The 72,089-nt window shown below is 37.3% G+C and overlaps 1 long non-coding RNA gene across 1 annotated transcript; it reads right to left on the bottom strand.

Annotated features, from left to right (window-relative positions):
• Nucleotides 1-12,302: 12,302 nt before the first annotated feature.
• On the bottom strand, nucleotides 12,303-45,626 carry LOC112994798 (uncharacterized). The gene is made up of 3 exons (XR_003262028.2): nucleotides 45,560-45,626; nucleotides 16,422-16,556; nucleotides 12,303-14,718 (listed from the first exon to the last, which is right to left on the bottom strand). It is a non-coding gene; the product is annotated as an uncharacterized LOC112994798 (long non-coding RNA).
• Nucleotides 45,627-72,089: the final 26,463 nt, after the last annotated feature.

Genomic DNA, 72,089 nt, shown 5'->3' with positions numbered 1-72,089 from the left:
ATCACACTTTCCCTGTTAGGGCTTCTCAGAGGGAACTTTCTATTTGGCTGTTGAATATGATGGAGCCCCTTCTCTTCCAGACCCACCTTTATCACCTTCTCTAGGACTTTTTTCAGAATCCAAGAATTAAAAATGCAGTTCTCCAAACAGAAGACACCAGTAAGTAAGAGACCACTGGGGAAGGCCGACTTCAAAAGCCACACACACGTACACACATATACACATACTCACTCACTGATAATATGGTAAATGAAATGGCCGGCAGCAAAAGGCAATGGGTTTGAGGACATTTAAGATTCATTGATCTGAAGGCTAAAAAAGGAGCTGTTATGACTATCTATGGTGAATTCTTGTTTGGTTCCTTCCAAAGGAGTTTCTTGAATTAATTTCTCTTTTGAATTGAATAGCTACTACAGCCTATATTTTAAAAATAATATAAGATACCTTTCAGACTTCATTTAAATGTTTTCAGTGGTGGAGATAATCTGTCTCAGGCTTTGATAAGTTGTTCTAGTAACTAATTATTCTTCCTGCAGAAAATGTTTGCCTTGCTTCTTGTAACTGAACACATCTAGTTTTGGTTTCCAGCTCACTTGATCTTGTTATACTGTTGTTTTTCCTCATAGGTATCTATAAACTGTGATCAGGTTAGTCTTTGGCATTTTTCTGTTGATGAGCTAAAAAGTTTATGGTCTTTTGGCTTTTCATTTAGAGACATTTCATGGTGTTTTACTAAATCCTGTCCAATTTTTCAATATATTTCTCATCTCAAAATAAGACAGGAGCACAGGATTCCAAAAGTATTTGCAACACTATCAACATCAGGGGGGATATAGTTTACCTCTTCTCCTACTCTCGTCTTTATATACGTAAAAATTATGTTAGCCTTTTTTGTCATATTACAGGACTGAGAACTCATGATCAGTTCCATCACTTTTTCAGTTCATTTTTCCAAGAGTAAAATTCTCCTTCTTATAAGTATGGACTTCGTCATTTGTTGCTACATATGTGGCCTTATATAGCTAAGAAACTACATGTTGTTTAGCTGAGTAACAAATTGATCTAGATCACAACTAGTGACTGTTCCTCCCATCCTTGTATTAGCTGGACCTGTTTCAGTAAAAATTCAATACCTTTTTTCTAAGTTTTCAATATAGAAGTTACAGCACTGGGCCATGATTCAATCCCTGTGAGAGCTATTAAAATGCAATCACTTGATTATGGCTCTCTGCTTATAATTACATTTTAAAACTTCTGTCTCAACCAGGGGATAGATTTTTAAGCAGATTGTTAGCTGAAATTCTCAGTTTTATTTTTATTTTCTGAAGTTTAATAGAAAGACACTAGGATGTGTTAGTTTCTCAAAGTTCTTTGTGTTTTTTTTATACAAAGGTCATGATGTGCATGTGACGGTGAGAGGCAAGACTGCCAAAGCTAATTTTCAATTGGACAATGACAATGCACATTGTCATTCTAATTTTGGCAGTATTTGTCCAGTAAATGGACATGAGTTGTATAGTCTTAATTTGTAAATGAAGAAGGTAAGGAGGTTCAAAAATGGAAATAAAATAGGATCTGCACTTTTAGACTCTATAACTTATTTCCTTTTTTATTTTTTATTTTCTTTTTCTTTTTTCTTTTTTCCTTTTTCCTTTTTTTTAAGAATTCTAAAACATATGTTAAAATGTTTCAGAAATGATTACTGGAAAATTTGAAACAAATACTCTGAAGGCCGTAAAAGGGGTTATTTCCAATTAGGATAATTTTTCTGTGTTTGCTTATAGATAGAAGTAATATAGATAAACAATTAAGATTTTTTTTTGTTTAAATCATCTTCATTTAGAGCAAGATGATTAATTGATATATTATTTTGGGTGCACCCAGAATAGTCATAGATATCAATTTAGCAATGACTTACCATCCTACTGCTTTTAGTACTATTCTCCAGGTTTTATAAATGTCCAGCAGCCCAGGCCAGAAATCCTAAAAATCCTTGAGAAATGTCCATTACACTTCTGCAGAGCAACTATATACTGCATAAAGAGTACGACTGACACATATAGATCAGTGGGTTTGATGAATCATAGATATGAATTTTTGGATCATCAAATGCTGGCAGGTGTAAGCAGTGCAAATATGCATTGAAGATTTTTTGTTAGATCATCTTGAGTGGTGACTCTAGATATCTTAATAAAATATGTAACGGTGTTGAATACAAAGGTCAGGAAACAATTTCTGAGTATGATAAAGAATAGATTTCTACATAAAAACATCAAGGAGCAAACTACCTTTTTCGTACAGTCAGAGAGAACTTGTGAGACAGCTTTTTACAAAATGTGGGAGCACTACTGTCCCCCAGTTGACAACTATACCAATAGACTACATTGGTTCCATAGAAACCAAAGTATTTAAAATGAGGGGGAGAAGTACACTGCAGAATAAACTGCCCCTTCATACAAGCAGAAAAAATGGTAAGCAGACATTCAGTACAAACAAAACACTTGAGGTGACATGGTGGCAATCTCTCCCCTTCCCCACTTCGCCTCACCTCACTTCACCTCACCTTCTTGTTTTTGAGAAGCCTTACAGAATGCATGAATGGTCCTAATAAGAGTGTTCTAGACTAAGAGTAAAAAACTGATGGCATTGCACTCTGTCATATGACTGCCTATCTATGGACCCATGGTATTCAAGCAACCAGCAAAAAAGCAATTAAAATCAATAAATTAATACCTTTATTTACAAACTACCAAGGAGGCATCCTTGCAGGGCCTGTTGCAGTTTGCTCTACATTTTATATGACAAATTCTTGGCAAGATTCCTGAAGTCTGAAGCCTTTCAGCATTCTTTGACTGCCAGGTTATATGCTTTCCGAGGTGTAACATTTGTATGACTGAACTCCAAAAAAACATTGAAATTATTGGCTTCAAATGAGTGTTGTACTGTTATGTGGGAAACAAAACTGGAGAACAAGAATTTAATCACTTCTCTGAGTAGCAGTACACCTTTTTCACTGGGCAAAACTCCTATTTTCTTGCTAGCTTAATATTTTAAAAAATGTTGAAATATTTTTGCAGGTCTTCAGAGGATACTTTAAATAAAGAAATACCTATAATTTCATACCTGAGTTTATACCATAGGACTCACAGACCAACTCTAGCATAGCACTTCTAAAACAAAGAAAATGAATAACTTGATCTCAGGAAAGAACATTTTTTATAACTGTTTAGTACCTAAGGTAATAAATAACTGAACATTTGCATTGCTATTATTTTACAAAGCAATGTTTCTAATCATCTTCTGCTAAATAGCATAGTAAAACTGGTGCCAGTCAACAGTTGCCATTTCTGTAGTTCCAGAACTGAGTAAAGGTTTCTGGCTACATGTGGAGTGTTCCAAGTTCCTGTAAATAATATGACCTGTTCAGTAAGCACCCTCAGGCATCTTTTTGTGAGTCTTTAAATTGGCTCGGTTAGAATTTCAGTGTTTTATAGCAATAAATACATAATTCCCATAAAGCAGCAATGTTTAGACAACTTCATGAAACTAGTGCCATCCTGTGAAACCTTAGCAGCATCTCACACCTCCAACAGACTGGAGTATCAGACTGCTGAACCACTGCATTACTGTGATTACTGGCATTGTTTGACCTAACATCCATGTATTTTGTCAATGTAAAGGAAGCCTTATAAAGCAGAGATGCACATATAGATTTTCTGTAATCTGTTAGCATTGCGAGTTAAAGCCTCAGAAAGTGTATTACTGCTTGTGTAGTAAAAAGCACTGGTGATTTTCCCTTATGATCATGTTTAGAAGACTTTATTTCAGTAGAGAGTTCCTTAGTGTACCTAATTGTCCAAGCAAATGAAGATCCCGTCTGTGTTAAATTCTTAGGAACAGGTGCTTTGTAGCCTGTTCTCCTAAGGATATGAGGCTTACATGAGCATAGCATGCATGTTTTTGTGCATGTGAAAGTCTCCAACTAGCTGACTTAAAAAAAAAAATTCAGGAGAGTAAGGTTCTTGAAGCTTTTCTGTTCCTAGCTACTGAAGTAGGGAGAGACCTGATTAATGCACCAACAGAAGAGAAAGCAGTAATTATAAGCATAGCCAAGCAGCAATTCCACAAAGGAAAGAGATGTTATGAAAATCCCAACTGCGTAAAAGCTTCAGATGTAGACTGCACCTCATTAGATACAACAGAATCCAGGCACAAGATGTCAGAGCATCTTGACTTCTTCATTGCAGTGCTTGTGGTTTACCTGTTCAGACAGGTTTAGCGTGTACCTTGGGGGCAATTTGGGTCAAATTTTTGTCTAGGTGTTGCTGTCTCACTGAAAATACCTATTCACATGGGAGTTGGAGCAAATGAGATCTGGTCTTCAAATACACACAATATCCCAAGAGACTTTGTTGGTCACTTGTAAAGCACTAGTTATAGGAATAGGGAAGCTTTTTTGCTATGGAAACTAAACTCTGGGCTTGGAAGGGAAAAATGACCAAAGGCATCTCTTAACACAAATATATAACAGGGTAGCCAGAAATATCTGGCCTGAAATGGAGATATGAATATTTTTCCAACATCATTTACAAAACAAAACAAAACAAAAATAAAACACTTTATGCACAAGACCATATTCAATTTGGGGAAATTTGCTTTTATTTGTAGAACAAGTTTTCCTGTAAAATAGGGTAAATATCACAGCTACTAATCAGAGTGTGATGGGGACTGTAAGAGGGAGACATTGTTTTAAAGAAAGTCCAGTTAGGTTCTGAATGTGTCTGAAAGCTGAGTCAAGTAGATAACTGAGTTATTTGTGAGTGTTAGCAAAATACTATCAGGCTTCACAAGTGAAGGAGTAGTTATAGCTGAAAATATTGCTTTTTCTCTGTTGCACATCTTTGAGCATGGTCCAATTCATATTTAAGCACGGGGAGGATGTGTGGAAATGGAGGAAAACTAAATATAAAATACTGATATGCTTGCACCAGCAGAGTCAAGGTCAGAATTTTTCTACTGATTTCCGGATTTGAAGCTATGAAAGGAGCAAGCCCTCTGACTCTCTTAACTCTTCCCTTTCTGTGGTGACAAGATAGCTGATTCCTATGACTTGCAAGATACAGCCATTTTACATTCTCTTTCAGTGCTGATGAGGGCAACTTTTCCAAACTCTATATTTAGTGTCTGATTGTTGGCCGCCTTACAATTACTTGTTTTGATCTTCGTTTTACTGCCAGAAATTCAGGCAAAATTCCTCTGAAAGCCTGTGGTAGGAAGCAAAGATGGGGTGCAACTAACTGTAGACTGAGACATCACCGTGCTTTGGCATGTCAGCACCATGCAATGGATTGTTCTGCTGACCTTCCCCTGAAAGTGCTGTTCCCCTCCACTGTTTCTGCCCAACATCAGGCACAGTACATACAGAGTCATGAAGAGATACTTTCCCCAAAAATCTTGTCCTTGTGGTGCTGAGTTTAATGAATACATGTCACCACATTAACATGACTCTACTGATTCCAGTTCCACCATTACCGCAAATCACGTGTCTCTGCACTTTTCTCATGAGGTGCCTATGTATGACATTAGCCAATTCCCGATTCTTGTATTTTGAGGCTAATATCACTGTATATTCTGTGGGGAAAATATGTACACTCACTGAGGTATATACAGAATCTTATCACAGTGAAAAACTGGTGTATATGCTGATATTAAACAATAGATAAGGAATGTGGGTTTTTAGCTAATAATTTGGTTAGAGCAAATGGAAAACAATAAATTCTATATAAAAATATATATAGATACCATACATTTGCAATAGACACTCACTTCTTATATCAGATTTTTCTGAATCATCTTCTCATCTCTGTTCAATAAATTCTTGTAAGTCACTCTAATATTTGCCCTAAAAGTACCTCAGTTAGAAACTCCTCAGGTTACCTCAGAGATATCCCACTGGCATCAGACCTTTCCGTCCTTATCCTGGGGACCAAAGTGGAACCATTCCCTACAGAAATAAGAGGACACATCGGCAAATGTGTGTATCTTGCCTCAGGAACACTATTATATATCAAGTAACACAAGCAACGTAAAAGCTGACACAGTTACATCCTATTAAATATGTATTTACTAGTCCTTGTACTGGTAGATCAGAGAGATCTTCTTACTGTGTCTGAGCAGTCGTTCAGACCAAAGTGATTAGGATGGCATCTGTAGATCCCAGACGTATACAAAGGTGGGTTAGATTAGATGTGTAGCTCAATGCCACCATTTTCTAAAGTGACTGACAGTTATGGGGAAGAGAGGCGGGTTCTATCTGAGGTATTCAGTTATAGGTACTTTATAAGAATTTTAGGAAATCTTAAGCACTTGTACAGTGACAACCAAGCTCCTCAAACTACACACCTGAAACCAATAGTCACTTCTGAAAATCTTGGAGAGGCTTTTTTTCCCTTTCACAACCGTTAGCACATAATTTCCTTGCCATTGATGAGGTATTTGAATATATATAGCCAGGAAAGTGAGTTATAAGAAAAAGATGTCTGCTTTAAATAGGACTATGTAATGGAAAAAAAGTAAAAGTAACCACCTGCCATGTCAAGAATAAATTTGGAACTACTATACAATACTTGTAATTTCTCTGATAAATGTACACTTTATGTAATTTAATTGTTTATTCAATAGAACAAAAATTACATTGAAACTGGATAGGTCACATTATGGGACAAGCATAGTAAGTATAAAGCTGAGCCCAGAACTGGGAATCATAAACATCTAAGTTTTGTTCTGCTTTGCTGATCCCTGAGGCACATGCAAAATCAGCTTTTCCAACTGATTCACAGCCATCGCTTTAGAGCATCAGAGTTTTCATATAGAGGGAGCTTCCACTTTGGGATGAACAAAGGAGTAGACATGAAGATATCCAGGTGTTATCAAATGAGCTCCAAATTGAGACAACCAAAATGAAAAGCTTAGTCTGACAATTTCTTTCCATACTTACCTCAAAGGTAGAGATAATGATTGATCCATCTGGCAAGGTTTTTTTTTATAGAGTAATTAGTGTTTGAAAGGAGAGCTGAATATGCAAAAACAATGCAAAATGGTGTGCGTCATTATTAAAAGAAAATCAGTTACAATTCTGGAGCTCTCTGAAAGCTTTAATAGTTATTGTTGAACTCAAGTACATATCCACAGTCAGTCATTATCTATAAGAGAATGCCAGCTTTAAAGGGAAAAGCACTGATTTTAAAAACCACTTTACACGTTAGCGTTTCAATAAAAGTTAAGAGGCCTCACTACATAATAAATCCTGGACACAAGAAAGAGTAACAATTCTAATATTAATGCTAATGATCACTGATGACAAATGATAAGATGGCTTATTATTTCAAGCAATTGTCCATGACTACTTAACCAAGTTTTTAGACAAATGTGTTTGGCTCTGCTTATCTCTCTTTCCACTCATGCTGATCTGGCATAAACGTTAATGGAAAGTAAATGTTAAACTCTGTACAAGGAATCAGAGAAACTGAATTCGAAGGGCCTAATTCTCTGGTGGTGCAACTGTGGAACTATGCCAACCCAGAAATTTGGCTCTGCACACGCACACACAAGCACTTGGCTGCCAGTTTTTCTGCACGCAGCCAAATGCAGAACAGAAACAATAACATGTAACTTAGCTAGGCTCTCACAAGTAACCAACACATTCTGACTATAAATAGCAAATAGTCATATAACTGCATGGTTAATACAGTGTAAAAATCAGTCAGATTCCAAGAATACCTTTGTGTAACAAAGACATTAAAGGAATTGTATCTGAAAAGGCTAAATTTGTCAGATTAATTATTCATTGTGCAGTAGCTTTTTATGTGTAGTGCTGGGGTTAGCAATAAAATAAGGAAGAGCTACAATATTCAACAGCAATGCAGAGTAGTTCTTCAGCAAAACAAGCAAATATAATGGTAAGGTAAACAAAGAGAACAATGAAAAAGCAGGGTGCCACTGAAGATGTAAGCAGCATTTAATCCAAACTTGGCAGGTCTTAGAAAGTGAAGGCATCTTCTATAACCAAAATGTAACAGAGCAGGAATCAGTTGTTGAATTCTGTATTCATGAAGAATTTTAATATTTTTTAAAAATAGGAATAAATTCTATTTCAAACATACCCCGGACCTGTGCAAGATTCACTTCGCCCCTGTCACAGCTGGGGAACTACTGGAAAAGAAACCATTAAAAATCTCACAGGGCAGCATTGCTAGACAACCAAATAAATTTGAGTTATGCTATTTGCAATGAGAGAATGAAACAGCTGTACAACAGACACTTGGTCATTCCTCTTGTGTCACAGTTGGAAATCCATGGATGCATTGGGCTGCCTTGCTGAGAGAATTAATGTGCCTTTCCAGGATGACCATTGGCGCTGGGTGTTCTGCCTTTTCTGTTTCAGGCTAGTGGGCTGATGTCGGACAAGCCATTGAGCCTACATTGATGGTATTAATACATCAGAGATACAAAGCTGAAGCACTCTACAGCAATTTGGCATTCAGATATGGCTTTGTTATTATTCAGGCACTTAAATTTATCTCCTGCAGGTGACCTCTTCTGTTTTCATAAGCAACTGCTTCACATTAATACCATCAGCAGCAAAGTGAATTAGCTTGTCTATTTGGAATTTATATGCAAAAAGAGATTCCATCTGTCTTGAAAAGCCACCAATAAAGGAATCCTTTAAAACTACTTTCCTCCTGGAAGACCACTTTTCAGCCTTTTTTTTCCAGGAGCGCTGATCTTTCACATGCAATTTGCAGTCCTTTCAAGACACAAAAGGTCCAGGAAAGACTTCCAGGCTAAGGTCATTGAGATCGTGGAATAGCCTGGATATCTCTGCTAACTAAACTTTTTTTAAAAAAAAATTTAATACTTTTCTTTTCCTTCTCTTCTTTTTTTCCTACTTTGTATCAGCTGGAATAAGATGCTCTCCTGTTTTTACACACATGTAATTTCATCAATGACAGAGCAGAATGCCACAATAGAGATTAGGCTTTTTTAACTGTATTTTACAGTTTAGTCAATACTAAACAAAAAAGTCAATAAATTAGCAAGGTTACACTGTACCAGCTAGAGCTGTCTGAGACTGAGAAGAGACAGAAAAACATTTCCTGGAGCAACTCAGTCATACAGAGTTGAGCAGCCTTTGTTCACTGCCGACTATTCTGTTTTTTTCCAAAGACATTTATTAATGCATAATGCAATGGAGCCAAGGCTCACTGTGTTCTTTCCTTCCTACATGATAGCTGTGTTCTTCCAGGAGCAAAGAGAACAATCTCTTATGACCTCTTTGCATTGTATTCATTTAAGAAGAAATTAATCCATCTTTCTTTATTTAATCTGCACTTTCTGATTACCTGATCATCTGATCATCTACCAAATATATTTATGTTCTATGAGACCAGTAGGAAGGCTTTGGAAATATCATTCCTGAAGTGACTTTTCAGCCATTCTTCTCTTGTCAAATTGCACATTATTCTCCAGTGATGAATAATAGGCTATATTGTTGCTCAACATGTATGACAGGAGAAGAGGAATGATAGGTAATCATGAATTTGGATCAGTTTGATAGACCAAACTGAATTCCTTAGGCTTGGTGAACAATAGGCTCTTGTGCAGCCAGTGTCATATATCTAAACATAGAAAATGAAATCCTCATTTAGAAGAGGGTAGCTATTGCCTATAACCAAGAGTCCTTCAAACCAATGCTTTTGCTACAAAGCAAATGTGACCTTCCATACTTACGTAGTATTACTTCTGTAAATGAAATTAGTGAGACTATTATTATTAACATTAGGCACTTCTGAAAGGTTTGAGCAATTTGAAGATTTGTTTCAAAACAGAGGTATAGAAACTAGAATAAAATTCAGAAGGTATGAACAAATTCAGAACAAGTATCATTCAAAATTCAATAAAACAAATATTTGACAGAAGAATAAAATATGACTTCAAAGGGAAAATTTCAAAAAATCAATCTATTCTGTTTGCCACTCAAAGAAGTTTATCAGGCTCTGAAAGCATCTATGTTAGAAAGAGGTTCTATAAAAAGAAGGAGCTCTTTTATACAATATAAAAGGTGTAATTACATCAGATTTTCATACCTATATGCAACCAGCTAGAAGTAAATACTTTTCCAGCTGGAGGATAGTTAAATTCTGGCATAACCTATCAAAAGATGTGATAGAGTTACTATCACTTTAAATCACGACTACATAACTTGTTAAAATATTCTATTCGCAGTTTATAGGCATGATTCAGGATTTCTTTGGTAAAGTTCTCCAACTGACATTGTACAAAAAGTGAGACTCATCTCCCTAATGGTATTTTCGGGCCTTTATATTTATAAATGTAAGTCTAAATTACTGTGCATTTCAGTATACACTAAATGATCAGCTATACCAGCTTCTGACAATATCAATGCAACACATTAACCATTGATAAATTTACCAGTATGAGTCTATATTTAGAAATATAAAAGCAGTCTGATAAGATTTTTCAGATATGTTAAAAATACATCAGTTTAAGAATCCCTTATTCACATTCCGTATAAACTAGGGTCATGCAATAGGACTTTTTTTCTGAAGAACAGCTATTTGAATTTAACTTACAAGCAGACATACATCTAGTGTTCATTAAAATACATCTTTCTGATGTATTTTACACCATGTTTCCTGATGTATTCAACAAATTATACTGGTAACTCTCCTGATCTTTCAACACTATTTAAGACTTAGAAATTAATTATTCTTGCAGGCATAAAGGGTCCTCCATCACCAATTTTTTTATTTCCAAAATCTTTCTCTCTGGCTTTCATAGCTCTTCATAAGATATTGAAATGATTCATCTGTTTTCAATTTATGAACTTAAAATGCTTGTAATAGTAAAGCAGTTACAGCTGTGATGGTCTAAGGATACAAGCGAGGCATAGTTTGTCTGGAGAATGCTTTTCTCAATTAGATCATTAATATTGCTGGAAAAACAAAAATATAAATTTTGGGATGAATATTACTTTTGAATTTTCAACAATCACAGTTTTCTTCTTTCTGTTCTCTGTGAAAGTTTTCATTATTTTATATCCTTTTACAGCTGTCTTTTGAGAACATATTTTTAAAAATGCGTAGGTCAGCCCACTCCCCTCCACCACATCTTACTCCTTCAATTTCTTTTGTTTTACATTCTACTGCTGAGATATGCCTCATCATAGTAAGAAATGATGTACAAATTTGAGATCGTTTTACACCACATGTCTAAAATCTTATGTGATAATTTTATTCGCTGCTTGCTGTCAAACAATGAACAGAATGAGTTTTATTTTAGAGAAAAATAAATAATACATCTAATAAATATAAAATGAAAGAAACAATAAAAATGTAATTTAGGCATTCATGGCAAAAAGGATATATAAGGTTGCATCATGTAATGGTGTAGCATGTAGTAATATCTGTATTAGGTTCCAATAAACATTTTGGCTAGACCGAGTTAGAGCAGTGTTCAATATCTAGACTTCAGAGGTCAGAGTTTCATTAATGGCATCTTTGGCACACTGCCTAGGTTCTCTGCTCTTTTGCAGAAATTGAACATCAAGACGCAGGTACCCTGGTGTCCTGAATCAGTACCACAATTTAAACATGAGTTTCTTTCAGGATCCATCCTTTTTGAGGAACATTGTTATACAGCTAATCTGCTCAAGGAGGTAGAATAGAGTTTGTACAGCAGCAGAAACAGTTTCATCAGGTTTGTACAGCTAAAACTGATCGCATTTTACTTCAGCTAGACCAAGACATATAGGGCAAGATTCATTTGTGTAAATATAGGTGTCTAGTGCCATTTGAAACTTCCTTGTGCATTTTGTAAGATCTCCAGCCCCTGTTCCAAAAAAAAGGGAGCAGGCCCTTTGGGTCCTATGGTGTTTCTGCCAGCCCAAATAGATGTCTCAGATAACTCAGGATGTCTCAAATGGCACTACGTGTCTGTGCTAAGGCATCTGAATCAAGCTGATGGAGAACAAAGAAAAATAAGAAATTCACTCAATATCTCAGTTTCTTCTAACCCTTCAAGAATTATAACTAGAGGGCATAGGTCAGACTCTTCCAAGGATCCATGATCTTACACCTGGACTTCTTTTGTAAAGTGGAGTCTCTCTCTCTCTCAAAAAAAAAAAAAAAAAAAACCCAAAAACATAAAAAACTCCTTCACTTCCCCCCTTCTCTCTCCTGCCAGACTTTATTTTAAGACTTCTGATGCTAGATTCTTCCTTCTGGACTCACTAACCCTCAGAGAATTCCCTGTCAGAAGGTTCCCAAATGAGCATAATTAGGAGATCAGAGTTTTCCAACAGTTGATCTGTTGCTTAGTTACCAACTCCCTGGAGTTATGACTTGACAATCTGCTTTGTCCTGAACAGAAGTCAACATTTTGTCCAGAAGGGCTTCCACCTGAAAAGACTATCATCAAGATTTAACAGCCCTCTGATGTCATCCTGCATCACCCTCCTTTGAAATTACAATAGGGAGAACATTCCAAAAGAGGAGGTAAAAAGATAATAGAGAGGGACATCTGTCCCACAAACAAAAAGCACTTTGCAGTCTTAAGCCAGAGACTCATGGAACATCTCCAATACCAAACAGAAATCAAAAGTTATGCACAGGCATATTCCCAAACTGTCAAGCCACACTTGGATATGAAAACTAAAATTTGACTTCCCAGAGTTTTGAATGTGAAGGATATCCAAGTTAAGGGCTCTGGCACAGGCTTATCTGAAATTTAATAGAGAGCTGTTTAATTTAAAACATTTATATTAAAAATAACTGCATGGCATCCAGGACATTATAAAGCAATGATTTTCTAAATATTCATCAATTTGTACATTCTTTTAAAACATCTTTCCCATGCAAATTGTTAGGCATTTCATTTTTTTTAAGAAATGTGCCTGGAGATTAGCAAAATCAATTCTCTGATCCAAATTCTGAATGCAAATGTAGAAGAGAAAGCACCTAGTACAAAGGGGTCGTACAGTTTTTTCTGCTGAAAGGTTGGAGAGGACAAAGTGCTTTTGGTGTCAATATCACCTTTATGTCCTGTTCAGTCTTCACCTTGCAGTGAAGTGATGCATTTTATTACTTTTCAAAATGAAAGACTATTATTTCTGCAAGTAATTCATGACTGATAGGAAATTCCCCACATAGTTTTATTTGAGGACATTTGATATCTGGGCATTTGTCACCCTTTAAAAAATCAAATAAAGGAAATTCAAAATAAAGTAAAATGAATCATTACTGTCTCTGTCCAGCTTTCTTTCTTTCTTTCTTTCTTTTTGTTTTTTTTTTTTTAAGTCTCCTTTAACTCATCAAGAAAATCACAAAGCAAACAACTGCACTTTTGCATGCATAGGTACATGGACCATAATAGCGTGCATTATATATTCATGTTACATATATACACATGTACCATAAAAAGAAACATCCTAAACAGTGTACAAACACAAAAAAATACATATACATGATGTATTCTAGCAGTACAGGTTCCTATATGTTCTAAAAAGGCAATTCTGAAAGAATCCAAACCTTTAAAAAGAAAGAGTTTCTCCCTTTCCTCTTCATAATCTCATCACCTGACTGTGGCCAAGGAATTGCTCCTCATTGTCTTTCTAACCCTTCACACAGTACCAGAGAATTCCAAAAATATGTTCGTTTTGGTTAACTTACCATAGCATCTCAAATCCTAGATGTCTCTGTTAAAAAACACACAAAACATAAATGATGTTATGGGATGTCACAACTCATAAAGGCCTTTCTTGCAGTTCATCTAGCCTGTATATGGTCCATATGCTTTCCCGCTTAAAAAAGAAGGTAACCTCACAGAAACACAGCCCTCATTTGTAGGCCAAAATAAAGGGATATATCTGAGCCACAAATCAGAATCTTAGAGTGTAATTAACCCGAGAACTGTAATAAAATAGTGAAATAATACTCTCGCTTTTATTCATATTAAATCTGTCACATGACAAGTCTATAAAATACTGCAGTTTTATCTTGCAAACGGTCAATCTGTGAAAGTTATCTGTCTCTTTCTTCACACTCAACTCTGCCAATAGTTCAACAGGCTGCAGTTGCAATGCTTCCGACTTCATTGCAAGAAATGAACATTTGCTTGACTAAAGACAAAGTTTTATTATCACAGAGGAAAAGATAATGCATTACAGAGCTCCATATTCAGCAATCAGTGTCTTCTGAAAACTTCTCTAATCTATGGCATTCCAGTGGAGAAACGTGAAACTTTAATAGACTCCCATTTGCAGTTTCACTCATACTTGACTTGATGCTTGACAGGAGATAATTCAGGTACGAGGCCACTCGGAGTCAGCTGAACTTGCCAAGCATCACACCAGCCCCAAGCAGTTGCCACGGGCAGACAGATGCACATTCTGGGGACTGCAGACTTGCGGGGAGTGCAGTGACTCACAACGTCATTTGCAGACTGAGCTTGGCTGGTGGAGTAATATTCACGGGCTGCCATGGAGCCACTTCTCAGCGGGAGGGAGGGATTTTCCAACACCAAACAATACCCTGGTTGCAGAGCCGAACTGATGCTACGGCTGTGCTGCAGTGACGGGCTGCAGCAAGCTACCAAGGCGACATTCTCATGCAGATTTGGGCCTGTCAGTGTGCAGTGAACCTGAAATTGGTACAAGAAGAGCAAATGTGGGCCCCTTTCAGAACAAGCCTTGCCCATTCAACTGTTTGGAGAAATTAACTCTGAACTTTGATCATATTTCTTAGTGAAGAAAAATTGATTAACAGTCCCCCCTGGTGAGGTAAAAAAACAAAAAAGTCTGATACAGCCTCAGAGCACAGTGCAGTCCTCGCCATGGACTCTTGTATGTTTTATCTAAAGGCTTTCTATGAAAGCACAGCTGCATGTTCCAAAATGTATTTTATCTGCTTTGTATAGAAGGGAAGTTTTAACAAATGCCTATAGTAGAAACACAGCAGTTTAGGGAGGTAATTCCCTATATTGTAACGAAAATGCTCTGCCAAAGGGGATCTCAGAGAAGAATCAGTGGCTCCCAAGTCCCCACTGTGGTTTTGATAAATTGGAGGGGCCTTTCCCTAGGGAGGAACTGGTAGCAGAAGTACAGTGTTTCGGATAAAGATCTCCACAATAGCAGTACATATGTTACCCAGTATCCCCACACTCAAATCCAGCAATCTTTACACATTTCGTTGGAGTAAGTTTGGGCTGGTGAAGATTCAAGGAATAAAAAGGAATATTACAGGGAGAAAAATCCCATCTTGGACATAACTTTGCAGCAGACTCTTCTGCACAGTATTTTCGAAACCTGCATGATTGGGTATGGTTCATGGAGCTGGATACGGTTCATTAGACAAGTGTTCATAATGGCCTCCTGTTACATCTGCTGAAAGTAAAATGCTTTGATCTTGCATCCAGGAGCAGATTTTGAGACTGCCTACAATATCATGCGTGCTGGTGATAATTTACCCTTCCCTTAATTTTCCCATTCAGTTTGCATTGCAAAGCAGCAGGGAGGTTGGCTTAACTCTGAATCAGCAGAAGCCACTGCCAGTATTCATGAGAATTTCTTCTTATCTTCAAATTTGAAACAGAAAGATATTTGTTTATTAATGTGCCATACCCAACCAGATAGTCAACTACCTTACCAGCTTCCTGAAATTTTATGAGACTCCCAGACATTTATTAAAATCAATCAATTGGTTTACTGATCTTCAGCACTCAGCTATATATGCCTCTATCTGCTAACACAAATTCCATATTAATTAAATACTCTATCAATTCATTATCACTCCCTTTAGTTTATTGCATATATTTATTGACAAGCCGCTTCATTTTTCACTCGTACCAAAACTGCTGATGTAAGGCTTATGTTCCAGTGTTTACTGGGGGGAGTTGTTTTGTGTTTTTCCCTCTTTCTTTTAAGAGTATACTTTTGGTTTTTTGGAAGAAAACAGTTTTTTCTTTTATTTGTTTCCAGATTCCCACATTAGGCTAGAAACAGAAAATTAGAAAATCCAGGAGGGGCTTGGTGTTGCCGTTTTAAAGTAGATTGTTGCATGCACCTGATGTATTGTATATTCAAGATGGGAAAAAAACTAAGCATTGGCTGGAAAGGACTCAAGAGACACTAAACCTGATTTAATAAACTTCTTCAGTAAACAAATCCTGTCAAAAACAAACAAACAAACAAACAAAAACAAAAAAACCCTAGTCAAGCCAGAAGACTTTTCTACTTGGGAACTAATTTTCACAAGGAGCAATTTTAACTCTAAATAAATAGCACTTTTCTTGTCTGTTTCATCAGAATGAGGATTTCACTTTCTAATAGTGGCATCCAAACTCACCCCATCATGCAAATCTCAGACTTCATCTCTCCCCCAAGCTGCTGCTTCTGCTCCGCAGCAGCAGATCCTCTCAACAGCCTTGTTTGCAGAGGCATTTCAGCTTCACATTTCCTTGTCTCTTCTCACTAGGGTGAACTGTGAATGATTTAGGTTTACAGAAGTATGACAGCCACTTAAAAATACATACAAACAAAATCCACCTCAACGGTAAATTATTTGCTAGATCCTGCTCCATAGTGAAGTGTAGGTGGCAGAGTTAGTTTTAATAAATGAGTCAAACCATTATTTTGTAAAATATCTCTTTGAAGTAGCAAGTACAAAAACAAAGAATATAAACTTAGAGTATTCTTTTGAATTTTTCATGGTGGTTTGATGAAAAATAAATTGAAATAAAAAGAATAACAAAAGCTAAAAAAATATACCTTCTGGTATTTTTCACTAGATTGTCTTACATTTCTATACAACCCTTTGGTAAAATTCTAAATAATCTAAGATCTGTACTTTGAGTACTGCAGTGCTTTTCATAAGCTGATTCTTGGATTATCAGTTATATCCCATTATTTTATGTCTACATGCATCATGCCTTCTTATTGTAATGCAAAAAAGAAGGGGCCATCAACATTAACACATGAAATTTTAATGATACAGAAAATCTACCCAAGGATAAACATCATTACTCCTGAGATGCATGACACAAAGACAAAAGGTGAGAACATTTAAGAATAAAAATCCATGATTTGGGAATGATCCGCCAATACATGACCGATGTCAATCATTTTGCCACTGGTAGAAGATATTCACAAATTACAAGGATGAATAGAAGCTATGAACTTGTGGGAATAAGATATCAGGAGCTCAGATCTTACATCTAAATGCTTTTAAATTCCCCCTCAGGTTATGAGCTCTTAAAGTACAAACGACTATTGTTGGATGCATCTCACTTCATATAGGCATCTGAAAGCTAGTTGTCATCTAAGCTGGTTGCCCATAGATTTCTTCTTAATCAAATTCTTCCTTTCTTGGGGAGAAACTTTCATTTCCAAAAGGCCACTGATCCCACGCTAAAATTGATGTTTAAGACTGATGAGATGCAATGCCATCTGTAAATGCCTCTCCACTGGCTGTAAGGGGTGAATAGCTTAGACCTAGAGTATTTATTTTTTAACATTCAAAATGAGATGAATTCTCCTGTCACTGAATATGCACTACTAGTTAAAAAGTCCTTTGACATGAGCATAGGCAATATCACTGCAAATATATAATTATACTGGAATGGAATACATTGACCTTAAGGGGATTCTTGCCAACATATTATTCTTTTTCAACCCAAAATGTTTTGCAGAACTATATCATATTTCTTATTCTGACTAACCATGTAGTTGTGTGATATACTATATAAAAATATAGTTAATCATTCACCAGGGCTCATTTCCAAAGGGCTAGCCACCTTTCCTGTAACTCCATCAATAAGGTTTGATCCTTCCCAGCTTAGCTTAAGGCAATTAAACAATACGTCCATAGTTCACCTGAGACTTGAATCACTGTCTAAAAGTGTAATGTCTTTTCACTGGCTACAAGGGAATCAGGAGGAGGCACAAAGCTGGGGGGCACCTGCGTTCCTGATTGGTTTTAGTGAAATGTATGAAATTAGGAGGAGTGAGTCAAAGCTAAGTGTCCCTCCTCAGGAATCAGTCAAGAAAAGCAAACCCATCTATTGAAATATATAAAAGGTAAGGTGATTAAATGAGACCTCCATAAACCAGGCCTTTAAAAATGATGCTATCAGTAAACTGATAGAACAGTGCAAGTCACAGAAATCCAATTAAATTTCTGTCAGTATCTTGGATTTTGCTTAAAAAGCCCACTGCTGCTCATGCCTACCTGAGTTTGTGTATGTGTTATGCAGCTATATCTATGCCACAGAGGAGGTTAATCTGACAGCGCTCAGTTTGAGATTTAAAAATTAAAAATGTTTAAATCTTAATTGTGAGATCATCAGTGTTAAGTCAGGATAACTCCCAAATGCATGGAATGTGTGACCATTTGAGTATGATATGTTGATATCATTGTTGATAAGGTCAATGTTAAGCCTACCCGCTAGAGAGCAAGTCTGATGAGGTTGGAACCCATATTTGTATGAGAGCTGCGAAACTGAGATTGCAAGTCTTATAGAGAAGTGGAAGGTAGTATGTAATCAAAGCATTTAAAACACACTGAGGGCATAGGAATTCAAAAGTGTTTCCTTTGCTTTATTTCCAGGTTTTCTAGTGTCTTGAATTTTTTGATTTCAAAAGTAACTAATTGTTTTAGATGCCACCCTTTCTGGATACCCAGGAAAATCTTTACTTGATAGGAATGACTGGCTGATTAGTTTCAATTCTTTGACTTGTGTGGATTTTAATCAATATTCAAACTGTGCCGGAATTAACTCAGAGAAATGTCATCATTTTCAGTGCTAAAGTGAAAGGATGGATTATAACTCCACCATTTTCTTCAGTATCATTCCAAGTTGCTGTACATGTAATCCTGAATGTCCTATCAATTTGCCCAACAAGTAGAAAGTCTACACCCTATGCCTATTTCCATTATGTAAAATAAGCTTTGTGCATTAAAATGCATTATTTTTATGTTCAGTTTTATTTTTTCTGTTCAGTACTTATCTTAAATTTACATCTTTTACATCATTATATGAACAAATGCACAAGCAAATAGAAAAATGGAAGCAAGCCTCTTTATTTTATTTTATTTTATTTTATTTTATTTTGGTCATTGGTAGGACACTGTCCTACTTTGCCAAGTTTCTGAAATGAACCTTGTCCTGCTGGTTCACTGCATGTTCCCAACTGAATACAGTTACAGGATAAAAATGGAATTCCTGAACATGCCATGATGTGAAAGAATACACCTCCTTTTTAAGTTCTTGTAATGAATTTTCTAAAAATAAAAGACAATGAACACAATTTTCTGAACAGTAAGAGATTTATATCTAGTCTACAATTTGAACTATTGTAGGTTTTTGTCCCATTTTTCTGGGGTTTGTTACTTTATTAACTGATTTGCATGTAGCATGAAAGTTACCCAGCTGTTCATATGAATGTGTTACTCTTGGATTTCAAACATAAAAGATGGCTCAAGACTTTGCTCTGTGTGTGTGTGTGAAGGGAATAAAAGGCGAAATAATATAGATTATATGCTTTATATATAAAAAAAGAAAATACATGCTTACAAGGAGAGCAAAACAGGAATATATATGCAACATAAATGACCACTAAAAGCTGTTCATAATGTGAAACTTTGGTAGAGATAAATAAGACCTGGGAAATGAGGAAGGACACTCCAGAAAATGAAGGATACTCAGCTTCAACAGTTTTGAAAGCTGAAATTATTGGCCAAAAGGAGAAAGAAGATGAAGATGAAGGTGTCCTAACATGACCTGAACTGTTTCTAGACAGTGTACAACACCAAGGAAGAAAGCAGAAAGAACATCAAACAGCACTATCTGTTGCATTGTTTCTCTGAACTTCCAACATAATTTTGCTAATCCCTTCCCAGAATTTAAGAACTGCTTCTACTGCATTCTAAAAATCTTCTGAGCAAAGCTCATTTTTAAAACTCAGATTGTATAAGGTTTAGGTTTACAGGTTGTAACTGTTTTTCTGGCTGAGATCAGTCTCATATATGTCTGTGTGTAGACACCTAGAGCCAGGGTCCTGTTTATAACTGACTCATTTGGACAGTGTTATCTCACAGAATCACAGTCACTGAAGCTGGAAGGAACCTCTGGAGACTGTCTAGTCCAAATCCTCTGCTGAAAGCATGGTCACCTGGAGCAGGTTGCTCAGAGCCCTGTTCATTCAGGTTTTGAATGTACAAGAATGGAGACTCTACAGCCTCTCTAGGCAACCTGCTCCAGTGTCTCTCCTCACAGCAAAAAAAAAGCTTTTTCTTATGTTTAAACAGAATTTCATATAATTAAGTTTATGCCCATTGTCCTGGCCATTGCCCTGTCACTGTGTGATGCTGAGAATAGTCTGGGTCCATCTTCTTTCCCTTCCCCCCCATCAAGTATTTATACATATTAAGATTTTCCCTGAGCCTTCTCTTCTCCAGGCGAAAAAGTCCCAGCTGTCTCAGACTTTCCTTGTATGAGAGATGCTTCAGTCCCTTAATCATCTTTGTGGCCCTTCACTAGAGCCACTCCAGGAGGCCCATGTTTTTCTTGCACTGGGGAGCCCAGATATGGGCACACCACTGCAGATGTGGCCTCACCAAAGCTGAGAAGAGGGGAAGGGTCACCTCCCCTTGACCTGCTGGCAGTGCTCTTTATGCAGCCCAGGATATAATTGGTCTTTTTTGTCAAAAGGGCATATTGCTGGCTCATGTTCAGCTTGGTGTCCACCAGGACACCAGGTCCTTCTATACAAAGCTGCTTTCCAGTCAGTTGACCCCCAGCTTGTCCTGGTGCCAGGGGTTATTCCTCCCCAGGTACATGACTTTGCATTACCCTTTGTTGAACTTCATGAGATTCCTGTCAGCCCATTTCTCCAGCCTACTGAGGTCCCTCTGAATGGCAGCACAGCCATGCAATGTATCAAATATTCCTCCAAATTTTGTATTATCTAAAAACTGAGAGTGCACTCTGTCCCAGCATCCAGGTCATTAATGAAGGTGTCAAACAGTATTGACTCCAGTTGCAGCCCCTGGGGTACATCACTAGTGACTGGCCTCCAACCAGGCTTTATCCCACCGATCAAAACAACCCTTTCAGCCTGGCAGTTCAGCCAGGTTTCAGTCCACCCAAGTGTATGCTTATCTAGTCCATAGATAATCACCAATTGATCCAATCACCAGATTGTCAATGAGGATGCTATGGATGCTGCAGTCTCAAAAGCCTTGCTAAAGTTAAGATAAACAATATCAACTACTCTCCTTTCAGCCACAGGCATTTCATTGTAGAAGGCTATTAGATTGGTCAAGCATGATTTTCCCATTGTACATCCATGCTGACTACTCCCAGTCATGTTCTTGTCCTTCACATGTTTGGAAATAGTTTCCAGGAGGATTTCCTCCATCACCCTCCCAAGGATTGCAGTAAGGCTGACAGGGCTCTGTGGATCCTCCTTCTTGCCTTGTTGAAGATAGGGGTGACATTTGCTTTACCCTGGCCTTTTCCTGTACAACAAACATTAATACTTTCTGTGGAACTTTGACAGGTTCCTTTTAAATTCTGTCTGATTTCTACCATCAATTTCCACCTTACTTTCCCTTTCCCCTCTCCAACTTCTATGACCAGTTTCCTTCTCTGAAATGATAGGAAAGCTAGTTCTGCAGTACATTTATGCCTCAGCAGTCCAGCTACACCTTTTGTACAATTGACTGATTTTCCTGTTCAGTAGTTGATAAAATGGATGGTAATGATCCAGCTTCTACTATCCTAGAGGCTTTGAGAGACAGGAAAACCTGCTCAACTTTTTGCACATTCTGAAGACCTTTGGTTTAACTCTGTCTCTTTCATTATGCCTAAGTATAATACTTAGTATAGGACACTATATGCAATAGTAGAAAATAGCCATTAGTGATAAAATAAGCAAAGAATATGAGTAGCAGTTTAGCATTAGTAACTATGAGTAACTATGACAAGCAGCTTAGATATATTTGCTTTATTTAGTCAAAGCAGAATTACAGGAGAAGAGTCAGGGCCTTCTAAAGGCAAAAGATTAGAAGACACAGCTAAAGCCCAAGTAGCTAATATTTTTCCCTTATTCACACTGATAAAATCTTACAAACATAGTCAAGTGATTATGAACTTTACCTTGAATGTTTCTTTGAAACAATTTTTACTTCTGATATTACACATTTATGTTTCACATCTGGTATGTTTTTAATTTCATTCTATATCCACATAATCAGCATTTTCGTGTTTTATATATATTGCCATAGAACATGATTTGCTATGGCATAGCTGTTTTGAATTGTTTAGCATTTACTCTTTGTAATGCAAGATTAAGTTGTTGAAGTATAATTCCTTCTATCAGTGTTCATGAAAAACTTTGGGCTTTTCCACTCTTTTGGGTGTATTCCTTGAATTATTGTGATTAACCACCTCACATCTGAGGAAGAGGAGGACAAGGTGAACAATGTGTAATCCAGATTTGTGAATGGGACTTTTTGTGTTCTGTTATTTACTTGGTTAGGGTCTAAAGCTTTATTTCAATCTTCACTCATGTGGTTTGACTTTCACATCTGGTAAGCTTAGCAGAAGAGGCAGCTGGCGATGGTTGTGTCAATGGGTTATTTGAGCCTTTGACCTCAGATTAGTTGCCCCCAAAGCCTTCAGAGAGGAAGAAAAGTAATGTAAAAATAGAAATGGGCAAGAAAAAGGGTTTCCAGATTGTGATTTCAAAATTTTTCCTATTTCTTACTGGGACAAAGCTGACCTTTTGAAACTTTCAGTGAAGAAATAACCACAAATCCAAGATAAACAATACTGCAATAGCAACACACTGAATAGCAGTGCTGTGACTGTTTTGCAGCAGACAGTGAACACTCATGTCCTACAAACCAGATGACTGACCTTATTGTCAAATAGCAAGTTATTTTAGAGAGCCTAAAAGAAGTGGAGGAAGGTAAGTGGGAATGGGAAAGACCAACTGGACCAGAATTAGCCTTTTGCATAGACCCCCCAAAATTGCAAACTAAAATAAGGATGAATATTCTAGAAAAAGCACATAAAGTGGTAAAGCTGTCATCTTTGCTATCAATAAATCAAGCATGGATTCTCTGGTTATGCTTAAATGCTCTCCATAATCACCAATTATCCAGCCAGCGGATCAAGCAGAGAATGCTGTGGTTCACTAAATATCATGTGCCCAGGTTGCAGAGTTAACTAATGTGTGCAGCACGGAAGAAGGAAAAAATGATTGGGATGGTGCAGAACTAAGCTTCTTTCTCACATGCAGTCAGGACATATCATCAGGAATGTAAGCCCAGAACTAAAAGCTAATTTGAAGTCATGTCAAATTTCTGAAAGGCATTTCCAAATTCCATAGTTTAAGGTTATGTAGCAGACAGATGAGTGAACTTTTTAAAACATTTCTCGGTACATAAGGTGCAAGCAAACCATAACCCCGAACAAGCCATCTGTCCCCGGCAGAAACAGGACTAAGCTTCTGCAACCCCCAAAATGGTCTCCCTGCAACCACCCAGAACACACCAAGCCTGCGCCGAACCAGGGCACGATCGGGCAGAGACTTTGGGACCTGGACTGTAAATTATTGCTGCTTAGCACAACTTTTATAAAACTTGCTTAGCATGAGTGGCTAAATTTGCTGAAGCCTTAGGCTGCACTCGCTAGTACAGTGAGAAAGGGCCCCCGAGCTGGTGCAGGCAGGAATGATAAGGGAGTTGCCAGCAATTTGCATTCCTGTGCACTGCTGAAACAGTGCTAATTGCTGGAGTTATCACCTTCTTTGTCAGGACCTTGAGAGCTAGTGGCTGGACCCAAGAATGGAGACACACCTGTCAGCAGAAACGGCAACAGTAAACGGCCTACCTAGGGACAGTGATGAGACCCAATAAGGAGCAGGAGACCCCAGACCTAAATATTACTATTGGTCTGAACTACCACGTGAGGGGTGGGAAACTTAATTTGAAAAAACTATAATTGCCCAGGGATTTCTTTGTTTGGGGTCCCTCATCGGAGGCACCCAGCTTGAGCTGTAATTTGAATGGAGTCAGCAGAACATCATCGGCCTTGGAGTGGTGGTAGCTAGCTTCTTCTCTCCTTTCCCGACTTTCTCTATCTTTTCCCCTTACTCTTTTTTCCTCTCTCCTTCACCTTAAGGCTGTACGATATTTGACCAGTTTTATCATCTTAATCTCGTCCTTGGGATCGTAACAAAACCCTCCCGATATTGGATCGGGACAGGTTAGCCTTGACAGGTATATGGAAATCCAGAATTAAGAGGTCAAGTAAAGATGTCGGTATAATGAATGCTCCTAAATATTAAAGGATTGATACACTTTTCTAGAGTCTTGAGACAATGGTAATTGTAAGAAAATCTGAAACTAGAAAAAGTGCGGTAATCAAGAACAGTAACAGAAATATAAATTCCAGAGATTTCCTTCATTCTTTCATTCCCTTTTTTGGAAAAAAGCAGACACGAAGAAAGAATTTGAAATTAGTAATCTAGCTGCTCAAAGTGAGTGGAGAAAGGATGGATTATCACAGCCACACTTGGTCTAAATCCTAAAATGAGATTCCTATTATGACAAAAAAAAAAAAAAAAAGAAAAAAGAAAAAAAGGTCAAGAAAGAAAGAGATACAGAGAGAGAGGAGATAGGAGGTCTGATGAGAAACATAAGGGAGAGCAGAGGATATTCTAATATTCCATCTCAGTCCAGAAGAAAGAGATGCCCCAACATTTTTCAGCTTTAATAAAGACAAATGTAGCTTTAGAAAGTTCAAATGATGCTTCAATTGTATATGTGTGGACAATAGTGTAATTAATCCTCAAATAAGCTAAGGGATAAGAACTAGAAAGGAAAAATTAATTTAGGTGAAGAAATAGATCTAACTCTTCAATAACTCTAAGGCTAATTGAGAAAGATGGGGAATTGACCCTATAGGAGCTAAAGAATGTCCCCAGTGGAAACATTAATCAAAATTTTATTCTTTATATTTAGCTTTCTTTTTTTAAACAAAGTTTCCTGCTTTGTAATCAACAAGATCACCTTTTATTTTGCTAGAATAACTATATTTTCACCATTAACTTTGCCTGGCAATGAGCACTTCTAGGGAGATCTGACAAGAACTGAATATTTTCTTCCTAAGGGAGCAGCAAATACAGGGGGCCATATTAAGTCATAGTCTCCCAGTGTCACCCCCTTCCCCTGTGAAAGAAAGTCTTTTGATAATGATGTCAGAATTCAGGCTGTGTTTTCTTAACTGTTGCAAAGTGAGCCTGGGGAATGGTCATGCCTGGTGCCAGGCTGCTAGAGAGAAATTTCTTCAACAGACTTAACCAGTATCTTTGGCAAACTGCAAAAATAGCTTTTGTCTCCAGGATTCTGTATAAGCATCTGTGTACATAAAAAGGTAAAAGGAAGAAAAAAAGTAAAAATCACAATAGGAAGAGTAGAAGCAGGACACTAGAAAAATATCCATAGTCAAACACGTTGAATTTAAATAAGATACTGTCAGCAAACTAATGCTGGGAAGGCAATGGAACTGAAGGGTCTTGACTTTCTCCATCTACCCTTGATTGTCTCTTTAGGGTAAAGGAAAGAGCTGAGAGAGTCTGGGGTTTATTAAAATCTTCATTCAATTTTCCTTTGTTAATTAAGAAAAATCAAGGAAGAGATATACAGACTCTATTTGATTAGAAGTATTTATGCAACTTTGTGTCCTAACAGATTGCATTTCAAAGTCATCCACAAAGTCATGAATGCTTTAAAGTAGCTCTCTTCTGATCTTTTAGATTCAATTATTCAGACATTTTTTTCTGGAGATGCTAACATCACATCTCATGCAGAGTCTGTCTCATATTTGTCCAACACAGTTTATAAGACAAGGCTTTAACCCAGGACATTTAAGCAGTTGTACTCTGCTGTTATGCAGCAGCCAGACACTCAAGCTGTCATCTCCATTAACATCAATTCTCTTGTGTTCCTGAATCTCAACATCTTTTTCAGTAGCACATGCACTTCCCAATGCCCTCCACAGATGAGCAACTCTCTATTAGATAAACAGGTAGATTAGTGATTTCAGGATTAGATCCTAACTAACATCCTCAGTACCCTTCACTTCCTTCTTTGAATTAAAATGTATGCAGGTAACTCTTCCTCTGTATGTAATGGGTGATCTAAGTGTTACACAGAGCTGGATATGTCTCCTAACACTGAAGTATATGTGCCTGCAGAAAAGGCACATGCACACTTGTCACAGCAAGAGCTGTAAAATCCTTTCCTGAACTTATGCCTGCTCCTCTATCCTCTTGCAAGACTTCCTGTGTCACTATTATTAATTTTCTAGTTACAAGAATTTCTCCACATTTCACTGCTAATTTGTGTCATATTCTTCAGTGCCATTTATATCCACTGTTGTGATTTTAGGAGGTCCAGTAGATTATGTTGGGTAGATATTTTTCTCCCTCTACTCAGACATACAAATTGGCAATAAGCTGCACTGACACACTCAGTCATTTATTTCTGTTTCTGTACAAGCATAGATTCAGAGCAGCAGGTCCAAATTTTGAATTAGGTATATCTGAGGGCAGAACTTATCCTACAGATATATTGGTTTTAAAATTTGATTTCCTCTGTGATAGTTATGATACATTTTTCTGTAAAGGCACCTTTCTCAGGTACGTTTGGGGTTATTAGTATTGAGTAATTACTTTAGAACCACGAAAGTCACAGAACATTTGCTTTTTTTAATTGTTAGTGTATGAATACCAGTCACAGGGTGACTGGGATATTATTAGCCTTGTTCCCTTACTGTAGAAAATGAAAGTAAGAGGTAACAAAACCTTGCAACACCTTCCTGAGCCTGGCAACAAACACTATACTGAGCTCTTTGTACTGTAAATTAGCATGGCTCTCTCTTTGTTTACTTAAACCTGCTGACATTTGCGCCTCTACCTTTTTAATGTTCCAGAGGTGATTCTCAGCGCTGCAGAGTATCTCAGCCTTTACTGGTGCACCTGAGTTAAAGTCAATTAGACAGGAGATATTCAGCAGCTCTTCAAATCAGACCTACATATTACAGCCATTCAAGAGATGCATCCTCCTACCTGAAGGCTGGATTGAAATATAAATATTTCATTTTGGGTCATTTTTTTTCTTTCTGGCAGATATAGTTCTTTCTCCTTTTTGTTGAAAAGAAAACCCAGTCATTTGAGGTTCGTGGAAAATATTCTGTTCAATGTGAAACAGCAGATTTTATTTTGGCATACTTGAAATAAAGACAGAGAAGCCATATTTTAGATCAGCAAAAAGTATCCTGATTTTACCTCTTTTATCTAATAACCCAGGGCCCAGAGAAGTTATGTAACGTATGAAATGCACTGGGTCAGTATGCAAAATTCTTGGTGTAGGGATCTGATCATTTACAGCACATAGAGGTTACCAAAGCAGTACTCTGATATAATGGTATTTTCGTAGAGGTAGATCTTCCTCACTCTTTTCTGTTGGACCTGTGATATTTTTCACAGACTTTTAAAATATTCATCAGGCAAGAGGAAAGCATAAAAATGACTATGTGGCCTGCTTTTTCAGGTGTTCTTCTGGGTAGGATACATTAATTCAAATCCCTGCTCTGAGACAGCCAAAATTAGAACTGCAATTTTGCAGTGTCCCAGCACTTTAGTTGTGGGGAAAAGCAACTTTGACTAACTGGATTTTATGGCAAATGTTTATGAGCTGTCTTCACATTTCAGAATCATCTATCACTCTTGTTTGGGACAAAAACAATTTTGTAGGTTTATCTCTGAGCTGTTTCTCCTGGGTGTGAATGATTTGTTGACAGTATGACACCCAGCTCTACTGGATATCTATTATGAAACATACATACTGAAAAGAAAAGGAGAACAAGCAATGAGACAACTAGCACCACAGAGTTTGAGAGCACCAAAATGTTCCTCTCTGTAAACAGTTAGTGCTCCAATTGGGTTTGTCTGTGTGTGTCTTCACATGATATTTTAGAGAAATGCCAGAAAGAGAGAGTTCTCATGTCTACATCCAACACTGATTCCACTTCAAAGGAAGAGATTATTCCAAAACCATCTGTGGAGAAGGTCTGAAGTAGTGTTTGAGGAATACAGCTTAAAGTAAACTCCCGATGCCTGCGCTTTTTGGCATATTGACTAATGTTCCTACACAATTCATTGTGCACCTAGCACAATGGAGTTGTGTTGAACCACTGGAACTCAGGCAGTAAGCTCTGTGACAAAAAAAGTATGCTGCGGGAGTTCATGGAAAAGGCTCCTTAGAAACATCCATCTTGAAAACATCAGAAAGTGAGCAAAGTCAACAATACCTGGAAGACATTCTGCTTTGCCTACTGGTCTTCAACAGATGACTTCTATAGAGCCTTGCAACCTCCTGAAGTCAGCCTCCAGTCAGTCAACCTCCTGGGAACCACAGGACACATAAGTATGTCTTCTGGCACAACCAACTCTTTGACTGAGGAGTTATGAGGAAGGCAAAATTCCCTGATATGGAATATTTTGGGAAGAATGACAAAGGACTGCTGTACAGTGCCTTAGGTCCCCCGATGCCTTAGCCATTAACATTTCTGCTCTGCATGAGGATCCCATGACCAGTTTTTCTTTTCTCTTTTCTTTCTTTTCTCTTTTTTTTCCTCTCACTCCCTTTCTCACCCTTTCTCTCTCCCCTTCTCCTTCCCTCCAACTCTCTCCCTCCTCTTTCTCTCTCTCTCTCTCCTTTATGACTTTTACTGTTACAGTCTTGTATGCCATCAGCTCTGAGCCTTGGCAATACATCTAAAATAAATGTGCATGTGAATCTGTCTCAGCATCCTTTGTGCAACAGGACCAGTGATTAGGATGGTAGAAGTGGCAAAGAGATAGAATAAGATGTTTGGTGGATGAAAGATACTAGAAAGAAGTTTGAAAAGTAATATAGAAAGGGCTGGAGAGAAAATATCAGACAATGGAAAAAAAATAGTTATCTCTCAGAAGAGAAGAGTTAGAAACTGGAAACAGGGGAAAAAAAAAATACCAAAAACATATTCCTGACTGTAAAAGCAGTACAAGAAATCCTGACATTCTGAAGACAATGGCAAAAGGTAGCAAGTACCAATGCCCAACTCCTTACCTTTAAAATGTGTTTGACTATTTCCTTTAGCAATGATGTGCACTCCTCTATTTTGACAAATTTGTTAAATGAAGCCTGAGAAAGGGTCTGATACTCATCCATTCGATCATCTGTATAAAGAGGATCATAGCTGATGTCCCCTTTTCTGTTTAGATTGTATATCTTTTGCCATCCATCTGAATTATTATAAATAAAGAAGGAAATAAAGCAAGCTTGATATTTTGTATTTCCTTTTCTATATGCAGGTTTTAGGTTTGAGACTAAAGCTCAAAATATGAAAGAAGGATAGCACAGATTTTCTATTTTCCTATTCATAAGCAGAGTTGGGTATTTCCGAAGCACATGAAGCAAATAAAAGTCTTTTTTATTATTATTCATAACTAAAATTCTGCTCTATTTTTATTCTTACTGTAGCTTTTATGGAAAGCTATGCATCTGAGTCAGCACCTCAAAGCAAAACTCATTTCCAATTCATGACATCTCTTTTTCCTCCAATTACTTAGCTTCATTTCCTTCTCATTTCTTTTTTTCCCTTTTGACTCTCACTCACTCAGATGAAATTGCTACACACTTCAATTCTCCATTTGAGGGAGATATTTCATATACTTGAGCAGGCTTTAGTTTAACTAGGCTTTCTTTGTTTTTTTAAACTACCATAACTACATGGCCTTGACATACAGAGCTAGAGTGTCGGAAGGAAAAAGACTGTATGGGAAGAATGCCCATTTGTGCATTTTATTATGGCTGTTGTGGCCAGATCTTTCAGGTGTCATTTTTCACTCTTCCTTTCCATACTGTTGTGCTGATGGCCTGTCAGGTTTCTAAATTTATCTCTCTCACATTTTTTGCACTCTTTAACTTTCCTCAAAGCTTGATTCTATTTCTTCTAGCTCCTCTGGTTCTTTCTTTCTCATACTGTATATCATTTTTTCCACTCTACTGTATCATCAGCCATGATTGCCAAAACTTCAGTTATTTTCAGTAATATTAGGGTGTAAGAAGATGCCAGGCATATGATTTTGTGTGCACTTCCTCTTTTAAACTCAGGGTAGTCAGTGTTATTGAATAGTAATAATTTCCAGAGAGGATCCTATATAGTGTCTGACTGAAGTGCTAAGTTATTCATTAAAAATTCCTTCCAATCTCTAAATATATTTCTAATCACTGCCTTTGCAGTGGATTTTCTTGGCACAGATCCTGCACTTGCCTAGAAACATACTAGCACTTTTAAGAATTCCAGTTCAGCACGGTTCTCAGCATATGCTTTGAGAGCTAGTTCTATGAATCATCCACCCACAACAGTAGAGAGAAAAAAGAACCTCATCAAGGTCTATGGGGAGGGAGATATTTTTTCTTTCTTTTCAGGAACAACTGTCTTTTTCATAATGATCAGAGAGCAAAGGGAATCTCGCTTACATGTACAGGAAATTGCTAATCAAGCTTGCTCATGGTCCTCCACTGTATTTGATGCCTGGGCATTGCTGCAGGCTCCATAACCTAAGACATCAGAGAGCTACAGCAGATTAAGAAAAATTGAAATGTACTTTGTTTACTCACAAAGCAATGACAGAAAAAAGAGTGTCCTAACTCTTATGTATATTATTTTCCACTATAACTATTTTTAAAGACTAGTTTGCAAAAAGAGAAATGGCAGGTATAGCAGTAAGTCTGTTATTAAAAATCATGTGCTCAATGCACTAGAGTGCTTATTCAAAAATAGCTCATCCACAGGAAAATATATCCCCTGTAGTATTGCCAAGGTCAGTGAGAATTAGGACAATCTGAAGAAATGTGGGTTCTGCACCTGAAAGCTTAGCTTTAAAAATCAGATACTTCTAAAGTTTCCTTTGAATTTGAGCAAGTCAGATCATTGCAACTTTTTTCACTTAACAGGTTTCTACTCTCCAGTGACATCCAGATATTATTTAATATATTATTTGAGTGCATAACATGCTGACAATTGTAGAAAAGTGTAGTGTCTCTGGGTCATATATTTATTCAGCAAAGTCAAGACAGTGTTCTCAATTTACCTTAATGGATGACATAGCCTAGGATCCTAAAGTACAGCTTTTACTACAAAAGAGATATCCCAAATGGAGAATGACCAGATGCTCAAAGAAGACATTCCAAATAGAGAGTGCCCCAAAGACTGACAAAGGCTCCCCTCTGTAAATCAGACAGGCTTAACTGGTGGATTCAGAAGAATCTTTTTTTTGAGCCCTTTGATTTGCAGACAGCAGTAGCAAGGATCTAACCTCCAAAGAATTTGGGAACAGGAGAATTTTTGCAATAAAAAATTAATCTGATCAAGACATACGTAATCACACAGCAGGGAGTGAAGGGATGCCAAAACCAATTTTTGCACTGGTACAGTATATTAATACACAATAGTTCAGAGTAGCTCCCTATTCCATTCTTGATTAAAGAGGACTTTCTTTGTTATTATTTGTGATGGAAATGCCTTTAGTTAAAAATATTTGAAATGTTTTAGTGGATCTATGGAATAAATACATTTTCTCAGACCACAGTCTTACCTGTGTTGATTCTGCAGGGCTAAAAGAAGTAAAACTAAAAATACCTCATGTTGGTCAGCAGCTCCAAATACCTAGAGGGAGCAGAGCTGAGTGCTATTTTTGCATACCCACTTTCCACAGAAATACAGCAGTTTAAATATAAAGATGACATAGTCATAGCAACATGAAGAGTGAACAATTAAAATCACCAGAGCATTCTGAGCAAGACTTTGCTTGGGCAAGGAGTGAGGAGTTACCCAGAAATGACCTCAGAATCTGTATTAAAAAAATGGTGCTTCCAGCAAAAGCAGAAATTACCTAAATGGATCCAAACAGATAGACTCTCTTCACTCTAGGTACAGGACTCCCATTAATAGTAAATGGCAACAATACACAAGGAACAAGGTGAGAACAACTCCTTAGACAAGAGTTCAAAAAAGCAATTAAAACTGAATTCCCAAAGAACATTTTTTTGGCAAGCTTACAATTAGTTCAGATGTGAATATCCTCCATCCCCTGGGTGTTTACACTTACAAAACAGGCATACAGCAAAAGCAATAACTGAGGCCCTGATTCTGTAAAAGTTCATCTATCAAGACTGAGGTATTTATAGCTTCCTCACACACCCTTACACAGTGTGCCGTAAATGGTTCTGGAAATATCGTATTCCATATGTTTTATTATAGATATGTTACTGTATTTAATACAAAGATCCATTATCCTTGGGATAAAGTGGCTTCTGTCATCTGGATATGTTTATTTTCGAAAGCTTTTAGCACTTTTATGGCTGCATGACAAGTTTAGACTATTACAGTATATCCTAAGTGTAAACTGAGATTTAGAATCTAAGTACAGCTCCATTTATTCAGTATTTGCTGTTCGTTAATCCTTTTTTTCTTGAAAATGCCCACCAACTATTAACAACCCACAGTGCATTGTAATGTCATATATAAACTTGTCTTGCGGTTATAATAAATAACATTTCTCAATATCATTTGGAGTCTCTCTGTATTCTTCAACTGTGTGGTCAAAATGGAACTGTAAAAGTTGCAGTAGTCTATGCCTAACAAAGCCCTGCTATTATTTATAGTGGCTTGTGGGTCAGCTCGCTGATTACTACAGATGTATGTGTGTACGTTTACATGTGAAAGCATATATATAAACAAAGACAGGCAAACACAATATATGTTGATATGTGCCCCCAAAATATCTTCTGCTAAGGGACCACCCATTAAACTTAGAGTACAATAAACATTTAAGTGCCTGATTTTGATTTGTATTTCTTAATACTGTTTCCATGAGTTTGAAACCTCTGTTATTTAAAAGCCTTAGAACAAGGCAAAGGCAGCTGACAATTCAGTATCTTCTTTGGTTGGGGAATATCAGGTAAATACAGTTAGGTGAACTCATTTTTGCCAACATCAAGCCAAAAGTATTTCTTTCCATTTTTCACACAAACTATTGGTCTTTCTTACTGAGAGATTTTGGTCAAGGTACCTAGGCCAAAATGTGTCCTGCTTTAAAAGCTAGAGAGGCATCTAGCTCTATTATCTGGAGAACCAGGAAACTGCAAGTGGGGCATGTTTTTAGAGTAGTATCTTGACTGGGAAATTCACGCTTACACAGACTCACTGCCTATTTTCTATAGCAGCCACAGCTCACGTGGCTTTCTCCACAGATTCTGTACCTTTGTGTGCAAGATTAAGCATAAAAGGTTAGTCCCATGGATACGAATAAGGACAACAGGACCTAAAAACTTAATTGGACTGTGTTAGAAATTAATGTGATAATGTGCATGCTTCACAGCGATCGAGAAAAAGATAACTATGGTTCTTTGACTTGACATAGAGCACAAAAGCAAATATTAGCAGATTAAATTCATCCATAAAATAAAAAAGATGCTTTCATCGATTCATTCTCTACATGCTTATATTAGGCTATACAACACAGTTTGAAGTTCAAAATTGCCTTTTCTATAAGAAGTACACTGGAAAAAGACAGATTACATTTTGTTTTGGTATACTACAATTAGAACTGTGTGAATATAGTTCTAATAATGGCAAAATCAGTGCAAATTTATTAACATGTAGCAAAGGCATTATGCAGTTTGCTGGGTTTTTGTCATGTAAGAGACACTTTACCATAAGAAAACATAGCCTGCCTCAACTTCAAAAGAACTGTGTTTTTGATTTTGATTGTACAACAAGAAAGGAGAAAAATAACAACCACTCATTCGGACATTTTACTAAGTCTGCAGACAAACCTCAAATCTCAGAACAAAAATTAATATGCACAAATTTAACCTGTGTTCTATAAGCTTAAAAAGAATATTGTGGATAAACATTTAATTTTCTCCAGTAGTTCACTGCACCTTGCCCAGCTTCAGAGTTTGCAGTGAAATAATGCCATGGGAGAGAAGATAAAGGGATTCTGGTTACCAAGAATTTGGTAAATATGGGTAGACAAACAACCATCAACTTCCATGATTAGTGATATACCTTCCTCTCATTATTTTTGTTTGTTTTCCTTTAATAGTCGAAAGTAATGTTTGTTGATAGTATCAGTGATCTGAAGAGACACTTAAAAATAATTATAATGTTACAAAAAGTAAATTGTTAGTTACAACTAGGACTTGATACTTCATTTTGCAATTACAAGGACTTGATCATTTTATATCAGCTTGTAACTTTACAGGAGAAAGTTTCTAAACTGCAAGTGTGTTTTCTTGGGAAGCTCTAACTTATCATCTGCTCATCATTTGCTGAATTCCTTACTTTTTCTTCTCCAGCTTTAAATCTAACACATTCTGACGGAGATATGGGAAGATCTTCCAAAGTTAGGTTGCACTTATAACTTTGCTATGAGCAAACAGTACTGATGTGCATAATCATTGGAAATCAAAAGCTTTCCTTGCTTTCTCATTCCCTCTTCCTGCAATCCAGGAGCACCTGTCTAGGAGCACCAATGGGATGGAGAAAAAAGTAGAGTCAGAGCCCCCGCCTACCCCGGTGTCTAATGTCCACCAACAGCGAGGGAAACAGCAGCTCTGTGGAACCCGCTTTAATCTTTGCTGTAGATAGACAGAAAAGGCAGCCTTATGTTCACTTACTCCGTTATGCCAGAAATTCAAGGCAGGCGGAGAAGTCACTCATTAAGAGTAGTTTCTGCTAAAATATCAGTGAAGTGCATTTCTGCTCTGTTTTACTGCTCTAAATGGGAGGGAGGTCTAATGAACAAGGAGTGGGCTTGAGACAGATTGTCTTAAACATCAGAGTTGTTCCAGCCCAGCAGGTAGGTGTCGACCCCTTGTACCCTGCAGACTCCAGAGTTTTGCATAAATACCATGAGGAGTTAACATCTGGGAAGGTTTCCTGCAGTTAAAGAAATACGCTTGCTTGTGTTAAAAGTTATGGTATGAGCTTTTATTATCCTGGCACCAATGTTCAAATCCATTCTCATCTCTAGAAAATACCAACAGAGTTTGGTAGGTCTTGTCTGAGAATAATGAGGGAGCACTGAGGAAGGGAAAATACATTTACAATACATATTCTCATGAAACATGTAAACGACATCAAGATAGTGCTCAAGATGATATGGCTACTATTTATAACTCAAAAGGGAACTTCCATGGACAAGAGAAGTATTGAAACTGCTGAGCCTGAAGCACTAGTAGGGTACACTAGAAAGGTCTGAAAGGCATGCTTTTGCTTTAAATAGCAGAGAAAGTATTGGAACATTGTGAATAGTCTCCTTAAGTGACAAAGGTCATTGCTTTTTAAAAGGTCACCTCAGACAAATTCTTCTGAAGTCTTTCCTCTGGACCATAACGTAAGATAATAACACAGAATATTCTTACAAGTCTGAGCTGCGTGTTTGTACCATTAGGCTGAAGCACAATAGGCATCCCAAGGCTATCCAAAGTTATAACTATTTTGTAACTTTCTAATGTAGCACACAAACAGCTGTATACGCAGGCCAGGAGCAGTCAGTGGTGATTACTTATATGACTGATTACATATATAACAAGATACTTAAACATTCAATTAGCATGTGCAAAACACAATTGTACATGGAGAGAGAAAGCACCCTTTGCCCCCATTTGAACATGCATTATTACTGCAGGCAGTTTAAGTGCTCATAGTTGACCATGTTGGTTTTTTATGGTCATATCAAAAAAAAAGTGTTTTTAAAACATTTATGATTTTGGACCTTTTTCTGAGCTGGAAGGAGGAAAAGAAACAATTCTTTTAGTATTTAGGAGCTATTAATATTCAGCTCTTGCCTGAACTAGCACTGAATTGGTCTTGGATTACCTGGAAAATTGTCTTCTTCATAATCTTTTTGTTATGTGCCTGTAAAGCAATCCTAATGATCTGGACAAGCCCTGAAGCCCCCCTAAGTCTTTATGGAAAAATTAATTGAGGATTCACTACCCCTGGAATTTACTACAACTGGAACTTAATAGCTCAGACAAATTCTCTCCCATATGTTAATAAACTACTGTGGCACTGTGGTGCTTCTGTCTTGGCTTCTTCTCACTTATTATTCCTGTGTCATCTCAGTTAGCTACTACAGGATCTTGTTATTGTAATTCCCCACTTAATTCCCATTGCCTTTTTCCTTTTCCTGTGTCAGCAGCATTTCCATAGATTATTTTTTCCTGCACATACTTGCTTTTTCCATGTATTTCAGTACACTTCCTAATGGCTGCTTCCAAACTTTTCTATTCTGCACTATATGTTAACATTAAATCCATAATTCACTAGAAATCCTTCTCATAACTGCTATGGCTGGCTTTTTCTCTCTCTGCCTCTCTCCCTTTCTCTCCCATCTGTCTCATAGATCTGGAAAAATGCCTACTATTTCTAGTTTTAAATATTCTAGAAATACATAGTAAGACAAATAATAATGGCAGATAAGAACAGATCTGGCAAAATAGAAACAAGAGTCAGGAAAATCTCTGATGCGATCTTTCTCTTGCCACCGTCTTGCAGCGTGATCTTTTTATTTCCACTTGCAATCCATGTCTCTCAGGTCTATAGCCTGGGGCAACGGACCACAAATGATTGAGCCACTGTGGCCTAACAAGCCACTGGCATCTAAATTCCACTGATTGCATACGTGCTTCTGATCTTTTGCAGGAGGAAGGTAAAACATGCAAGCGTGAGGTGTCTGCATGGTCCTGCAAGAATGACATGCAAATACACACATGGTTATCTTTAAATAGATAACTGTCCCTATCCCACCTACTTGCAACAGTAGGTAAAGATAGGGTTAGCTCCTGTTACAGCTTACCCAGTAGTCTGGAAATAACCTGAGAACGCAGATTTGGCTTCATTGATCTCACTATACTTCTAGGCCATTTGTAACATGTGGGTAGAGGCAGCTAGAGTGCTGTTGGGGGTGCCACACATGCAGAAGTCCACCGTGCAAAAAGCAGTCACTACTCGTTCCTATGATCCACAAGACAAAGAAACCATAATGTAGACAGCAGCTGGGTATTTTTACCAATATGTCTTCTAACTTACGTAGGCCTGACTCAGGGTAAATAGAGAATTCCACCTTATTATCAGAAACAGTGGTAAATTATGGCTAACATGTTTGTTAAATTAGACAATCCTTTGTGGCACTATCAAAGTCTAAAGTGCCTGGAGTCTGGTTCAAAACCGTTAGTAGATTCTAAACTGAAACAGTTTTTTTATAGAAAGAAGTCACTTCTTTTAAAGAGAAAAACCTGTACATGTTCTTAGAAGAAATAAATTTATTTTTCTGTGTCTAATGTGGCATGTCTTTAAGAAACTTCTCAGTATTGAGGCTATAACATTTTATTTCAATGGGGAAGTTAAAGGGCTTGTTTAAAGTATTTTGAGAGATACGGAAACAATATCATTATTTTTCAGCTTGATCCTGTGTTTACAACCAAACAGAATATTTACTCCTGTCAATAGTCCTAGGAATTTTAGACTTCTATAGCTTCCTTATGAAGTCTTCTTCACTCCACTCAATTTGTTATAGGAATCAATTTCAATGGGACCACTTGTACTATAACTGGTATATTTGCTCTCAAATATTTGTACTTTTGATTGATGGACAGCCAGAAAAACAATCAATTGTATTAAAAAATATAAATATAGTTGCCTGTTAAATTTTATATTAGATTTTGGCCATGACACAATAATGGTAAAATGATGGGGTGCCTGCCTTTCCTGGAAGGAAAATATTTATCACAGGGAAAGGATTCTAATGTTTAAGTTCCTACCACTGACACTGGAATTTGCTTCAGCAAACCTATTCCTCAATAGCATTTTTGCATCTCTTGATGTTGTCATGATCCTTCACATTTGAATTCAAGATCTATTCTCTGAAGTCTTCCACCTTGTTCTGATCTTTGCACTGTGGACTTTTTTTTCATTTGCACTTTACTTCACAAAAAGCAAAAAAGGCAAGAGCAATTACTGTCTGCAGTTATTGCCTGAAAAGGCAACAGCAATTATAAAAAAGGTAGTGTCTTGAAAATGACCATTGTAGATGCTTGAATTTTGGCTCAAGATTCCACATGCCAGTGAAATTTGGCCCAGTTTAAGATTTATTTTAGTACCATTAGCTACCACATGTAGCAAAGATGATATTTACTGCAAGTTTCTATGTAGAACCAAAGAAAATAAGTTTCTGGTACATTTCTACTGTACCCTTATATTTTCTTTAATGAACAAAAGGCAAAGGCCATGGTTTAGCCTTTAAAAACAAGTAGTGCATCTAGCACAGTAAAAAGTAACTCTTTACAATTAAGTGGTAGACTTTGGCAAGAAAACCAACACCTATGAGCATGATTTTAGCCTAAAATACTGGGAGTTTAATAATTCCAATAAGACCAAGATTATGGAATTATTTAATGCTCCCACCATCTTTCTTAAAAGTAATCTGGGATTTTAGTTTTATCCAGAATAACCTTTCAATATTTCTTAAACAAAAATTGAATATATCCATAAATATATGTTGAATTTTAAGGAAAATATTCCGTATTCTCCTTAAAATTCTGAAGTTATTATTAAATTTTAATTTAGGAACACTGATACAGTCAACAAATGGAAGCAAGTTTAAAAGCTTTTTTTCAGTACTAAGAGATGAAGCATTCTAGGAAATATTCTGTCAAAAAGTTTTATGGATTAGTTGTTTTTGAAAGCAGTGATTATAGAAGCAATCCTCAAATGAAAACACTTTTTATGAGAAAGATTTATAGTTTTCCATGATAAGAAAAAAGAAAAGCTCCCAGTTCTTCTTTGCTAAGCCAAAAAAAAAAAAAAAAGACAAGAAAGGAGATCTCAATATTAAATAATAGAGAAATAATAGTGACTAATGAGACAGCAGTGAACAGTTATTAATCAGAAATTGTGGTCATAATAAGATTTCCTTGCAAAGATGATTTTAAAAAAAGTGACAGTATACAGATCTCTCCTCTCCTCTACTTTTCTCTCCTCTCCTCTCACTCTCCCCTTAGTTCCCCTTCCTTTCCCTTGCCTTGCCTTCTCCTCCTTTCCCTTGCCTTGCCTTGCCTTCCTTTCCCTTCCTTTCCTTTCCTTTCCCTTCCTTTCCTTTCTCTTCTCTTCCTTTCCCTTCCTTTCCTTTCCCTTCTCTTCCTTTCCCTTTCCTTCTCTTCTTTTCCCTTCCCTTCTCTTCCCTTCCCTTCTCTCTTCCCTCCTCCCTCTTCCCTCTTCTCTATCAAGAACCCACAAAAAGAATCCTTTCTTTCTTATGATAAAGTCAAAGTACTGCATATTTTGAATGACAACATTTGGAATCCTCAAATACTGTAAGTATTGCCTACTGTAGGAGTTTAAACAAAATGCCTAAGGCAAATCAATACTCTCCTGCTTTATTCTGTCTTAGGCCTTTTGTGATTTGGCAAAGTTTATTATTGCTGTATCTGAGCCAGTGGTGAAATCCATGAGACTGTATATGGCTAAGAGGCTCCCACACATAAGATTACCTGCATTTAGAAACAAAACTAAAAAGACCCTATAACACAATTCACAAAACATTGTGTTCCCAGGCTTAAACAGAATAAGAAATTCACATGCCCTGATTTAATAAGAAGACCTCAGGAAGCATTTGAAAGGATAGCTCTTCAGCTGTAAACATCTATCCCAAATTTAACCGCAGGTAAGTTCACTTTCATATGTTGTGTCAATACATGCATTATTGATTGTATTCATTACTAAGCAATGGCACATATCTTCAGTACAAAACAGATCCTTTAAAATTTTCATGAAACACAAATATTTCAGCTGCAGCTTTGGAGAAAAATGTGACCAGACCATTTTCACTATCATTATGTCTAGTTAACATGTTGATTTTAGGTTCTGCTTTTTCTCCTTTCTTAAAAGTATGAGAAAGAAGAAGGATCAAGGCTCTCTAAAAGGGGTTCCCAAGAGAATCTGCTCTTCTACTTCACAAAGTATAAAAGTTGAATTCTTCTGTAACGCCCTGCTCTTCTGTACCTATCTGGATCTGCATCCTTCTAGCTGGCATCTGCCACACCCAGGGCTAATATTAATGGTGCCAGATAATAATGTCCTTCCTGGAACAGGTCATTACAAGCTGTCAGACTGTCTCAGGAGTCAGGCAATTATGGGTGAATAACAACCAAGGTGATGAGTTACTTCCTCACTGAGATGGCCTGTTGCTTTGTTTTCCTAAGGGATTTTCCCAGTGATATTAGCTCTAACCATTAGATGCCCACATAAGGCAGCTAACAGAGGCAGAGCATGTCTGTCTTCTGTAAGAGTAATTGAGTCTCTACTTCTTAACATATAAAGTTCCTGGAATCTGGCTTACAAGGGCCAATAGAGAGAGGAAATGTTCTTGAAGGATTGGTTAAGTATTAGGGAAAAGCTGAACTGCAAAAGAAAAGGCTTAGTAGAGCAGGTTCGATCAAATCTCCTCTATCTCTTTGCCAGTCAGGTTGAAGTTTCTGGAAAGATGACAAAATCCATTTTGCCTTCTTCTGCATAGCTGAAGCTGCACTTGGAAGATGGTGATTGTCACAAGTTAGGCTGGGACAATTCAGTAGTAAAATGGCTAATGAAAATTGATTTATGCTCCAGCCAGTTTGAATTAGTGCAGATCCAGAGGGAAAGCTGAGGCCTCTGATCACAGAACAGGCTTAATGATTAGTTTAGGGGTTAATTTCCTGCAGCAGCCCAGATGGAAATTGCTCTATCTTAGAAATAAATTTACATAATGCAGTGTTTGAGAACTTCAGCCAATTGTCTTGTGAAAACTTTTTTTCAGATTATGTTAATCCATTTTTACATCATTCTATTACATATTTCAAATATCAAGAAGAAGCTGAAGACTGCAGGCTTTCTCTACAGACACGGTGCTGAAATGCAAAAAATGTACAGAAAAACAGCCAGGAAAGGACATTTCCTAGATAAAAAATGTGAAGGAGATGGCCATAGTAGTGTGTTCTCCCCTGTTTCTGAAAGCCTTCTGCTGGCACCTACTGCTGTACTACAAATCTGTATAAGAGTTTGGTACAAAGAAAGGAAGATGAAAAATCAGGAAGTAATTATTGGCTTCATCAATGCTCTGTTGTACAAACACACCAGAAATCCTATGAGAACCTGATGGAACTGGCAGTGATTCCTTACTTCCATCTCCCTTACTTGTTGGGAGACAAAGTCCAAGGGGAACTCCCACCCCAAAGGCAGAAGTTGGGTGAGCACACGTACTTGTTTTCAACCCAGCTGTCTTGCTGTTGACCTAAAGTTTTTTTGGTTGAATATGGACTTTCCAACAACTGGTTTAATTCTGTGCTTACATCTACTTTTCTGCTTACAGAATCTTAGTTCTCTCAGATAAGAGAAACAAGAGAATTAATCACGCATTGTTTAAAATGATAACACACAAACAAGGAGCTGGATTTGCCTTCATTTGGATTTATTTGTGAAAAGGTAGAATTTTGCCCCAACACTCTCACCTAGAGGACATAGATCTCAACATTTTTTGTTTTAACAAAACAAATTTAACAAAATGCATTAGCAGTGAGGAAAGAGTTTGAGAGGCTCCAGAGCTCTGGAGGTTTGTGGGATTTGGTGGAACACATGCCTCATGGATAGGAACATATGTGCTCTCATCTTTCTGAAAAGCTGAAGTAAGTGGAAGCCAGTCCTTAAAATATTGTGTCCCTGCATTGTACAGATAGCACTTTCTTATGGTTTTACCTCTTTGCATTTTCCTTCACTCACCGTACTTCAAAAATCCCTTTCTGTCTTCCCTTAATCATTCTTTTAGGAAAAGAAAACCCCTTTCTTTAAGAGAATACACTTAGTAATGAGGAAAATTAGGATTCTTGAGTGACAAATAGTTCTTGTGTTTTCTGCTGCAACTGCTTGTTCCACGCCTGTCTCAAATATTTCTGTTCTTGCTTCAGGTAGTCTGCCAGTTTCACCTTCATAAATCTGACTATAGACTTACCTCTCCAGTAATCTCAGTACAAACACAGTAGCTGTGCCATATCTGCATTGGCATGGGGAAACTCCAAAACTTGCACGAGTGTCCTACAGAGAGATAAAAGCCACTGCAGCTGTCCCAAGGTAAGCCATACCCTGTCATGAACCAGAGCCTAAATTATACCTGTGATTGCATCATACATTAATTGTCAGGTGTCACACATCCATCTGGATTTCAGGGAGAATTTAGGAAGAGAATGACAAGCTTCCCTGAAAAAAATTAGTGTATCATGATGTATTTCCTCAGCCTTCACAAAAACGAACAGTGATGAATGCAAATCTATACCTAGAATCATCACCTTTCTGATGTTAAAATTAAAACAATCCAGAAGTATTGTTTCACTTTATTTGATTAAGATTTAAAATAATTCTAAAAAAAAAAAAATTGAATCATTCCATCTGAATATGAGGAGAATCTTCTTTACTGTGAGGGTGACAGAGCACTGAAACAGGTTGCCCAGAGAGGTTGTGGAGTCTCCTTCTCTGAAGGTATTCAAAACCTGCCTGAACACAATCCTGTGCAGTGTGCTCTAGGTGACCCTGTTTGAGCAGGGGGGTTGGACTAGATGATCTCCAGAGGTCCCTTCCAACCTCAACCATTCTGTGATTCCGTGATTAAAAAAAATGGAAATGATGAAATATCAAGAGTCACATTCAGAATCCAGTTGTAGTAGTTCAATTTTTTATATCTCCCAGGTCCTTGAATCAAATTGTTATATTTGATTCTTTATATCAATCTTTAAATATTTTTTATAGTTCCAAAACTTAAAGGAAAGAATAAACATGCTACATAATACTCTTGCTCAGGTAAGCTGTTTGGCTGCATAATATCCTTCTTAGCCACTGTTTAAGTTGTAAAAGAATGCAAGAAGTATAAGGAAAGTAACTGCTGTCAAAAAAGTAAAGCAATGAAAGGAAAGAATGTGAAGATGTTAAGCTGTTAAGATAGGAGGCTAAAGTCTGTACAAGCAATGGAAGACTTTTTTTCCAGTGATTTTGTGGAAACCAAACTAGATTCATGAAGATTAAGAGCTTAGACTTTTTAAAGTTTTTCTAAACTGAGTTTCTACTCCCTGAGATAAGAGCCAGTCAGCATGTATGTTCCCAGCTATAATTTCCCAGGCTACATTTGAAAACATTGCCCTTTTTAGATGCAGAACTAAATCCTGTTTCCCTTGAAAATAAAGAAAATAATCCCCTCTCTTTCTATGAGATACAGATATGGGCATAATTCTAATTATTTTCCATGTTTGTTAGCCCTTATTGCACATTCTACACTTTATCCCATAGCCTGTACCCAATAACAAGGCATCCCAGGCTTGCCAGGATGGAAAAAGAGAATCATATAGCACTAATCTTTTAATTCCTCCGTTTTCCAAGCTTGGGGTTTGAGATTCACTCATCATCATTTTTATTCATGTCTGAAACTAAAGCCACCCTTTATTGTTGAACGATGCTTGTTCATCTAAAAAATTCTAAGAGACGCTTTCCATAGTTTACTTCAGTCATTTCTTATGGACAACTCTGAAGCCAGATTTTTTTCACAAGAACATACAGTCCTGCTTTACAGCTGATACACAGATGTTCTTTGGATGGAGTACTATGAGGGTATTCAGAAACATGCCAAGCCACGGAAAACTATTCTGATGTTCATTTTAAAAGTCTGAGAAACAGAACCTAAGAAGCAAGATTCACTGGAAACATTTTAGAGTAATAACAGTAAATTAATATTCATCACAACAGGTTTATTTCTAGCCAGTGTTTCACTCTTCATAACGCAATCTCCTCAGTATATTATTTTTTCTGGGAAAACTAATTCTTTCTTACATTTTTCTCTTGCTTTAAATAGTCTTCCAATGGCTTATGTACAAGAGATAATGTAGATATAGGTTACCCTCTGCCTTCACCATAAGCTTCATTTCTTTCCTTTCTCATTTCTTCCATATTCTTCTGTCATTCTCCCTATGTCTGGAACATCACAGTATATATGGCATGTACTTCCATGTCTTATACCAGATTTTACCTCCAAACAAAAACCCTCACTTTTCTGAAAATGCTTAAAAAGCTGACGTAAACCAGGAAATATCCCGCCTCCAGCCAGCAATGTTTTTACTAAAATAATTACATCTACCTTAGATCCTTTGGTTGCAATCTATAAGGCCCGCTCCTGTTTACAAGGTCATGGAATTGAGTCAATAAGATGAGTCTATGTGTTTTCATCAATTGTACTGCAGACTCACGTTTTGTCATGCTGTAGCATGAAAATAAGAGATACCAATAATCTTAAAGTAAATTAATTCTATTCAAATAGATCTGTGATCAAATTTAATGACATTGAACTCTCCTGGTTCATGCAAGTGGTCCTTGCAACTCATTGTAATAGCTTTTGAAGTCATCAATACCAAATACTTTATGGGAAGATGCTAAAGTTGGTGTAGTTGTGGGATACTTCTGTCTGCCAGATAAGATTCTGGATTGAGAAGAGTTAGAAGTTGCCCTAATTCCTGAAGCAGACAAGCTAAAGCGGATTGACTCAGATGGCAGAAACCTGGTTTCTCACTTAAGATGACTCTGATTGATAGAATTAATGCCTCCTCCCCACCCCAAAAAGGTACTGAAGTAATCACCATGGCATAGAATTTTAAAAAACCTTTCATTTAATTTACCAGAAAGCCCCAAACAAATTAAAAAAAAAGCAATTTTTATGGATGGAGAATCTTAATAATAAGCTGGAGAGTAAAGGATACTGACCTCTGCAAAATAGTCTTTTATAAAGAACAATAGAAATATTAAGGATAATGTCCCCTCTTTGAACTACGCAATGCTGGAAACGAATGGAGCTAGTAGGAAAAACAGAAGTCCACAGGGTAGATCAAAGAGGTGGAATCTCTCTTTAATCTGGTTTTAGACCAAACAATAAGTGAAGAGGACACACAGCCTCTAGTTGCTCATTCTCTCTTCACAAGCAGAATGATGATCCCTGCAGTCTCATGCTGCTGGACATGCCAGCAGCAGCTCCAGCAAAACCTCTCAGCACCTGATCAGCTCGAGGACCCAGAGTCATCCCCAGGGCCAGTTAAGAGCTACATGCAGGCTCCTGAGGTTTGATGGATCAGAACCACAATACTCACCATCTTCAAGCAATTACTGAAACATTAAGTATATTTTGGAAGATAATCAAAACCTTGGTGGATTAGTACAGCTGTGGATGCTTGCATATTTAATCAAATTTCTTGGTACAGAAACACAAGAGTGAACTTAAGGTCACCTATACCTTTAATCCATCCATGTCCAAAGCAGCATACTGAGGAGCTCTTCTTTTTAGTACATGTCCATGCTAAACCTGCCTAGAGGAAAGCAGAAGAACGTAAACAGATGAACATAATTATAAAAAAACCACGTGCGCGCACACACACACACACACTTCTACAAACTATTCTGCATGCCTGGCTCTACTTTTAAGCAAAGGCGTCTATTCTCATTTTTTATAAATCAGTTCACCAATTCCTACTTGGGAGGTAACTGCTCAGAGTTCTCACACAGTTGCTCTCCTAGGGGAATCTAATCTCTCAGTTTCAACATGCCCAAGGCATCTGCTTTCCTTACCGACAAGACACAATCTCTCTGTCACTGACATCAGAGGAATTATCAGTACATTTGACAACAGTGATGTTCAGCACTGAATATAGCTATCATATCACCAAAATAACATGGTAGCTTACTAGAAAATTTGGGAAGAGAAGAACTTGGAAAGCTTTCATTTATGTAAAAAAAAGTTATATAATTAACAAATCAATATTATTTTAATTTGACTTTCACCATTTTAAGAAGTGGCTTTTTAGGACTGAAAAAGGCCTATTGGTCACAGCAAACCATGCCTGAGGATACCTAGAAGACACTGAAAACGTGATTGCTTGGCAGTGTTTTACATCAATTATAAATAAACTAGTAAAGAATTTGAAATGCTGCTCAGAGAAAAGTTGATCTTCACAGCAAGAAATGACATTTGGGAAAATATACTTTTTTTCTATTCAGAGAAAACTTTCAGAGGCTTCTGTACTTATCTCCTTTTTAATGATATTTCTCTCTTTGAAGACTGTGCTGCAAGCTTCAACAAGCCTTAGGAACTAGACTGTAGATCATCTTAAGCTACATAAAGAATGATATAATTAAATTCAAGCATAAGCAAACACCAGCGCACACGGGTTTTGGTATTAGGGCTCTTCTTGCTGTTTACTAGATGGACGAATGCACTGTGAGTGCTACAAAACACAAATCACATGTTTTATATACATATATGTATTTTAATAAAAGAAATCGTCAGAAAAGTGGAAGTAAGTTTGTGTTAAAGGGTATTTAAGTCCAAATCTTGGCTCTGTGATAGACTTCTAGCTGACATCCATATGACAAGCTACTTACATTCTTCTTTTTGAGTGCATGTAATGTGCAATTAACAATATGTCTATATTCAACAGTGGAAGAACTGTGAAAGATATTTTCAGACTATTCTTTGTAGAAGCCAAAATTCCACTTTCAAGAGTTTGAAAAGGTACTCACACTTTGGCAAAATGTGTCCTGAGATTTTTTTGTTGTTTAAATTAAGCTGGTGGTACTGAATGATCTTCATGATCAGGAAATAGTAATGGCCTGAATGCTGAAGTCAACACCCGTCTCCTCATTCATTATAATGAGCACTGGTGCTTAAATCTTCCTAAAGGCTTGTTTGGACCTCTCTTGGAAAACTAACCCAGGAGACTTTTAGCATTTATTGGTAACACTCATGCTAACATATAATCTTATATAACTAATAACATAATTCTTCTCAGAATAAGCCAACCAGACGAATGATATCTTTGGTAAGTTGTGAGAATTCACTGCATGTGAGAAGAATTCCAGTTTCGAAATTCAGGTGAACTTGGAGAAGCTGAACACATTTATCAATTTTTGTAGCCTAAGAGGTTATAGTACAAAAACAAAGGCATCAGCAAATACTGTGATATAGATATTTACCATAGGAATGGACAGGAACTAAAGGGTTTTTTTCCTTTAAAATCAGAAAATAGTAATAGCAGCAGCATAGTACACCATGGCTATTTAAAATACAGCAGCATTGAAAAAACACCACTAAAAGACAATGATCTCATAGAATCATGTGCTGCATAAGAGAGAGTGCCTGAGCTTACAGTTAGGCATGGCAGAAGCAGCCTGGGCATGTAGTGTTATTTCCACTGAGGCTTAGAAAAATGAAGACCAAACATCAGGGACAGTTAAGTGCCCATCTTTCTCTGGTTTAATTTCTTGAATCTTCCTTCCTGGTAGACCATAATATGAAACTCGCCATTAAATTTCAACATAAGTACCCTCTCCCTTGCACTTCTTTCAGCAGAGCTTCAATAACTTCAGCTCAGTGAGATGGGGGATGAGATGCTGTATGCAAAGCATCTAAAGAATGTGGTCTGTTTGACAGCGTCCAGACTACAAAGCCATAAAACTATTTACCATTTCACTTCTGCCCTATACACTTAGTATGGTATCCATAAAAAAAAAAGATAGTGTAAAATTTAGGGTGCAGCAAATGGTTTTCTAAGCTCCCCTACTCCAGGGAATGTCCACATAAACTTACTGTCACTTAAAATACTACACCTTTAAAACTACCCAACTGAAAAATAAAACAAAACAAAACAAAACAAAACAGGAATTTGTGGTGGATAATGAATTCCTTATGAATCAGACAAACAACATTTTCACATCAAATAAGGGTGGAGGGAAAGCAAATTCTGTGGTGTATAAGACTTTGTTAAGAGCAATAAATTTAAAAACAAGTGAGTTAATTACTCTACTCTACTTTGTGCTTATTAAGCATCCATTCGAGTCCTATATTTGGTTTTAGATATAACATTTGCAAAATGACAGACAAATTAGGGATTTCAGAGAAAACCAGAAACTGATTATGTATTTACAAAACAAGTCCTACAAGAAACCATCTGGGGAAAAAAAAGACTAAAGGGACACATGATAACTGACTAAATATGCCAGGGATGTATCAAAAGGGACAGGGAACAATTATTCTTGCTTGGCCTTCACTTACTGAGAAGTGCGAGGTTTACTGGGAAGCTATAGCAAGGTATTAAATAAGAATAGAATATTTATAAGAACAGTCTAAGCTTTATGGAATAAGCTGAAGAGGGAGGTTGTGTGATCAGCTTCACTGGAGGTCTTCAAGATTAAAAGGATAATGTCACTCAATGAGGTTTAGGGACTGTGAACAGTCTTGCTATGTAGTAGGGAATGGATTTGTTGACTTGAGAAATCCCTTGTGAGTCAAGCTTTTCATCTCTCTTTACATGAATGTAGATATGTGAGTACACACCTAAATATTTCATAGCTATGTATAGAGAAGGATACAAGATGGATGATCCTTCTGTTATGACACACATGTACTATCCAGTATCTCCTCATAAGTGAAGACACAATAAATGTCATAGCAAGGGTTGGTCATTTATTATACAGAATGGATTTTCTCCTTTCATTGCTCTGCAGGCTGAAATGCTTTTACCTGACAGCTGTGCAATGCTGAAAGTGCTTAAATGGAGAAGAGCAGAAACATACAAAAGACTGTTTAACTTTTGCTTTCCAAGTTTTGAAACTTCCAAGTTTCATTAACAGGTGGCATGACTAGACATGGGCCCAGAATTAGAATCTTGAATTTAAACAACCTTCGGAGGGCTGAATCTGAATTTTACAGGTTGCATCTGCATTAAAATTCATTGCAGAGTAACACATAACTATTGTTAGTTAGACCTAGAGCTGGGGTAGGTTAAGCTTCCAGCACAAACTTAGCTGATGCATCTTTGGAAGGGCAAGAATAACACAGCCATCCCCCTTTTGGCCTCTTTGAATTAGTTACTACATCTGCCATTTTCCATAGTTTGGACAAAGTCCACCCTACAACAAAGGAAGATTTTTGTTTTCAGATCATTGCTGCCAGATGAATTCATTAGCTACCTTTTTTCAGTCTGGGAAAGTGGTATCACAAAGCATGAAATTATTCTGCCAGTGATGGATCTCATTGGCAGGAAGTAAGGTAAAATTGACAGGTGACTGTAAAACACAGTAGTTTCAAATCCAAAATGTCTGTCTCCAAAAGCCAAGGAACTACTGAATGCCAGAAGCCTGGAGAGCACGAAAAGAGAAGGATCACTCTACAGGTGCTGGATGTCCTATTCTTTTTCATATATATCAGCTATTGGCCCAAGTCAGAGATAGACAGAATACTTGGGCTGACCCAGTATGGTAGTTCTCATCTCCTATTGGTCAGACTTTTAAAATTTGGTTGTTTTCAACTATTAATACTGTTTGTTACATAGATGTTATAAAAAGGATCTGCTTAAACCAGTATGTAGATGTTGAAAAAACTGAGAACTACAGCAGCAGTACTTTTATTCATGAAAATGAACTGGAAGAAGAAATGGGCAGGAAAGAGAACTGTAGGTATTTTAAAGTGTTTCCCTGTTCTTTACACAACATTTGCTTCTGCAGATGCAGATTTTTTCCATTTCTTGAGAATCCCAGATTGGGAGAAAAGAAAAATGTTAACCAGATGTACTAGCAGTCTAAATTCATACCCTCAGTTTTCTTTTGTTGTGTGGATAACAACAAAACTGTATCTCTCTCTAGCACTGAAGACGGCATATAGATCCTGGTCTGGATCATTTCATCACCTTTGCACTATATTCAGTGTGGCAAATCTGATTATGTATTTCCTCATTTATATAGGACAGTACAACAGAAAGCTACTCCCTTTATATGTGTAGAAAGATATGAACATCTATAACATATACTACAAAATACTGCCTTCAGAAATTTTCATTTTACTATGAATACCCAGTACTACCATGTGTGAAACACCGTGAAGTCCCTTTTAGTTCAATGAGACTTGAAAGAACTATCATTTATAAAGATCTTAACATATAACTGTCAGTTAGCAACACAGTGGGAAAGAGCTAGACAAGTTAGTCTAATATGCAGTACTTGTTGGTGTCATCTGCTTAACAGGGAAATGGAGGGAAGCTACAAGTAAATTCACCCCCCTCTATTTAAATCATGTTGAGCTATCTGTTGCCAGAAGGTCCCAGCAGCTACCAGGGCTATTGGCCCTTTGCTCCATGCATTGTGAAGACCAGTGCATGGGCAGAAAGTGTAGAAGTGGAATATCATGCTGATCCAATACAGGAGCTAATAAAGTAATAAAGTTTTGGGGTTTTTTTTAGTTTATTGATTTTTAAAATAACTGCTTAATTCTTACATTTTCCTCTTTTCAAATCATTCAGTGCCCATCCCTGAATATTTTTTCTTAGTTGCTGTCTGCACTGATGTTGACTGCACTGAACTCTGCTAACTCTAGCTCTCCCTAGATGCCAAAAGTAGCCTCTGCAACTAGTCTTACCTACAAGAAAAATCCCCCTTCACCACATTCCTGTCATCAGTAACCCTCCTGGTACCTCACCTTCATGTACAAAAATAGCAAACAGAGCTGTCAGTGCTGCTTCATCAGCTGAATGACAGGGCCTTCTGCCTAGTGATGCAGTCGGCTTACTTCTCCTCTCTTCTTCTGGATATAGTGTCACCTTTGGGATACAACCCATCAGTCCACAGGAAGAGTCCCAAATCCATTGGTATGAAACAGCATGCTACTGGCTATCTGTAATTGCCTGTGCCAGCTTATCACACCATTGAATTAGATATGCTATCTAATAGTGCAGATGTTTAGAAAATGTGCTGGTCAAATGGAGATTTAGTACTCTCAGAAGAAAAATACCACCTCCTTCTACTGCCCCTTCACTACTGATGAAGATGCCTATAAATGTTCCCTTCTCCTGAAGGTACCTTTACATGGAATTGACGATCGTGAAGGTGTAGCCTGACTCTGAATGAAGTGTGCAAAGTCTAAACACTTTGTTGAGAATTAAGTCACAGTTAGCTAATCACTGATTATACAAATGAAGATAAAAAGCAGAGTTCATGCATGGCATTCACATTATTATGTTAACAATTCAGGGCAGGGACTGCCTCTTGCCATAGCAACCTCATTGAAGAATTTCTCCTCAGCCCTATACATGAAAGAACTGCATAGCAGCCAGAGTACGTTGTGCCAGTGACCTAAGGAAAGGATCAGCCAGGCTTACACCCTGGTTGAAGCAGAAACCAGAAGCAGGGACTATAAGAAGGAAAATCGTATAAGAAGGAAAATACTCTAGAAACAGGAACACTGGCCAAGTTGACATGCCTTGTCCAAAGTAGTACCATAAGCTTGCTGCAGAGCTCAGAAGGAACTTCTTGTTTTTCACATTACCCTTTTAGTGAGAGTAAGAGATGCACTAGTGGTCTACAGTGAAGACACAATACACAGTGTTAGCTCCAGAACTCGTCAAATTTTACTTAATATAACACATTTTTTAGTACTAAAAATAATGAAATGCCTAGCAAGAGCAAAAAAATGCACTTTAGCTCTAGTGCACTTTGGTGTACTGACTACTGGTAATGAATGTAAGATACAGACAGAGATTAAAAAGAAATAATTGAATTTCCCAATGAAAAGCAGGCTCAAACATCTACATCTACAAATATATACAGGCAGCTTGCACGTAAAATTTAAAAGTAACAAACTTGACCATGAAGAAAAACACATTGGGCTCATATGAGACCTACATTTCCAAGGATATTAATTCTGTCAGTGTTATGTATTGTGAGTACATTATGAACCGTACGATCTTATTTTTTCCGAGTGGGCTACCATTAAAACATACACAAAGGAAGTGAGTTTATTGTGGAATTCAAAACAGGGGCAAGTAAGCCTTCATTTTCCAGCTAAGTTAAATCATAGTCCTAACATTACAGTGTTCTGACTTCAAAATCCATGAAAAATTCCATTGTGTCAGTAGAAAAACAAAAGTTCAGTAACTGAATTAGTTGGAAAAGAAAAAAGACTACATATTTTGGTGGTTATGAAGGCTGGCCACATGTAACGGGATAATATCTAACCTCTGAGATGACAAGTGGAGCTTTTAGGGTAAGGAGCTAATAAAGACCCTGAGTAGGCAAATCTGTGGAATGGAACTACCATGGAGACTAAACCATGCGTCTAGTTAGTGTTTTGCCTAACTGGGATCATAGAACAAAAATTGCTTATTAGCACATATCACAAGACCATTACAGTTTCTTTAACATTAAAAACTTAGGAGATGTGATATTACAAAAAGTGCAGATGAATAAGTTATGATTTTGCATAAAATACTCCAGAGTATTTTTTTACTTAAAAACAGAGTCCTAAATTCAATTGGCCTCACTCCAGCTGCAGCTGATAATTAAGGTTCTGTTGGTTCAGAAGGGTAGGATCACAGAAACAAGACTACAGTCTGTTAAAAAAAAAGACCACAGGAATGTCCCAGGTGCAACTTGTTTTTCAAAAATAGTGCAATTTATGTAGCTTACAAAGAAAAGGTGAGAAGTTTTCCTCATGATTTTGAATGCTTATTGTTGCTGAGTGCATTTTCTGAGACATTCATTTCCAGTGCACTTGAGCAGATATCACATTTCCAGAATTTTTCCTAATCTGGAGATAAACCCAATCCTCCATAGACCAGCAAAATGAAACAGTTATTTTTCTTGGTTTCTCTAGAAAGTATCATCTCTCCTTGAAAACATAAAGTTCCTTTAGTTAATCTGCATGTTTCCTCTCCATTTACTGGTGAACAGTTTTCACAAAGTTATATCTCACTTTGTAAATTGGCAAAACATATTAATGCATTTGACAAGCACACAAAAGCCTGACTGCTGATACATCTCTCCAGCATAGTGTGAAATTTAAGAACAGAATTCCTGCAGGAGATGGGTATTTTAAAAAATGAAAGAATGAAGACCAAACAGAAGTTCTTTCAGAATATCTGTAGCACCTAATGCAAAAGCATTTGGATTCTTTTTCCACCAAGTTTATTCAAACTCACTAACAGGACAGGAATACAGCAGTAAGGAGTGTGCTAACTGTGTACATGTGCATAATGACTGGACTGTGGAGCTGTTTCTTTCAAAAAAGGAAGTCATTTGGAAGAGGAATCAACAACAAAAAAAGTTGTTCTGAAAATAAGCCAAATACAGTATAATCTATATCCTCATCTGTTTCACTGTTTGGCTAATAATCTAATGTAACTGGAAAATAAATGCATCAAAAAGTGTTTGTTTATGTTGCTATGGCTAGTAATCTCCGTACTTCAGGATGCAAGCCTTTCCTCTTGTCTATTACTATCTGAATTAATTCCTTCTTTATACAGCTCCATTTCATATTTGATTGACTGCTCTGGTTACGTCAGTGTTTCACATGGTAGGCTTAAAGGATGTATTCTCCATGCAAAAATAGCTAACCAGTATTATATGTCTGTATGTTTTGCCAGCTAACCAAAGATGAGGCCAAATGGTTAAAAATGTTCCATTAACACCAGATATTATGATTTTCTAGCACTGTCAGTCTCCTAATACCCATTAATAATAAATAGAATAGGTAGCACAATATATTTTAAAGGCTGTGTGATGCATTTCTCTTCCTTACCGTCAGCTCATTTCTCTAATTTTAGAACACTGCAGTTACTTATTTCAGTCTTAAGAAAAGGTACCTAACACTTCATGCTGCATGTGTGCAAAACTGAGTCCAGCTGATCTGACAAGTCATTGGAAAACGATTTATAAAGAATAACATGCCCACTTAAGAACACAGTAAATTAGGATACAGATACAAGTTCACACAAATGTTTCCATCTCTACTGCTGTTTTTTGGCCAAATTTTCTTCTCTGAGTAGTTTCAAGCTCATCAGTTGACCTTACTATGAAATATTTGTATTTAGCCAACTCTTTTTGCAGTTAATAAATGTATGAAATAACAGTTCCACTGGCAAAAATAATGAAAGCAAGCAGTATGTGCTAACTGAAAGAAAAAAAACTATTATTAAACAAGGAAAGGTATATCTGACCTTTTCTCAGAACTTAAATTTCCTGCCTTACAGTGTTTTCTTAATAAGAAATATCAAGGTTGAAATGCAAGATACTACACTTAGTCAGTAATAGTCAGCTGCGAATATTGGTTGCATAACAACTGGTAGGTAGAAGTTCTGTAAAAGTCACCAGACCTTAGGGTTAATCAAGAGCTGAATATGAGTCAATAATGTCATCCCAAGCAATCACACATACGTACAAGCAGACAACCAGCATGACTACTTATTGGTTTATTTTGTATGGCAAAGCTTCTACTAAAATTCCAGTTACAGTTTTGGAGATTTCACTTCAAAAAAGATGCTGAGCAACTGGAGAGACTCCAATGGACAGCAGTCAGAATGATTAGAGGTCCTTAGAAGATGGTGCGCAAGACAAAATGGAACAATCTGTGACTGGATAGGCTAGAAGAAGGCTGAGAAAGGGGGAAGAAGGAGATAACCTCTTGCAACAATGAATATTCAGATATTAAGAAAAAGATTCTACTTTTAAGACTAGATATGCACTAGGGCACGTTGAAGAGATTGTTGCATCTATAGCATTAAAGATCTCTAAGACAAACTGAACAAACATTTGTCTTGGGTTACATGGAAAAAGCATATTGTTTCCTCAGCTGGGAGGTAAGCCAGATGACTTCCTGGAATACAGCTCTATTTTTCTGTCATAAATAAGACATCATTTCAAAGAGGAAGGGGAAAACTGAAGCACTATGCCTTATGAATGTCAATAGTTGATAGATAAATATCACAACAGGTACTTGTATATTTCTTAAATGAGAGAATGTCACAGCTTTTTAAAAAAATGTTAATGAAAAGAGCAGCACAGTTTTTATGTGGTAGATATAAGTCCACTCATTGCACAGATGAATGAACTCAATGCAAAGAGATTAGGTGATGTTTCTCTAGGGACCCTTTTCCCCCTCATTTTCGTTTCTGTTTGCCCTTCTCATATGTCTGCTAAAGATTTATTTTGTTGATTTTATTTAAACGGAAAGTCCTATTAGTGTATACTGTATATATGTATGATTCTAAATATATTCCATACAGTACATATGGTTTCCATGTACAGTATCAGTGATCAGATCATATCCAGACTAAACAAAAGGTTTTTTGGCCCGTCTCTCCTAAGAGCAAAAAAGGCAGATGTTAATGAGATTTCTTGTGCATCCTCCAAACTTCTTTCCATAATCCATATAACAGTTTAAATGCTTATGAATGCAGTAGGCTAATGAAATTTCATTTGTGTGTTTTGATCTATCTTTCCCAATGCTCCACTTGTTTCACTTAAATCACAACCCTATGATCTAAAGTTTGATTTACACTTAGATTTTTGAAATCAGAAACTAAGATAAAGCTTGACTGGCATTTTCTATGGTTGTCACAATAGGCCTTCATGGCCCACATGAGATTTTTGGCTGTGAAGTGATTTTATTGACTTTATTTTACCTAACATGTTTTTTACTTAGGAAAAACAAAACTAAGCAAGGTATCATTTTTTAGTCCCAAATGAGTATATCTTCCTGAAGACCAGAAACTGTTAACTTTCAAACACTGACCAAAATCTTTCCACAGTTACCTTCAAGGTACATGGTAGAGTTCAATGCATGACATCTTTTATCATTTCAGTGATGCTCAGTTGGAAAGAGTTTATCTGTGACCTTTTTCAGTCTGAAATTTACAGCATTTGATATTCACCACTGTAGATTAAATCTCAGTTGTTCTCTTGCAGTAATAATAAAATCCTCTTAAAACTACTTTCCTGTTATTAAAATGTCCATTGTTTACAAACATCCAGCACGATTGCCTCCTGCCATGGCTCATGAATGGTAAAATCGTTTTGTAACATTGTTATAAATTATCTATTTTATTAGAACAATTCCCAGGAAACAAAGGCTTCATCCACACAGCAAAGTAATTCAACAGTCTATGCTCTTATACTGAGAGAAAAAATAAAAAAGAGCATTTTCCCAATACAGGAAATTATGTAGCAAAAAAATTGAACAATTAACGGCTTTTTATTGATATCACTCTATAAGGGATTCCTAGCTCCACTGACATCAGTATGATTGCACCCCTGGAAAAACAAGCATCTGGACTCTACTAACCTGACACTTGAAACTCTGTAAGGCTCCTGCTGATTTGGGCAGGACCAAGCCCAACTCCTTTGAGGCAAGGACGGCGGCTTCCCCCACTGCCTGCCGTGGGCATGCGTGTGTGTGAGGGGATGTGGGGAGAAGGATGAGGCACCGCTGCTGACTAAAACAGCCAACCTGGGCCAAGGCAGAGGTCCACCTTTATTTTGTTTTCATCAACTTCTGATCATTTTCCAGCTATTTCGGAAAAATCCCCTTTGAGCTGCTTTATCTGCAGGTTGTTTATCGTGATGGCAGAAGTTAGGCTGTGTTACCAGCCTGCAGCATATTCCTGCCTGCTCCCCTCACATTTCCCTTCCAAGACACAAGAAATTTCACAGCTGTTTTGGAGGACTGGGGCACTGATCCTATTTCCAACTAGATTCATTACAAAACAACCCACATACTTTTCATCTTCCACCATACTACTTCCAAGAAGGAAAAGGGTTGTGCCACTTTGTATTTATTTTCAAAGGAATTGCAGTCTTCCCTGCTGTAGGTTTCTGGTACATACAGAGTTAGCTGGACATTTGGAAAAAGGATACTAAAAAGATAATTTCAAAGTCACAGCATGTGAGAGCACCGCACTCAGCAAAAGATGAAAATATCTGCTCAGATTAGCTAGGAATGAAAAGAGTATTGAGAAACCAAATAAATGGACAGAAAATATTCCCTTATTCAATAAGTGAGATGGGCAATTTTGCCAAACATATGCATCCATATAGTCTATTCCAGAAAGAATACCTTTAAGATTTGCTTAGATTTCTAATCGCCAATTCTATCATTCGGGACAAAGAGGAGATCACGTCTTTACCGCGAGTTTCAGGGTCACATCTCTTAATTTGCCAGATCCTTGGTTTGCAAGTAGCAGGAGGCAATTCATACCATCTCCCAATTATATTAGGCATTTTCAATAGCTTGGGGAAGAAGGGGTTATCAGAAAATTATAAAATCAATTCTGTTACTGCATACTACTGTGGTAACACAGGAGATGAAGAACTCTGACTGCTGCCTCAAGAACAATCTGCAGTCAGCATTAATTGCAAAAATGATCATAATGTTGCCATCTGTTTCAGTGGAAACCATTAACAGTTTGTGGTACTTTGAATACGTATGCCCCTTTGTGCTCCTGGAAAGTTACAGCACCAAAACCTAGTAGTTTCACAAAAGTGAGTACAATGCTGGCAGTTACAGCTCAAGGGTTGTTTTTTTTCCCTCTTTCCGCCTGCTTTTTTTTCCTAAGTCTTTTAAAATTCAGTGCATTTATATAATGTATTAAGACATTAACTGTTAATTTCTTCTCACTGCTAAAATGTCAGTCAGCCTCCATTATGACATAACGGACTTTTTAATTCCTTCCTTACGCCGTTTCAGTATCAGAAATAGTTCCTGATAACGTTTATCTTTAAGACATCTAACTGAAATGTTCTGAAATACTCTGTAAAAGACACATTCTCCTCCTTGCTGTGACAAAGAGGAAATAATCTTGAAAGATTAACTTGCTTTCTTAGACACCTCATTTAGGTGATTAAAGCTAGGCTGAGTCACTAGCTGCACAATAATAGTCTAAGATTAAAAGATGACATAGAGATTTACATACCAGTGCTGCCATAGAAATAGCGGGAAATTTAAAAATCCAGTTTATATACTTTACAGTGCTCATAGGCAGCAATGTAGAGAAACAACAGGTCACTGCCTGGATCTAAAAAGTTAATACTCTGTTTTGAAATTTGCATTTGTATATTGCCACACACTGGACTATAAACACAATTTATGCAAATTACTTACCCAAAATATGGCCACACATTTTCAAAATGAAGAAGAGATGTAAACTGGGATGATGGAACTATTGAAAATTTTTTCTCAGAAGTGCAAGATGTCCCATCTTCCCCCTCAACACTCTATTTCTGAAGGTGGGGTAAAGTGGATCTATAATTAGATGCTTAGCATCATTCCTTTCATGATATGTTGATATTGAGATATATATTTTATTGGTGACAGAACACATTTTTATCAGTTTAGTACTGTGAAATATAAAATTTAGAACCTGGGCATAAACCTTTTTTAGGTTTCACTTTGCTTGTGTTTTAGCATAGTAGAAATGCTATTTAATTCTTTCCAAATCAGTAGCTTCCTACTCGTTCTTCTAGACATGGCTAAATCGATGTATGAACCACACTATTATGAGTTCTTCATCTGCAAAGACTGATTTAAAAACAAAAAAACCTCATTGGAAATGATGGAAATAGGAACTGAGGAAAGAAGAGAATGGCATTTAAGAATTCAGGCTAGCACAGATTTCTTTTTCTCTTGAGCTGTATATTTAAACATTATTGTTGCCATTTAGAAAAAGAAAAAAAGCCCCTTTGTTCTGTTGCTTTCTCAGAACTTTCCTGACCAGAATGGAATTAGTTAATTCTATCCAAAAGAACTTAAAATTCAAAGATGTGTAATAATTATGCTGAGGGTAAAAAAAAGTAAGAATGATAATTAAGAGTCTGAAGTACAAAAGGGTAATGCACTGTCCTCTTCCCCAGTAGGGAAGTTCATTAGCAGTGGAATCATGTCATTTGCCCATCTGCTCATAATTGCATTCACCGCGGGAACTAAGTGAAGGAAGTGACATCACACAGGCGCTGTAAACACGGGGCTGAAAATCACATGCATGTTCATATCTGCATGGGCACTCACTGGAGCACTAATTGAACCTTTTCTCCAGCTTGGCATAGATGGATGATCCCATCAGATTTATGCCATTGACTGAGTGGGGTTTTTCTCAAAAAACTCTCTGAGAGAGGAGAGGGAAAGAAAACAAAGTGACACAGCTTCTGGATACTCATAAAGCCATATTAAGGGGGTAATTACCCTTCAACTGGTTGGAGGCATACCTCTTGTTTGTATGTCCTAAACATCGGATGCTTAGCAGCTGCCATAGTATCAATGGGCGATTGAAATAGGCCCTCATTAGATTAGCGCTGAGCTTATTGCTTGTGCCAGTCTCATTATTATTGGTGACTAAACTGGCAGATTGTCAGGACGCCTCATGGCTAGATGAGCTTTAGCAGCTCTTTGTTTGTAGTTATTATAAACAATGAAGTGAAAGCAATCCCCTGGGCATAGTCATGTCTCAGATGTTTTTTGCAAGCAGCAATCAGCTTGCAGAAGCAGCAATGGTAAACAACTTATTTTAAGAAGCGATATTAATTAAAGCACGAGGCATGGTTCTGAAAGAGAACTTGTTAATTATTTAATGTCACCTGCACTATCAAGCCCACCAGTTGGAAATTGTTTCATCTTTGCCTCAGACAGTCTCTGCCTGTCATATGAACCAGTGGAAAAAAATGTGTGGTGCCAAGTGCCAAAAAATAGGCAGCATACAGCTGGGAGTCATATCACATTTTAATGTACAATCCAGGTTTATTACTTCTAAAGAATTCTGGATGTGAATGGTCGGCCATATTACACAGTATGTATAAATGCTGAACTTAATTGGGAACATTACGTTCCTCATAAGTATTACAGAGAATATTAAGTGGACTGCAATTGTAGATATTCATGGTTATTGAAATTCCCAGCTATCTACTGATATCACTGCATACCAGTAGATGGTTTGGAAACTCTGCCCAGCTGTTAAACTAAATAGTGTAAATGAAGGGTTTGACATCTGCTAAAAACACACACACTGAGAAGATGAGAGAAGTTTTTCAAGCTTCTAGCAAAGCTTCTGCTACTATTCCTGTAGCACAAGAAAAGGCTACCTACTTTTATTCTTGTCATCAGTGGTGAAAAGTGAACTTGAAAGAGTTACAGGTATGAACAGAGAAAGTAGGATGTCAGCTGGAATCACCGGGTCTGAAGCACCTTTCAGAAGTGGATGTGGGCCACCTGACTTCATTTCAGTTGAAATGCTAGCCCCATTGAGCTCCAGTGGGACTCCTTCAGTTACCGATTTCAGCGTAGGCAAAAAGTCACTCACAGTACTTGATGGTATTTCTAGTTTCAAGTGAGCCAGAAAATTCCAGAAGAAGAGCTTTTCTCATAGCATGACAGCTTTTTCTTAACAGCTGAAAAAGTGAATGCAAATTACAAATATGGGAAAAATGAAAAGTACCAACTTTTTAACATCAATAAAAAATTAGGTTTCTTTCAAGTGTGTAGCAAAGGTCTATTTGTTTTTCCAAACTGACTGACACCCTGCTCTGGCCTTTCAGAGAATACTTTCCAATATTTATATCTATTCCTTTCAGTAAGTAAATGGAAATTCAGATGAGAAAAGACCTACTAGAACAGGCTTGCAAGACTAAGAATCATCCCCATGCTGACTTCAGATCACTAAGCTGCAGTGGCAAAGCTGATGCTTTAAGGGTCATTAATCTCTGCTGGAAAATATACCTGAATTGTTACCTCAGCCTGCTCTGTACACATACCTAAATTCCAGCTTGCAACGAGCATCACTTCAAAAGATCACAGCAGCTCAGGCTTTCAACTCCTATGCAGAGTATACAAAAAGCTGAAAAAGTTAACACAATTATATAAAAATAGCCAGTGTTCTGAGAACACTTTCTGTGGCAAAGTCAAACAAAACAGAACAGTAGGAGAAAAAATAGGCAAGCATAACAAAGTTACAGGCATCAATAGCTGCAGTAAAGAGAAAAGGAAATGAGGGAGTAAGCCTGCAACAAAGGACAGGAACATTGATTCACTACTTGCTGATTTGAGAAACAGGATCATATTTCCTTTCTTGCATACACTGTGCAAGAAAAACCTTGGAGCCCTGAGGACACAGTCATAGCTGAAGGGTCTGCAATATTAATGAATTGCAATTCTGATAAACTATAAGATCTGTCAAAGACTGAGAAGAATACAAAACTTACCAGAGAGGTTAATTAATTATCTGATAGGTAGAGATAAGACAACAGGAGATCCATATCCCAAGTCGATCTAACCCAAAAATTGACAGGGCATATATCAGGAAAGATGATAGCCCCAGAAAGGAGTATATACTGAGGACAAGCAATCAACATAGTTAGATTTGGCAGTCACTCAGAGCTAACAGTGAAGTAAACACACTTAAAATAAACCATCAAGGAATTTAAAAGTAGTATTTCAAATCAGGAACACGTCTGTGTGCTGTTCCTTTAAAAAACATTTATGATTTGTGAGAACAAAATGCTGCTGTAAGTTATAATTCTATTATCACCTTGTGACACACTAAATTGATTACACAATAATGTTTCTATTTTTTCACCACTCTCTCAACCATACTCAAAGGTGTCTTAACAGTCAATAAAGCAGCAGCAGCAGCAGCAGCTACAGCTTGCTGCTGCTAGACAACATTTTTGAATCGGATTAATTTCACCTTCAGTGGAAAGGAAGAGGGTGATGCATCCACTACTGTGAGCATTCTTCTGCTAGTGTTAGAGGTATGGAAAGCCTGACAACTTTAGTTCATGCACATTTTCTTTTTTCAAGAGAAGAGAGCAGGGGGCAGTAGAAGATGGGCTGTACAAGGCATATTTTCCATGTGTCCACTTCAATATTAACATGAATTCCACTCTGGGCATTGGCCTGCACGAACTAAAAAAAAAAAAAAAAAATCCAGTCTTGTAATGTGCAAGACAGCCATCTCATAGCTCCTTTCTCTACTAGTCAGCCATGAATCAACCCATACTCTCTCACAAAACAAAAACTTGCTCAAAATCAGTCAGAATGGACCATGAAAACATTTTTTCCTTTGGAAGTTGACATTATTTTTCCTACAACTTTAAACCAAAGGAGATTTAACTGTTAAAAAAAAATCTGTCAAAAGGGAAGATGATATTTTAGGTACAGCTAAATATTTACATATATATATATATTTACAGATGAATATATATATATATTTACAGCCCAAACCTGGAACTCCATTTTGTAGAATTACAGATATCACCAATTTAAGTTTTCATTCAGGAAAACAAGCTTTTTTTTTTTTTAATCAATCATAGCTAGTAGAACAAACACAGACCTAGAGTGGAAGAAAACATGAACTGATTGAAATCATAAACTGAGCATAGTGTACTCAGCAACAGAGAAAAATAGAATATTTTTCTACTTCAATAGCCATGAATCTGCAAACAGGGATCCACACAATGATTCAATGGGACATGTAAGTTGGCAGGATACTCTGTCCATTGAAGAGAGTAGGCTTAAGAGGCATTTGATTTATACTGGAGGAGGGAGAAACACAGAGGAGACAGAACTTCTGAAATGAATATTTTGATTTTCAAAGAACAATTTTGATTTTTTACCTCCAAACTAAACTTTGGGGATGCTTGCACGGGCAAAGTGTTCTCTGCTAGAAAAATGCACCGTATTCTGCCTGAAGCTCTAGTGGAGAATGTGTGAATTGTGCGATGCATAACAAAGGACACTGCCTTTTTTGAAGATTCAAGATGCTGGACGACTTCTGGCACCAACCCAAAATGGACCTTCCTTTGCATTGCTAAGACATGCAGTCAGCCTGGGATACCCAGCCATGCACACACATGCCAGCTGCTGAGGTTTTTCTGAGATAAACTGATGGGTCCCTTAGGTGACAGAACGGAAAGGCAGGGCTCTGTACATGAAGCCAGTAGGGATATTTACATAATATTCTGCTTACAGCTCCACATTTTCTTAGCACAGCCCTGAAATGCAAAACAACTCTTTCACTAACTCACCTCTTCCATGATATTCAAGAGTCTAAGCACTGCCACAATAACAGAATATGGATTTTCTTCCTTCATGTTACTGGATAACGGTAATAAGACTACAAATGTTTCCTATTTGCAAGGAGAAGTAATTCTGGCAACATTTTTGTTATTATATTTAGTCAATTAGTCAGAAGCATATGAATAAATGTTACTTTGCTACTTATACATCTTTAAAGTGGAAAACAATTTAATGAACAAATACTTGGCAACTTGGGCAAAAATCACAATAAACAACTTCCCTTTTGCACTGAGAAAAAATAATCTATAAATGTCAATGCATTGTATCAGAAACAAAAGCAGTAAAAACAGTATCCTCAGAAATATTGTAAAAGGTTCATAAGACTGTTAAAGAAAATATGAAATACAATAGCAACCATCTATTGCCTACATTATCATATGCTTTTCTACAATACTGAATTCACTGCCTTCATTGTTCCTCCAAAGGACTTAATATTTTCAAAAGAACAGTAATTATTAGCTGTATTTAAGACCATTAATAAAACAGAAGGAAAAAAAACAGCAGAAGTTTCACCCTAGAGATTTCACAAAGTAAGCTTTCTGCTCTATTTTTGAAGGGAAAATTTTCTGGCAACACTGACAAAAGTAAGAAAAAAAAATTGGTATTGAAACTGCTTTGAAAGATTTTCTGGCAACTAACATGTCTGTCTTCTCACTACAGAGACATACCTGAAGTTGAAAGCACAATTTAGGGACATTATGTTAATACTGCTTTGTACTAAGTTGCCTTGATTATCAGTAATCACGATCACATTTATGTTCTCAGGTTTTTGTTTTGTTTTGTTTTGCTTTCCAAGACACTCTATCATGGTGTAGATCCTCCTAAACCCTTCCTTCTTGGAAGGGTGGCACAGTCCAACAAGCTACTGAGAATCTCTGCAGGTCGAAAGACATCCCCTGGGGACAGAGGAGAAAGGAGGAGGATTTAGCTGAAGATTAGAAGAGGTACATTTACGTACCTAAAGTCTCACTACAGTCAACAGCAATGTGGTCAACACAGACAATGGAATCTAGAGAACAATTCAGCTGCTTAAATGTACAGGTACAGCGTTCTTTTAGATATCGCAGCTCAGCCTCCAGCTGTGGCTGTAGGGAGTTGCAGGTCAGCTCTCAGTTTTGTGTCACACCTGCCAGCCCTGTGCAGATGTCGTGGCCACCCTCCAGCTGTGCTTTTTCAGTTTACGCATTTTTGTTGCTGTTACATCTTTTGTACAAACACTTTTCGACTTTGTTGGGCCCTATGGTTACTTCAAGAGGATAGTTCCAGATTGAAGGAGTTTTAGAGATTTAAATACGTAGCTGACATAGGAACTAAGATCTGAGTTTTAAAGTAACCTCAGCATTGAGGTTTTCAGTTCTTCTTGCTTTCAAGCACTTCTAGTCATGAAATTGTAGCTCCTTAGTGAATTAAACAGTGCAGAAGCAGGTAAAGCAATATCTGAATCCGGCCTATGGTATCGTAAGTCTCTTGATGTCTTCTGGGATTCAAACCTGATAGTTGTCAAAGCAAAATCCCCATTTTTGTTTATGTTATTATTAAGGGACTTTCTTTCATTTTTGTGGCCTTGCAGCCTTGTGTGACAATCTGTTGTTCACATGGTTTTGGACTCTCTTGTCTAAGTCAAGACAGTGGTAGCTGAGACAATGTGTATGTGTCCTCTAAGTCATAGGCTATTTGCCTTTTTGTGTGGACATGCTGGATATCTGTAGCTTCTATATGACTGTCCAGAACCTTGTGAGCTAGAGTGGCCTGCAGATATCTTCTATGGTCAATGACCAAACAATGTGAAGTCTTGCCTTTTGAAATTGCTTTTGCAGCTGCTTTTGACTCTGCTTAGACATGCTCACTTGTAAATCCTAGTCCTGGATAGTTACCTCTTTTGTTGCAGTGGGCAGTCTTTTTACTGCTGCATTCCCCTCAGCTGCTTCTGCTGCCTATTATTCCTTTGCAGAAGAACAGCAAAAAGTAAGAAAAGCAGACTTTTGTCTTCCAACTCATCAACCTTTGCTCTGAATTTCCATGCTCAGGAGCATGGGAAGGAGGGTTGCAATGGTTAAACATTGCCAGGTGGCACTATCCCTTCTTGTTTCACCTTTTCCATCACTCTCTTTGTTTCTTTACTGCTGGCTCTGCTCTCTTATTATATGGCAATCAACTGTCTGAATTCTCCTGAAGCGTACTGCAGTTCATTGTCTGAAAATAGCATGCCTTCAATTTCCTGATAACATTCTTTGCCAGATTGTCTTCCCAGAAAAAAAAGTAGCAATTGATTATGACCGTCCAGTTATTAAAGCGAACAGACCTGACTTGCTTTCTCACCATGTTTTTTGCATAGCTACCACTTGCGCATAGAGTCCATATCCTCCAATAAGGGAGAGTACTGACTTCTGCAGCACTTGCTTCTTGCAACCTGACCTACCCCACAGCATCAACCTCTTCTTGGATACACCAAGTCCTGCTTCTTGTATTACTGGACCGTACTGAACCTCTTTTCAGAAATGTGAAGGAATTGTGTCATGCCAATGAAGTCCTTTCCCAATTCTTAGGAAACATCATCATTGCACTCTAGAAGGTGTGCTCCGCTAACTGTATCTGCTTTCTGCAATGTTTTTCCGGAAAAGTTTTTTCTCATTTTTGTGTCTCAGCCCTAGAGTGTCAGTGTATTTTGAAGTTTTGTGGACAATCAAAAAGTGGCTTCTTCCAAATGCTTCACTGTTGTTGAATTTTATATCCATCTTGTACCCAAAGGTGCAGGTTGCACTGTTCCATTCCCAGATCAACGCCTTTTCTAGCTAAACTTATACAACTTCCTTTTCTGTTAGGTCTATGTACCAAATGATCTGCTGGATTTACAGCATTACTATTCCTGTGTTTCCTTCTGAAACATCACAGCCTGGCAGTAGCTCCTCTATTGCCTGAAGGTACTCCATGTTCTTTACTCTTTCAAATGACAGATTCTGAATTGATGACCAGTTCCCTGACATGTCTTGTGCATTAACTGTCTCAGGGTTCAGTTAAGGCTGGGTAGAAGACCAGTATATATTAAAGAGTCAGATGCCCTATGAGGAGCCTTTTATATTGCAGGTATGTGATTGTAGACCTTCATAAAATTTTAGACAAAAAGATAAATTAATCCCACAATTACCAAAATTCTAGTGATTAGGGGACTTTTTTAAGAAAATCTAGGTTCAAGCCTATGCTCCATTTCAGATTGTGTCTCCTCTATGCCCAGCTGAATATGTGCCATGGCCCTGCGCACACCTTCCCCCTCAGCTCACTTCTGAGTTTTGGCTGTCTGGGCTCAGGGCCAACTCAGAGATGGTGCAGCTGGAGACCTTGGGGACAGCTATTGGGAAGAAATCTAGAAGGAGCCTCAGCAAGGCCTGCCACTTCTTCCCTTGGGAGCTGCTTTTAAACTGAGGCTCTCGCCTTGGCCTCTGCCTGAGCTAACTGTTAGGGATCAGTGAGGACCAACTGCTCCCTAAGGGACAGGCAGCTGGGAGACCTGCATAATAACACGACAGGTAGAGGTAGCATCCTCACCAACATGAGCCCCATCCCAGAGTATGTGAGCGAGGCAAGTAGGGCAGGCCTGGTTATAGCCCATGTTTCCAAGGAAAGCTTGGATTGCAATGAACTGGCATTATCTAACAAAAAACAATTTGTTGAAAAATTCCTGACTACCTCCATTCATAGACTTTTGACAGATCTGAATTTGGCATGATAGCTGGCTGTCATTAGACATTAACAGACTCCCACAACTTGATGGGGGTATATCTTTAAAAACTTTTTCTCAGAAATCAGCATTAGTTAGTAAGTATCTGATACAGGGGACATTCATTCTTCGCAGCTTTAGTTTATCTGTGTTCCAGCTATTGTTATAGTCCCCAACACTTAGGAGTTGCCACAAACTGGCATCTTGATATTCTTCGTCCTGGATTGACTCTCCCTTAATCTTCAGTCAGATACCACTACAGAAGAAATAAAAGTTTCCGCTCTACTAAGTCAGGCAGTCAAACATTGTTAAAAAAGGACACTTTCCTTGTAGGCCTCGGTGTTTCAGCGCTAGTCTTTTCAATCACTAGTTGTTTGAATCCTACATTCAAACAATTACTCATATTTTCATACCAGCTGAAAGTTTTTCTTATCCCTTCTAAGGTGTGCTGATTTCATAGGTGGGTTTTTGTGTGGGTTTACTAATTCTTTTGCTAAGCCTCATCACAACAAATGGGTCAAAGTGCTCAGTGAACATTAGACTCTCTCTCTGTCATAGGTTCTCATTTGGTTACGATATAGTATGGAACCTGCAGTACTTGTTCTCCTCCCACTCTCCAGCTAACAATATGTATTGTCATGCACTGCTGCTAATGGTTCATATTGTTTGTTCTCCTGACTGCTGTATTACAAACTCTAAAGAAAATGTCTTGCTTTTTAAATCTCCTATCAGTCTGTGTTTTCCCACAATGTCTAGTCTTACATTTTTATTGTAAATAGTCAGCATTTGGTAAATATTTCTCCAACCTAAAAGGGTCATTATTACTGCTGGGATTGCATTAAGCCCTTCTCCCCAAACCAGCTGAAATAAAATATTTCACCTATATATATATGAAACCACTGCATAGTTGTAAATATGACCAATCTGTCAGCCTCTTATGAAGTACAAGCGTACTCAATCTATCTGCTCAGTTCATGAAAGATTTCTTCTTCAGTGAAGATGTAAAAACTTCATGCGCTGCCAGTGTAAGACAGCTATCGCATTAGCAGTGGAGATTATGCCATTTTCTATTTCACGTATTCTGTTGTTAGTGAATTTCATTCTGCGTTCTTAGGGGGATTTTTGTCTGCTAGTCTGAACAGATTATCTGCTTTTGCTAACTGGAGGCATTTTCTTGTGGTTAAATATGTTTCTCTGATTAAAGTATCACTCTGGATAGATTCCTGCAAATGAAGGGGAATATTTTGTCATATTCTAACTCAGTTATAGGTTAATGGTAAATTACTCCGTTCGATAATGTAAGCAACTGTTCCCTCTTCTATGTCTTATCTTAAAATCAGGTTGCAAATGAACTTCCTGTTCTAAACCAAACTAATCAAAATAGGTTTGTCAATTGTTGCAGTGTTTTGCTGTAATTATCTGTTTTACCCCTTCACTGACCACTTATAAAGGTAAAATGAAAACTTTGCCTCCATTCTTACATGTCTTACAGTTCATTTTCAGGCCTAAAATCCTTATATAGGCTTAGAAACTAAAGTCTCATCACACATCCACTTGCACTATTCCTATTCCCAGTCACGCTTCCCTGTTAACCATTCTCTGCTCCCTGATTTGAGTGTCACCAGATTGCCCATGAGCACCAGATTTTATTTAACATGCTGAGTAAATACCATGGAAAGACTCCAGGAAGTGGAGTCTTGGTAAAGAGGAGAATGTAAACTCACCAACAAACACATTGCAGCTGTTGCTATCTTTCTAGTTCTGAGCATATAGGCTGACTCATTGGTTCCAAATTCTTCCAAATTTTCCTTCTTTTTCTCTGTTTTCCAAGTTCTTTAAGGTTTGTAGATCCTGCTTGGAAGCTACTGCTAATAAAAAACATCTCTGGAAAATGTATTCTGTACTGTCATCTCATAACATCTTGCATAAACACATTCCACTTTGCTTAGGAGCAGATGTACTGTATTCCCACGAATGAGGGTAAAATGGAAGAAAAAGGAGGATTCTAGAGTGAAAATTTTCAGTAAAATTTGCACTTACTGTTACTTCCAGGAAACAATCATAGTCTTAAGGTATCTCCAAATTTCCAGTTTTATATGGTGCATCTCTTTCTTACTTAATGATTCATTCTTTGAAGTGTCACCTGTTTTGGCCACTTAGGGAAATGATTAAAGGTAAGTTACAGTGGAAAGAAGTGCTAGGTCATGAGACTAATAAATGCAATGGTGACTTAAGTTATTTTCTGAGAACACACGGTAAGCCACACTGATAATACATAACAGTAATGCCTTCTTTAGAAAACATCAATTCTATAAATGTACAGAACATGTTAATATTAACAATTCTATCCTATGAGAAAAGGATAAATAATTTGTATTATATTGTAAATACAGGTTTATCACTTGTACTTCACAGTGTTTTGTCTTTTCTCCTTCACAGTATTACAAACAATGGCTCTTATCTCTGGCTCATAACCATGATTAAAATACAGAAAAAGCAAATACAAAGCTACACCTACTTATTCCAGTGCTGCCTTTGGCATCAGATGTTTATTAAAACAGCTTTTAAGGTGTGAAAATTCTACACCAGGGCCATCTGTACTATCATAGTAAAAATAATAATAATAAAAATTTCCAAGACAGGCTGCATGGTGTTTCAAGGTGCATTTAACATTAGTGGATGTGTTTGCTTTCTAATAATTAGATATTGTCCATAAGAACCAAAATGTAAAATGAACTAACAGACATGGATTCAGAACATAAGCTGATCACCAGTTGGAGCCAGGGAGAAATTTCTCCCTATAGTATATTATTGCACACTTAGGTACATAATGTAGGGTTTATTACTTCCTCCAAAGCTTCCGGCATTGACTCCTGGTAGAGGTAACGTCAACTGAATAGACTTAGTTGCCTCTTCTGCTGTAGTAATCACTCTGTGCCTGTACTTATAGAATGAGTTAAAGGATGCAAAAGTACCATCTCCCTAGGAAAATGTCCATTTTTCTGCCCTCTAATGCAGGTTTGCTGATGGTGGAAAACTCTCCAAGTTTTCCTCTTGTGCATTCCCAATGTTATCTCCATCAGATCAGAGAGAATGCAGCAATATTCATCTGGTCTCTTACAGTGTTTCTAGACCTGTCACCACTATCAGACAAACTCAGAAGTTGTGGCCCTACAACTTTATGTTTTCCATTTTAGCATACTTTGACATTTTAAGAAATTAGCAGGCTAAGAATAAAAGCTAATGGGGAAGGAAGCGGGGGTTTGTTAGGTCAGGAGGTGTTTTAAATAAATATTTATAGAGAAAACCCTCCCAAAAAGAGTTGCATTCAGATTAAGAAGAATATTTCTCTTACAAGAGACAAAGACATTCTGAAACATGACTGTTTTCACTTTTACAAGGGATTTTCTAATGCCCAAGCTGCATTTTAGCCTCAATTTACCCATGAATTGGACTTATCATACAGAGAATTCAGAAATAGTTTATAAAGTTGGCCAATTTTCTATATCTATGTCAGCAAACAATGTTTAGATCAGCATGTGTAATAAATACAGAAATTTTCAAACATCTGTAGGTTAGGGGCTTGTCTACACAGGGCAATACATGTCCATATACAAACCTCCAAGTCAGTTCACATACTAGAGGCAATAATGGACTGTTATTGTGCAGCTCTGTATGGGCTAGTGAACCTGGGCTATGCTATACTGATATCCAAACTACTGTCTTCAAATTTTGCCTGTCATGTGGTACAATGTGAAGCAAATAGACTAGAATTAGAATAAAAAATGGTTTCTGACCCAATGTAAGGTGGCATTCCTGTTGTCAGGGCTACTATCATTTGGAAGATAACTTCGTTCTGTTCATGAGATTAATATTTCAATACTTTCTTGCCTACAAGTTTTAACAAGTTTAAATATTTGTTAAGGAAGCTTTCCTAACAGTGTTTTGTTGGGGTTTTTTTGTCTTATGTCTTTTTTTATGTGGAATAGAATACAAAGCAATGCAGTAAAAGGTTATTCCTCTGCTTTGAAGGTTTTAGAAATTCCATTCTGATGTACTATATCTGCAAGAAGCTTTAATTACCTGTGGTCTTGCAGCTCCTATGTATTGTCTTATTCAGACTTCCTTTAAAATCACAGCACTCACTGCCTCAGGTAGTTTCTACTTCAGAATAAGGGATACTGTAGTTCTTACTGCTGCAGAGGAGCACAATGTGAATTTTTAATGGGACCTGCTCACTGTCTCCTTTTTCCTGCTTGAGCATAACACAGGTTTCAGGAAAGAAGAGAAGGTGAAGGGAGTAAAAACAAATTCAGAAGGAAAATAAAGTAGCCATCAATCAAGTAATATCTGCAGCTATCTCCTAAGGGTAAAACTGGTGTGGTTCTATTATATCTCATTTCAGTAAGGACTGGCATAAAAAGGAGCTAAAAAGAGCCTAGAAGGCATATAAGAGAGAGAGAGAGAGAGAGAGAGAGAGAGATTTAATCAGACTGACTGACAAAGTTAATATATATTCTCTATGAAAGAGGAGTCTCCAGGGTCACGGTTTCAGTGTTGAACAAGAACTCCAGAAAGTTTAGAGAGCTGGATTGAGTCAGAATTGATTTTTCTCTGTTTACTACATTCCCCAGGTGAAAAGTTAATGAACCAAGGCTAAAGCATAAAAAAGGGATAGGTTACTTAGAGGGCTGTGATAAAAATATCATCCAGGTAGATCAGGGATGAACTTTCATGCTCCAGAGCAGGCACCTCACTAACCACAAAAATGAGGAAGGAAAAATGTACTGACAAAGCACAGCATCCTCTGTGATGATATGCTGATCCTACTAGAAAATGCATGGTAATCTAAATAGTATAAACACATACTGAGATCTCTTTACCTGTAGATAAGTAGGATTTAACTACAGGCCTTTAGGCAGGTCCATGAAGTCTGAGGTAAAGAATTTAACATATTAGGGGGGAAAAAAAGGCAAAAGTCAGAAGCCCAGTCTACTAATTAGGACTGAAAGTGAGAGATTCAGGGCTCCATACCTTACTAGCCTTGTGAAGTCCACCTCAGCAGTGTGATAAAATGCCTGCCTTCTGCCATTGCTTCTTCTCACTGTCTGAGACAAAGACACCACATGAAATGACACATATTTGCCAGTCTCAGGGTTTCACATTTGC

This window comes from Dromaius novaehollandiae, chromosome 3 (genome assembly GCF_036370855.1).
Source record: "Dromaius novaehollandiae isolate bDroNov1 chromosome 3, bDroNov1.hap1, whole genome shotgun sequence".
Classification (NCBI taxonomy): domain Eukaryota; kingdom Metazoa; phylum Chordata; class Aves; order Casuariiformes; family Dromaiidae; genus Dromaius; species Dromaius novaehollandiae.
The sequence above is the reverse complement of the archived record's forward strand: the minus strand, read 5'-3'. Positions and strand labels throughout refer to the sequence as shown.